The sequence below is a fragment of the Hippopotamus amphibius genome, chromosome 6, assembly GCF_030028045.1.
Source record: "Hippopotamus amphibius kiboko isolate mHipAmp2 chromosome 6, mHipAmp2.hap2, whole genome shotgun sequence".
Lineage (NCBI taxonomy): Eukaryota > Metazoa > Chordata > Mammalia > Artiodactyla > Hippopotamidae > Hippopotamus > Hippopotamus amphibius.
The window spans coordinates 130,861,955-130,934,043 of NC_080191.1; the positions used below are offsets into that span (position 1 = coordinate 130,861,955).

The following is a 72,089-nucleotide window of genomic DNA, read 5'->3' on the forward strand; positions in this document are numbered from 1 at the left end:
AAGGCATTGCAGTTTTCAGTGCACAAGTGTTTTACCTCCTTGGTTAAGTTTATTGCTAAATATTTTATTCTTTGTGATGCTATTGTAAATGGGATTGTCTTCTTCATTTTCTTTTCAGATGGTTAATTGTTTTTTTAATTTATTTTATTGAAGTATAGTTGATTTACAAAATTGTGTTAATTTCTGCTGTACAGCAAAGTGATTCATTTATACACATATATACACTTTTTCACATTCTTTTCCATTAGATAGTTCATTGTTAGTATATAGAAACACAACTGATTTTTATATGATGATTTTGTATCCTGCAACTTTACTGAATTTGTTTATTCTGAGAGTCTTTTGGTAGAGACTTCAGAGTTTGCTAAGAAGATAATTGTATGGCCAGCAGATATATGAGATGTCACTTCACATGTATTAGGATAGCTATTTTAAAAAAACAAAGTGTTGGTGAGGATGAGGAAAAATTGGAACCCATGTATATTGTTAGCAAGAATGCAAAATGGTACAACTGCTGTGGAAAGCAGTATGAAAGTTCCTGAAAAAATTTAAAAATAGAACTACCATATGATTCAGGATTCCAGTCCTGGGTCCATATTGAAATACTTGAAACCAGGATCTTGAAGAGTTATCTGTACTCTGGTGTTCATTATAGCATTATTCACAACCGTCAAAATATAGAAACAACCCAAATGTCCATCTACAGACGAATGGATAAAGAAAATATGGTATATACACAAAACAGAATGTTATTCGGCCATAAAAAAGAAGGAATGTAAGTTGATACAGCCACTATGGAAAAGAGTTTGGAGGTTCCTTAAAAAAACAAAAAATAGAACTACATATGATCCAGTAATCCCACTCCTGGGCATATACCCAGAGAAAACCATAATCCAAAAAGAAACATGTACCGTAATGTTAATTGCAGCACTATTTACAATAGCCAGGACATGGAAGCAACCTAAATGCCCATCAACAGATGAATGGATAAAGAAGATGTGGCACATATACACAATGGAATATTACTCAACTATAAAAAGGAATGAAATGGAGCTGTATGTAATGAGGTGGAAAGCCTTGGAGTCTGTCATACAGAGTGAAGTAAGCCAGAAAGAGAAAAACAAATGTTGTATGCTAACTCATATGTACAGAATCTAAAAACAAAATATGGTACTGATGAACCCAGTGACAGGGCAAGAATAAGGATGCAGATGCAGAGAATGGACTGGAGGACACGGGGTTGGGGGGACGGGGGGCGAAGGGGAAGCTGGGACGAAGTGAGAGAGTAGCATAGACATATATATACTACCAACTGTAAAGTAGATAGCTAGTGGGAAGTTGCTGTATAACAAAAGGAGATCAACTTGATGATGGGTGATGCCTTGGAGGACCAGGACGTGGAGGGTGTGGGGGGAGTCACGGAGTGAGGGGATGTGAGGATATGTGTATAAATACAGCTGATTCACTTTGGTGTACCTCATAAGCTGGTACAAGAGTGTAAAGCAAATATACTCCAATAAAGAGTTTTAAAAAAAGAAAAAATAAAGAAATCTTACTGTTTGCAACTATGTGGATGGACCTGAGAGACATTATGCTAAGTGAAATAAACCAGTGACAGAAGGACAAATACTGCATGAGTCCACTTAAATGAATAAGCATAAAATAGTCAAACTTATAAAAACAGAGAATAGAATGAGAGTCGCTAGAAGAAGGGGGCAGGGGAAATGGGGAGGTATTGTTCAGTGGGTATAAAGTTACAGTTACACGAGATGGATTAAGCTCTAGAATCTGTTATACAACAGAGGGCCTATAGTTTAACATATGGTGTTATGCACTTAAAAATTGTTAAAAGGGTAGATCTCATATTAAGTGTTCTTACCTTACACACACACACACACACACACACACACACACACCCAAAGGGACACAGGGAAGCTTTTGGTGGTAATGATTATCACCTTAAGTGTGGTGATGGTATCTCAGGTGTATGACTATGTCCAAACTCATCAAATTGTATAAATATGTGTAGCTTTTTGGTATATCAACTAGACCTCAATAAATCTGTTAAAAAAATGTATGCTACTTTACCACTGAATGCCCTGTTCTTTCCCTCAGACCCTTACACTCCCCATCATGCTATCTCTACTCAATATTTCCTCATAAGAAAAGAAAGGAAGCATTTCTCCTCAGCACCTTTTGGAGGCCTGGCCTGCATAACTCTTTTTATACTGCCTGTTTTCCAAGAGGAAGAATATGATCCAGGTGGACAGTGGTCAGAGTTGGACCACACAGTTCTTCATGTTTATGTGCAAGCTGCACTCCTTTGAATCTTAAAATTCTGCTTAGAAGGACTAATCTGTGCATTGTCTCTTTTGTCTCTTTGCAAAATTATAAAAAAGATTCTTTCATAAGGAATAAAGGAAGTAAGTCTTTGACACGTCATTCAGTGTGTCTTTCTCCCACTTCCCTTTCTGCACTGTATAAACATGGCCTTTCCAATTCTTATAAGTTCTGAACATCCCTATGATATCCTTAAATGACATATTAAAATGCTGAATTCCCAGGTACCTCAGTCCCTCCGTCTAGGCAGCAGCATGGGGAGATGAAATACACAGTATGGGTGCAGATGCACCTGGGCTTGGATCTTGAGTGTGTCCTTTTCTCACTTTAATAACAACATTAGTAAAATGAACAGCAGTAATAACATTATGATATTACCGTTTATTGATGGCTATCTTTGTGTCAAAACCTGTGCTAAGCTTTTTTTTCTGATATATATATTCTTTATTGAAGTATAGTTGATTTACAATATTGTATTAGTTTCAGCTATACAGTGAAGTGATTTAGTTTTATAGATATATATGTGTGTGAGTGTAATTTTTTCATATTCTTTTCCATTATAAGTTATTACAAGATATGAAATATAGTTCCCTGTGCTATGTAGCAAATCCTTGTTATGTATTTTATATATAGTGCTGTGTATCTGTTAATCCCATACTCCTAATTTATAATGCCCCCCCTCTCCCCTTTGGTAATCATAAGTTTTCTATGTCTGTGAGTCTGTTTCTGTTTTGTAAATAAATTCATTTGTATTATGTTTTAGATTCCACATATAAGTAATATATATTATTTGTCATTCTCTGTCTGACTGACTTCACTCAGCATGATAATCTCTTTGTCCATCCATGTTGCTGCAAATGGCAATATTTTCATTCTTTTTTATGGCTAATATTCCTTTGTGTGTATATAACACATCTTCTTTATCCATTCATCTATTGATGGACACTTAGGTTGCATGCATGTCTTGGCTGTTATAAATAGTGTGGCTATGAACATTGGGGTACGTGTGTCTTTTCGAATTAGAGTTTTTGTGTTTTCCAGATGTATGCCCGGGAGTGGGATTGCTGAATCATATCGTATCTCTATTTTTAGTTTTTTATGGACCCTCCATACTGTTTTCCATAGTGGCTACACCAATTTACCTTCCCACCCAAACAATGTAGGAGGGTACCTTTTTCTCTACACAGTCTCCAGCATTTATTATTTGTAGACTTTTTGCTGATGTATGCTAGGCTTTCTACGTTCATCATCTAATTTAACCTAAACAATAACCATGGAAGAGAATTGTAACCATGCCTGTACTGTAGATGAAGGAATTGTGTCAGGAATCTTTATTATGATCATATAGCTAGTAATTATGTGAGTTTCAGTTACCTCATCAATAAAATGCTCAAAATAATATTATAATGCAGTATTTTATTGTGGAGTTTTGTTTTGGACCACCAAACACATTTATTATGTGGAATAGGATGGAATGGAGGTTTTATTTGGTTCTCTAGCTCTTGATTTTCCTTAGAACTCAAGTTCCCTGCTTTCTGACACAGTTGGGCTGGTCACAGTATGATATTTGTAAGGAGCTCGCCTTTCTGGAAATGCTTCTTTCTGGTTGTTGATCTTAACATTCTTTCATCATATTGCTTCTGAATGTATCTTCACAGATTGGTGTTAAAAATCTCCTCCTTAACTTTCTAAATTTGTCATTTTATAGCAAAAAAAAAATAGACCGTAAAGATGAAGAATTGAATTTTCTTATATCCATTTTCACTGAGTAAACTATAGGATTAAACTTACAGCTCTCTATGAATTTCTATTAACTGTGGAGTATTATAGATGTTTTATTCTGATTTTTTTAATTAAATTTTGTTCACAGGATACTTAAAACAAGTCAAAAAGAGGTGTTTTGTATTGCATTCTGAGGTATAATTTACTTACAATATTATGTTAGTTTGAGTTGTACAATATTGTGATTCGAAATTTGTATACGTTGTGAAATGGTCACCACAATAGGTCTAGTTACTGTCTGTCACCTTGCAAAGTTAATACAACATTACTGACTGCATTTTCCATGCTGTACATTGTACCCCATGACTTATTTATTTAATAACTGCAAGGGAAACAAAAGCAAAAATGAACAAATGGGATTACATAAAACTAAAGTTTCTGCACACTGAAGGAAACCACCAACAAAACAAAAAGGCAACCTACTCAATGGGAGAGAATATAAATCATATATTCAAAAAGGGGTGAATATCCAAAGTATATTAACAGCTCATACAACTCAATACCAAAAGGACCCAAACAATCTGATTAAAAAATAGGCAGAGAATCTGAATAGGCACTTTTAAGCTTTTTATGCTTGAGGAATTTTTTATTTGTTTCTTCCAAAACTATGTCCTTTTTTTTTTTCTCTCACAACAAGATCTGTTAGAAAAACACTTAGAAACAAATTAAGATACGTTCATAGTACTTTAGGTAATTAGGAAGCAAATGTTGTCCAAGCTTGAGGTACTCTCTTTTCTTCGTGCCCAAATTTCCTTTGGCAAGTTTAATGACGTTTTCAAACTTTTTATTTCTGTGATTACATGTTATTAGTTAAAAACATTTGACTGATACCTTTTACAACTTCCTATTTTCCAGTCACTTAGCAAGATTTTCCCCTCCAGCAATTGGGATAAGAATTCACCATCACATTCCTAGTAAGTCTGAGTTAGAACTATTTAAATGAGAGTGTTTTCATAAAGTCTGTTCAGTATAAAGTAGTGAGAGAAAGAGCCATGTGAGAATCATTTAAGAGAGTTTTACAAATTCTTCATGGCCCCTGCCCTTGCCTTCACCATTAAAGTGTGATGCACTGCTCAGGAGATATTGAACTTCTCAGTTGAATGTAACCCCCACTGTGAATCATCACTACAATGGAATCCTGTACCCCTTAACTGTGTTGAGGCTGGGGGAGGATAGAAAACCACTAAAGTAAAAGAAAAAGCTGAAATTTTGTGGCAAATATATTTACATAGTTAAGAAAAAGCTGAAATTTTGTAGCAAATATATCCACATAGTTTTAAGTCCTGGTTATTAGCAGGAGAGTCTAGAATTCGGAAACATGATTATTTAACAGATCTCTTGTTTGCTACATGACTGTGAACAAATTCCTTATTCCTTTATGATCTTCAGTTTCCTCATTAGCAAAAATAATACATAACTCAGAGTAGTTGTAAAAATGGAATGAGGAAGCTGATATAAAGCCCATAGCACATAATCTGGCACACTGATAGATATTCTTCAACACATTACTTGGATTTGGTCTGGGTCTTAAAAAGTCATTTAATTCTGACTACTACTCTTCCTAAGTGAATATACACACATGGAAAATTTTTTAAAAGAGAAGTTGATTGCAAGGCAAGAATTGCAGTGGGTAGTTTTCTGAGGGGAAAAAAGCCAAAGTCTAAGTTCTTAAGTGAGAAAAAAGAAAGGATTAATGGTTCACTTCGGTAATGGTAGTTAATGATAAATTAACTGTTGAAAAGTATCTTAAAGGGTAGGACAAATGAGTCCACAGTTGGTTAAAACAAGTCTTGTTGTTCCTTGGTTTAGAAAAAATCTTCAGTTATGTTCTATAAGAATTTGACATAGCAAGGTTATTAAGGTCGTGGTTCTTTCAAAGAATTAGCAGTAGTACAATTGATGTGGAATACAGCATTTAGCAAGTAATGCTGTAAATTGAAAATTTTCATTTTATACCACCCTTCTTTCTATACAGGAATGCCCTTAGCAATGCAGAAGGAGGTGGTCATCCAACTTCTAGACAGGAAATACACACACACGCACACACACAGACTCTCATATACTTACACACAAAGTTCAACCAATAAAGATCAGTGCAATTAATCAGTAGCAAATAGAATAAAACACAATCAGCCAAATTGTATATTAACTGAGATAAAACTTGATGTATGAAAGAATAAAAAGTATTCAGTATCAGATTGAGAAATCTCCCTAAAAAAATTGTATTTACTACATCTCCTTCAGTGGTCTTTATTTCAAAATAATTTCAGCTGGACACTGTCACTTTCTCTAAGTTACCAACCCATCACCCCTTCTAAAACACGTGGCTCAATGTAACCTTTGCCATAAACCATTACAATTTGCACATTATTGTTAAGCTCCGCATTTATCTTGCTTCATAAAGTATTATATTTTGAAACCTTTTGAAGGAATTCCTTTAGCCCTGCTCTCCTCTTCAAGGGAGAGTGTTGACTTAAACATATGTCCCCTATAGGTATGAGCGCTTTGAAACCAGAAAACATGTACTCTCAGGCTTGTATTCCCAGCACCTACCACCATGTTGATCACATAGAAGGCAGCTGTACTGATGGTGACTGCTGGAATAGAATGTGGATGGGTCTAGAGAATGGAACTTGTTTAGAATTACCAATGCAGCAATGGAAAAGAAATCTGATCACGAGCAAGTCAAAGAATCACTGAGCAGTGTGTTAATTGATTACGTTTGAGCCCACACTTACATTTTCCCCCTAGGATTTATGTGTGAGTTGTGGCAATATAAAATTATCACAGGAAGCTTTCTGTGGAGAAAAAATTGAATCACATCATTTGTTACTTCTCATTAATATTTTGATTTTGCTTTGTTTTATTTGAACTCTTTTTAATTATGATTTTTGTCAAGGTAGACAGTAGACAGACTTGATATGTTACCAAGTAATTGCAGTGTTGGTTATTCTCTAGGCCAGATGCCCCATGTAGCAAAATCTTCTCAGTTTTCTTGAATGATTTATTCTGCTCAAAGTAAATCTGTGTCTGAGAAGAAACAGCAGTTACAGAGAAGCTGATGTCTGGACCTGCCCAGTGCTGAGTTAGAGAGAAAAGACAGATACAGGTAGGTGAAGAGGGATGCAAGTCCTGAAAGGTCAAGAAATTGTTCAAATACAATTAAACAGTGGCACTACATGGATGTAACTAGCGCCTGTGGATTTCCACTTCTCACTAGCTTGCAGAGTTGTGGATAAAGACCTGAGAGCCTTTGGATCCAGGCTTAAATGATAGGTTTGGAAATGATAGCTAAAATGATAAATGATATGACCTTGGGAAAGAAAGAGATCCTCTCATAATATTAGTCCTTGCATCCCAGTGTTGATATGAGGACTTGATAAATATAAGTGATATATTTAAGGTGCTATTAAGTCATATGGTACTTTAAGCTTAGCATGAGATTTACTTGCTTCTCATGGAAATTCTGCATGGAGTATAAGGAACTAAACCCTTGGATCACTTAGCAATCCAAACCACCTGTATTTTGTGATGCTGACACTTTAAAAGTTAGTTTGCAAGTCTTGTGAATCTCAACTACTTCTCTCTGGAAGTGACACACGACTTTCTTTTAGGTCCTTTCGGCCAGCACTTGTCCCGTAACCTCACCAAACTGTAAGAGGAGGGATGTAAAAATCACAGGGGCACATGGATATTCAGTGAAGAGTAAATGTCCCTGACATTGCTACTTGGTTTTGTATGACCTACTTATTTGCTTATGTGTAATCTGAGACTAATTAAAGACTGGGACCAGTGAGGTATTTTGTGCACTCATGGAGGACTGCTCTAGTTTTGCTCTGTCCTGGCTTCCTCTGTCCTAGTTTGTCTCTCTCTCTCTCTCTCATATGACGGTAACACTTTCGAGGTTTTATTAAGATTTAATTGTTTCAGTACATTGCCTGGGATACTGAGTAAGTGTTCAAAAACTATTAGCTGTCTCCATGATTATTGTCTAATTTTAAATTTAAATTTTTCACTAATAATTGTAATTGTAGCAAGACAGTAAAAGTAATATAAAATACATGTGATCCTATCTAGCACACTTTGTAAAATCTGTCAGTACTTTAAAAATATTTTTTCTCCCCCACTCTGAGATTTGTTATTTGAAGCAAACACTGGGTTTCTTTTATTTCCTGTGGCCTTTTCTTTAAGTTAAAGTATTCTGCACCTAATAATTGTGCAATAAGTGTTTACTTACTGACTGCCTAGCAACATAATAAGGCTGTTGTATTTGACAGAACTTGCAGACAATATGAGTATGTGTTTTACAGTTTTGTACTTTCGCTGAGTTAATTATTTATGTGCAGCTTTTAGAATGACAAATTGACCAATGGAATTTGTGCCCAAAAAGTTAGGTAACACTTTTTGATGAATCCAAAAACTGGCATGAAATTTTAGCATCTGAACATTTCAAAAGTGCATTTGCTTTGTTGCCAAGTAGAACGTGCAGAAGGAAAACATCATGGGAAGAAAGATGATTTTTCTTCTGATTATGGGGGTCCTTGGGGCATATTATCTTTATACACCTCTCCCAGATAATATTGAGGAGCCCTGGAGACTAGCGTGGGTGACCACACGTAAGAACACTATAACAAATTTGGTAAGTATAGACTTTTATTGACTCTGAATGTGTAACAGTTTAATCAGGAGAAAATAATTATCTTTATTATTATTTTTAAAAGTTTCTGCTGTTTTGGAAATTTTGCTCTTAAAGTTTGCTTGCTGGTTTTAAAAACTTTTTTATGTTTTAACTGTTCTTTAATGCAGAGCCCCAACATAATGACAATGGAGGAGGAAGTCCAGTAGTTTCAGTTTTAAACATTAAAATACAAAATGTGCTGGCTGAGAAAAACAAAAGATCTTCTTGTGAGTTTCATGGCATGAATGCTGCCAGAATGAAGCATTTCAAGTATGAATATGAGAAATGGTAGGATTGAGCAGCATTGTGATTAGGTACAGAATTCTATGCAGTGATCTTGTATTCAAATGTGCAAATACATTCCTACTAAAATATTTGTAAATAAGTCAACTGGTAAAAGCCCAGGGGAAACAATGCAAGTGATTTCCAGTTGTAGAAAGGTGAGCTGCTGAGTGACAGGGCTGCTGTCTGGCTGGCTGCCTACCTGGTGTCCAGGGCTGGCCGCCTACCTGGTGTCCAGGGCTGGCCCTCAAAGACCTGTGGTTCTTTTATAATGAGGATAACTTCTTGGAAATGAAGCCACACAATTAGCTCCTTTGACTTTGCAGCAAATTGCCTTCCTGCAGCAAAAACAAAACAAAACCAAAAGCAATTCAGAGACAGCCTGTGTATTAAATCCTTGGCTCACTATCTCTTTCCTTGCATCTTTTCTTTTAGTTGTTTTAACACTCTCTTCTGGCACTTAATGTAGCCCTGAATAAGTTCAGTGAATATCTTATTTTTATTTTCTTGGCGATTGGGTCATTTTTAGTAATTTGCATTTGTACATATGTTGCTGGGTTTGGCCAGTTTCAGTGGAATATGGCTTCAAGTCATTTTTTAAAAGTTATTTTTGAATTATAATTTTAAAATACTTATATTAGTTTATTGTTTTGATTTCTTATATTATTTGGATTAATTATGAGTATATATATATAAATATATATATTTATATGTATACATTTGCATACACATGTAGTCCTTGTTTGTCTTTGAATGTCATTTTCTCTCTAGTACTTTTTAATCTTTTTGTACAATTTTCTTTTGTTTGTTTTTCTCATTTCTATCATATATAGTACCTTGCTTGAGTTTCTTTTAATCTGGTGTTTCTTTCTGAAATTATTTTGTTTCTTTTTCTTATTCCTCTTCTGACTTCTACCAGTACCATTTTTCAGTCACCCCTTCCTTTTGATTAGTGATCACCTCCAAATATCTGCCTTTATCTTCCTTGAATATGTGCATCTCTGCTTTGTGATATTTCTTCTTATGTTATTCATTCTGCAATGTTGAGTAATCTGCTTTGTACCAACTTTTTTCTGGTTTGTTTTCTTCATGTGTTGGAGGCTATTACTATTTTTCTTACAGTACGTAGTACCTTGCATGAGTGTGTTTTTTATTTTTTGCATGAATATTATGTGAATACCTTTTGTATTATTTCTATTAGGATGAGATGGCTTTTCTTTGACAAACTTACAAGAATGTACTGGGAAATAGAGGTAGGGTCAAGACACTTTTTTCTTAAAGTATTTTTGCTCAAGCACTCCTATATATGTGTGTGTATATATACGTGTGTGTGTGTTATGTATATAAATTTCTAGTGAAAGACCATAGATATTTCGTCCAAAAATGAAAGAGACTCAACATGATCAAAGACTCCCACATTCAGAGCAGGACTGAAAGATAATAAGGCTTGATTACTGGGACAAGTAGCTAAAGAAACTCAGAAACTACCCAGGAATGCCCAGAGGTAACTGGTATCTTTGTGATTATTTCTTTGCTGTTGTTGTTTTTTTTTTTTTCCTTGCGTTGTGTGGTTTCCTACAGAAGAAAAATGCAGATTTACCATAAAGCTTTCAGTCTTTTGTTGTTTTTTTTTCTTAAGGAAAACTTTGATTTTCTAAGTACATCAGATTACCATATAGCATGGCATCTTTTCAAAACCTCTAGAAAAGTCCATCACTCTTTGAAGAAGTAGCCAGATTGTTTTCAATCATTCTCCCCTCTCCCAAAAAGAAAACAAACAAACAAAAAACAAACAAAAAAAACCTTCTTGCTTGAATTTAATGCCATCTGCTCCTACTTTGTTCTTTACTAATCAATTTCAGCATAAGTTAAGGAAAGATAATTCAGATATTTAATAATCCTATGATAAAGATAAATGGAAGGCATTGAATGCAGTCAGCTATCAGCCAGTCTGTGATGCAGCGTTATCTCCTAGAATAGGATATCAACTACAGTTAACTAAAATGCCCACTCTGATAGATTGCTCAGCATTACCCTGAAAGGTAATCTGAGACTCTAAAATGACTCTGAGGTGGCATCTAGGCTTGGTAAGAAATAACACTGCAATCAAATAACACTTCAATCCTGTCCCCAGTGAAAGCATTTTCCACCCTTATACTAGATCGTATTGGGAGAATTTGAAGCTTCCTAGGTTTGAGGCTATTTTAAAAAATATGTTAGTTTTATCATCATCTGTTCTCCTTTTTCTACATTTGCCATTGATTCTTCCAGCCCTTTTTACTTCTTTCTGCTGCTGTGGCCTTCTTAAAGATATCACCAGTTGGCCGCGAGAGCATGAACATTTTGAAACATGATGATCATTTGAGTGTCCAAATTTTTGAATAACTACACTTTATATGCAGATTTTTGACTGGGTGCAGCCAACGGCATAGGCACTGTTGCTCAACAATATTTTTTTAGGTGATAAATCCTTGTATGACTGATTAACATACACAAAGCAATTTTGTCCATACACTGAGGGATATAAATTCATGCATTGGTCAGCATTTTCCCTCTTTGTCATTTGATATTTCAAATTTACATCAAAAATTACTTTCAGGGTATGGAGTCAGTATACAGAGAATAAGATAATCAGAGAAGATAGGTCCATAAGCTACTACTATAATTTCATCATACTTCACGAAAGAGAAAGTCAAAGAAACCGTAAAACCCTTGTTATTCAATTGAGACTACAGGGACACTGGGCAATATTTGTAGCACACTGGTGACTTCTTAGTCTTTTGTTATGTATTTATTAAACTTCCTAGGACACTCCAAAAACTTGTGAAAATACAAAGTCACCTTAAAATATTTTATACTTAGTACTTCCTTACACAATGTATTACAATTACTATTTTCATGTAAATACTCATCTTTAACTTGTATAACATATACCATTCTCTATCATTTAAATAATATTGGTTTGAAACTAAATAATCTTATTCTTTGCAGATAAAATACTTGAGTCCAGTGATTTATATTTTGAAATAGGGCCTTGTATATTCTGTACTTAACTTTGATTTAAAGCCAGAGGGCCAACTACATTAGCATAAATGATTTCCTTGGGAAAAATGTGGACACTTACTTTGTGTCATAGGTTGTAGAAATTTTAATTTGTTAAAATTAAATAAATAAATGCTTATGACCTGACTATCACCTTTCTGTGTTAATGTTTAAAATAAACATTATTTCTACATTTAACACTGTAGAAGAAAAGAGGATGGCAGTGGTCCACTGGAGGTCAGAGTCTCCACCCCTTCTGTAATTGCAGAGAGGAGCAGGTAGGGGACACCACGGTGTTGGGGACAAGGTCAGCATGTGTGGAGCTGTGTGTGTGTGGAAAGGGTGTCCAGAATGTGGAAAAAACCTGGAACATCCTTACAGGTAGAACAGTTGGCCTGCCAAGCTTGTCAGGCACTGACTAAGCATTTGCAATTCACTCTCACTGGCATGAAGTTCTACTCCTCTGACTGCAGTTGTAACATGAGGGCAGTCATTTCTTGAAGGTGTGTGCTTTTTATGATTCTTGTCTCTTGAAGTCTGTTTGGGTCAGCTGTTGGGCACCAGTAAGGAGGGGTATTTGTTTGCTACTTGAACCAAGTATAGCCTGAAGTGAGCTGGGAAATGCAGCTGGCCATGGGAAGCACCCCCATTCTTCTGGACCCTTGGCAGGGTCCAAGGTGCCCTCAGAGTTAGGCTTCTGCCCAGCTGCTTGCACTCATGAAAGTTCTGTGAATACTGAGGGACCCTTGGCCATTGTGTCCACTGTCACCCTCTCTTTTCAATGGGCATTTCATAATGATGGCCACTACGGGACAGCATATTGTCTGTTCAGGAGTGACACCTGGCTCCAGTGTCAGACCTGGGCTTGAGTCCCACATCTAGCACTGATCGTATGACTGGACATGAACAGGTCTCTTAACCTCTCCCACCTTAAGATACTCAATTGAAAATCTGGAACTATATTACTGTTTACCAGATTTTAGTAAGAGTTGAATGGGTACAAAATAGAAAGCATAATATCTAGTAAAGATTAAAAACAAAAAGTAAAATTATTGATATCTATCTCCATATCACTGCCAGTATTGTTACTGGATGTCTGTGATTTTTACAGACAGGTGTAATCTTATGAGAACATTTCCTGGCTGAACCTTGGCAGTACTTAAAAAAAGTATTAAAAATCATGTCCAAATAAAATTTGGGGACAAATACCTGAAGTTTTATAGGGATAGATTGTGAAGTAAAATTTATGTTTTTAGGCAGGACAAGAAAATTAAACATAAAGTTCTCTCTGTGTTTGTTTGGGCCTCTTCTCTCCCTCCCTAATGCATAATGTGTACCTGCATCACACATTAACCAGAGCTCCTTAAAGATGGGAGTGCCTGCTTGAGTGTAAGGAGAAAAATTTTTTTCCTTATCTTCTGACTCTAGCAATGTAACTTCTTAAAAGAGTATCATTCTTTCCCAACTGTGTAGGGGGTCATGGTGACTTACTGCCCACTTTGTACGTGCTTACCTGGTGTTGTATCTTTGGTAAACTTTATATAAAATATCAGGATGTCGTTTGATGTATGACCCTTTGTCTCAAAAATGTATATGAGTGTACCTTTGACTTCTAGCAAGTGGAACCGTACTGAGAGCTTTTTGAGAGTCTGTCTCCTAGGTTATAACCCTCAATTTGGCTTGAATAAAGTTCTCCTTTTTCTTCTTGATTGTTAGTTGAATTTTCATCAACACAAATATAAACGTGGATACTGATGTGCAAATGAATACAGATTTGGACATGGATTAGATATGGATATAGATAAGATATGCAACTCAATGTAAATATAGGCAGCATAGTATGTATAAGTGAATATATATATATATATTAAAAGCTGGCAGTATCTTTCTATCTACCTACTTACCTACCTATCTATCATCAATCTCTTTGTTCATTACATGCCATCTTTTACCATTTCTTTTGACTATAACCTCTTAACTTCAGAAAAATCTCGTTACAACTCCTGAGTACAGTATATGTACACATCAGAATAGTATTGATTTTGTCTCAAATTAGTCAGAGACTTTAGACTAAACAATACAGAATGATAACTGGAAATGGCCTTTCAGTCCATGAATTAGAAAATTATAAATAGAGTATGGTCAGTTTAACTCCCAGGTTATGTTTCACATATGTTTAAAAAACAATTATTGTTTTAAGTACAGACAGTCCCCGCTTTACAATGGTTTGACTTATGATTTTTTGAATATACAGCAGTGCAAAAGGGATACAGATTCAGTAGAACTGTACTTCACATTTTGATTTTGATCTTTTCCCAGGCTAGAGGTATGTGGGAGATACTCTCTCATGATGCTGGACAGAGAGCCGCAACTCCCAGTTAGCCCATTGATCACAAGCGTAAACAACCTATACACTTACACCATTCTGTACTCTTACAACCATAGTGTTTTTCACTTTCAGTACTGTATTCAATACATTCAATACTTTATTATAAAATAAGCTTTGTGTTAGATGATTTTGTCCCACTGAAGGCTAATGTAAGAGTTCTCTGAGCACATTTAAAGTAGGCTAGGCTAAGTAATGATGTTTGGTAGGTTATGTGTATTTAAATGCATGATTTTTGACTTACGACATTTTCAGTTTACAATGGGTTTATCAGGATATAACCCCATTGGAAATTGAGGAAGATTTGTCATTTCTTTGATCATCATATTTAATGATATATGTGTATATATCATATATACATATCATTGATTTTGTTGTTGGCTAATTAGAACACATTAAGCTGCTTGTTAATATTTTTACAAAAGAAAAAGAGACACCGTGTCCTGAAAATAGCTCCCCATAGTTCAGTATGAACAGAGCTACCCACTGTAACTTCAGCCACACAGGCCAAGAAAGTTAGTTAGGTTCCAGATAAATTGGTTTTCTTAAACACCTTCAAAATTCCTTTTCTTTAGGCCTTTGATCAAATTGCTTTGCCTTTCTGACTAAATCTAAAAATTTTAAACAACCATAATTTTTCAGATCTAACAGATTGAGATCAGATAGAACACCCATCAGAAACTTTCTCCATGTTTGTCAGAATTGATTCCCCCTCCTCTTTCTACCTGAGCAGCCATTCAAGGTCTTGCTTCATCCTGCCTTTTATTAGAGTTTATTTATGTGAATGTCGATTTTCAGCAATAGTCCATAAAGAAGGTTGGAAATTATATCACAGGCATCTTGCATTAATTATAGCTTCCAGCACTGTGCTTTTTTTTTTTTTTTTGGCCATACCAGGTAGCTGGCAGCATCTTACTTCCTGTCCAGGGATGGAACCTGTGCCCCCTACAGGGCAAGCCCAGACTCCTAACTACTGGACCACCAGGGAATTCCCAAGCACTGTACCTTAAACATAGGAAACATTCAGTTCAGTTTGTGAAGTGGTATCATATCCACGTACACTGAAGAAACTTGACTCCAGGGGCTTCCCTGAAATTGGCCTGAGTTTCTGCAGGGACTTCAAGGCTGCCTGACTCTCTGCTTTCCTCCTGCTGGTATTCCAGAGGGATTATGGCTCTTAAAGGGGACTCTCCTCAGTGAACTTGTCAATCCAATAAACACTCAGGCTAGAAGTAATTTCCATGTATCTTTTCCTTTAAAACCCAGGAAGTCTGCAAGAAGTATAGTTTATGCAAGAGAAAATGAGCATTCAGTTAGGAGTCTGTAAAAAACAGGTAACTTTCAAAATGAATAACAAAAAATGGGTGAAATGATAAGTTTTATAATTGCTAAAATGTAAAGATGTGGTTATTTTAATGACTGTTTCTCCGAGGCCAGTTTTATTTTGGGGCATATGGAGTCCTTTGAAGGTTACATAGATGGGGCTATGCGTAAAGGAAGAAAGAAGAGACATAGTGACTGCAGCTGGGGTAAAAGAAGGAGAACGAAAGCCCAGAAATAGAACAGAAATCATCACCGCTGAATTTTTCAAATCTTTGATTGTGGCATGGATCTTTGTGATTCCCTGGGATGTTCTATTGCTTTTGTTTTACTACCTCAGCAGGGAGGAGCAGTTGCAGGTTTTTCTGCCTGGTGCTGATGTCCATAATAACCTCTCAACTGATGGGACAAGGAGCCAATGTAAAGACACTGTCAGTTGCCATCTATGTCTATTTCATGTATGCATTGAGAGAAACTGAAGAAATAAACACAGTGTATATTTTCAGACCCCATCTACCCATTTTAATCTGGAATCAGTCTAAAACACCATTTCATACTTGATGTTCTTAAGCCCCCAGTCTAATGGCCATGGCTGCTTTGGAGTCCCTGGAAACAAACATTATTTCAGAATCCGTACTTTGTATTCCCTTCCAAAATCTGGGTATTTCCCTTTGTCCAACAGAAAGTCATCCAAACCAAAGGTCTTGGTTCTCTTGGGGAATGCTAGCAGACAGTCTTACGGTACACACTTGTAACAGGGTTTCATGGGTCTCCCACGAGGGTACTCTGATTTCTCTTCACTCAAGGGGTCTGAGTCTGTGACGTGGCTTAGCTCCAGAAGTTCGATAAGAAGCCGGATAAAAAGCCATAACAATACAGGTTAAGTCAGACTTGAGGCAGTTTCCCAACAATTTCAGTCTTCTGGACATCATGATCACTTAGTTGCTGAGGTTATGTTTCAACACTGTCGCTCATTTCTGTAAATACATAAACCTTGTATTTGATATTTAATCACTGCTGTTTGGCCTGCAACAGTTTGGAATCTCATCCCTACTGAAATTAGACAGTCCATGTCATTGTTAGAATCTCCCACTGGCACTTCTGGGCGGCAGATGACTACCATTATGGGTATTTTTACTAAGTAAAATCTAGGGTTCCACAGACTAATATATTTCTCAATATCTCTGTATAGAGAGTATACTATGAACTTGGCTGAAATATACAATGTGGGGATGGGTTATGGATTACAATAATAAATGAGACCCACTATTTCTATTTCTATAGGCTTTTGGATTTTTTCCTCTACAATACCAGGGAAATTCAGCACCTAATCTTTAAATGCATCCACTGCTGAGGCTGGTTGCTCTTGCTATTGCTGGTGGAGGCTTAGCAGGAACTGCATAACAGGGGAGATCAACTCTATTGGTGATGACCTAGAGGGGTGGGATAGGGTGGGTGACAGGGAGGCTCCAGAGGGAGGGGATACAGGGATATATGTATAAATGCAGCTGATATGCTTTGTTGTGCAATAGAAACTAGCACAACAGTGTAAAGCAATTATACTCCAATAAAGATCTGGAAAAAAAAAAAAAAAAGAATCCATACAAATGTTTCTAACCCAGTACTCAGAATATCATGTAGATATGAAAGTTAGTCAAAGCTTTAACTTTAAACTAAGATATATGGCAGGACTGTGACTTCACCTTGCATTTTAATTCCACAGTCTGCAAGATCAACCTTTGGTTCCGTTTACAGGCAGAGATGTAAGAGATAGAGATTTCTTTTAAAACAGGGACACAAGCATCTGTTTTGTGACTGTGACTTGAGCTGAAAAGCTAAAGCTCCAGGAATGAAACTTTTCTTTGAGTAATCTTTCAGTGCAGTCAGTGGTTGAACTCATCATTTTCACCATAATATTTCATTGCAAGAGCACTTGGTCTCTCAGATCTCTCCCTTAATAGGGACTCTTACAGGTGTTAAATTCAATAACCATTTACTAATACACTTTGTGCATTAAGATGTCACACTTAACACTGGCATTGAGACCATTATTATATTAAATCTAAACGTGTCAGTTTATCTAATTCCAGCACACTTCTTAAATGTTCTCCTTTCTGAGAACTCCCTCTGCACTGTATCCTCTGTCAGTCATGCTTTGTTAGAATAGCTTTAGTAGCTTTACTGCTTCAGGCTTTACTAAACTACATGCATTTCTCTGATTGTAATACCAGTATCCCTTTGTTCCTTTGGTCTGAGATTTCCTTCTTTGTTTGGCCAAACTCTACTCCCCTTTCAATATGCATATCAGAGTTCGCCATCTATTTGAAAACTCGTCCCCAGGACTCATGTCCAGGCATCTAGTTTATCTCCCTATTTTCCTCTACCAAAGTTCTCTGTACATGTGTCTGAGACATTGATTATGTTGTTTTATAAATGCTTATATATCCATTTCTCCCACTTGACTCTGAGCTTATATAGAGTAGACAGCATACCTTGTGTACCTTTGTACTCAAAGTAGAAAGCATAAAATTTGCCAAGTTGTAATACCTCAATAATTCTTCAAATATCTTTTTTACCTGAGGCAACTCTTGTGGTACAGATTCTGAATCTATTCAGACTTCCCTGTGACAGTGTGACACAGGACCTTTAGGAGCACATGTATGTACTTCTGTGTTCATAAACAGCATTGGCATTTGATATTTGTAACCTATGTGTGTTTTCCCCCTTCTCTCTCCTTTTAGGCTCTGTTTGTTGAACTATTGGGAATCAGTCATTTCACGAACATTGTAGTGTTCTTCATGAGCTTTCAAGAAGTCCCACCCACATCTGATGAAAATGTCACTGTGACGGAGACAACTTTCAACAACGTTCCTGTCCGTATATATGTACCAAAACGAAAGTCAGAGACACTAAGAAGGGGCTTATTTTATATTCATGGTGGTGGTTGGTGTATGGGGAGTGCTGGTATGTGCCTCTTGTTGCAAATTTTAGTTTATCACATAGCATACCTTTTATTAAGGTGTTGATTCTGACATATGTTAAATGTTATCACAGAAAACAGAACACTTCAGCTGTTTGAAATTTATTACTTTGGACCTATGCTAGTTGAAAGGAATTATTTTAAGTCTCTTTCTGAAAGGGAATAATCAATACCAAAAGCTGTAGCAAATAACAGGCAAGAAAGGAAAGTATTTCATGAACTTAAAAAATTATTATTAAACTTGTTAATTGCAGAAATGGTGGACCGTTGTAATGAAAACCAAAATGATGTGAGTTGAATAGTAGATGAGAAATTAAGAAATGAGATGGTGTCTCCAGCCTTTCAGTAAGCTTAGATAGGAAGGGAATGAGAAGGAAGGTGCTAGATGGAAAAAAAGCACAGAATTGAGTAAGGGTATTTTATCTTTATTTTATATAAAACATGTATACATTTTCAATATATTTTATGCATTATATATATAACATCTTATATATAATTTTACTTTATAAAAATCTTATTTTATTTATGTATAAATACATATATATATTTTGTATTTATATATGGAAGGCCTGTGAACATGTTAATATGCTGAAGGTAAGGATGTTAGAGAGATGTGGAGCCGAGGGAGGGTGGGATAAGGTTTGCCTGACTGGGAGGATGTAGGAGGGAATTGGACTCAGTACAAAGTATTGACAACATACGTGAGGAGGAACAGAACTTTCTCTGTGACAGGAGGAAAAGAGGTATTGATGGGTATTGATATAGATTGGAAATGTAAATTGGGGCAGTGCATCCTGCCTATCATTTTCTATAAATTCAAGCAGTAAAGTCACCAGCTGGCAATGAGGTAATGTTTCTGAGACAAAAATCTGACTGTGACATGCTTCAATTAGTTTTCACGAGTCTCCACTGCCCAAAGCATTTCTTTAAAAATCTTTCTATCATAGTATCCCTGAAGAATGGGGGCATGCTTATAAGGTAAGGGAACTAAGTGAGAATAAGTCCTGAAACACAATAGTGTTTGCCTGATGCTTTCTGTTTTAACATTAAAGAAAAACATAAAAATGTATGTTTTAATCCAAAATATAAGCATGACTTTTTATAGTGAATGTTAAAAAAAGTTTAAAAGTTAGTGTGTATTTGACACATTAAGAATATTTAACATGCAACTTTGAAAGCATCAGAAGATAATATGTACTCCTCCTTTCATGGCCCCCATGCTGTAATGTTTGTGAGAACCTCATGTCCTAATCCTTTCCCTTTAGCAATGTATGATTTCTCGCTCCTCTTATTTCTGGCAAACTCCATTTTATTTTCTTAAAATTTTCTTATAAGCAAAAGGGAGAATTTACCCAAGCACAATAGCAAAGGTGTGACCCATCCCCATCCCATATACATGGCCAAAAAACCCCCAGGAAACACATACCTTCTTGTCTGCCTTTTAGAAAATATGAATCTATAAGTCAGGTCTCAGCTCTCCCTACTTCCTCTTTACTCTGCATCTTCCTCTGGCAGTTTTGATGAGGCCTTATACTATTCCCATAGAGCACTTTCTATAGTCGTGCATTAAAGCAACTCATATATTGCAATATTCCTTTTTGCTTATATGGCTGTTCCTCCCTGTTCCTGTGTCCAGTAGACTGTGACTTCCTGAAAGCCAGGGAGTTAGTATTTATGTATTGCTTTTGTCAACACAGAACACCTGCTAAATAAAGGGCGCAGAGATTAACCTTGATGAGAATGTAGTTAGTTTAAATTATCCAGTGTGAAAATGTGGGGAAGGACAATACACATGTAAAGGGATCACTGAGCAGAAGAATTTATGTTCTGTAGCTATGATGAAATTTTAGAAATATTTTTCCCAAAACATTTCAATGAGGAACAACGTGTAGCAGTAGGCTTTCTGCCGAAGGAAACACCCTCCAGTTCATCGGTCAGCCTCTGATTTTAATTTCTTTTATTTCAGCTTTGTTTGATACTGACTTTCTATCAAGACGGACAGCTGATAGACTTGATGCTGTTGTCATTTCAACCAAGTAAGAGCACTGTGGGTTTGTTTGGGTTTTGGCCGGGTGCCTTATCCAGTAAGATGTTTGCAGCTGTCTTGGTCATTCCTTGGTTATGCCAGGAGTGTTTCTAATGAAACTGAGAAGGTGAGAATAGAAGAAGTGAGCTTGAGCATGACCAGAGAAGAGTCAGAGAGAAAAGAGTTTTATAGTGAGGTCAAGCAGGGATCAAAAACAGGAAGTCAAGAAATTGTTAGAATAAAATCAAACTATTGTATCTCATGGACAAATGACCTCCACTGACTTCTAGCCTGCTCTGAATTAGCAGAGTGAATAAGAATGAGGCCTCAGAGTTAGAAACTGATGTTCAAAACCTGGTCCTAGAGTTAACTGAATGACTGCCAGTTAAGTATCATGTTAGCTCTGTTTTCTCATATGTAAACTGAGGGAGTCATAATATTTTCTATATCATAGCGTTGTTTTGAGGATTCAGTGATGAATTAGATTTAAAGAAATCAGTATGTATTTCATGGTCTAATCATTCATTAAAAGCATTTCATCACCAAATAACTTATGGGAATACAGACAAAATCTATTTTCAAAAAGCATCCTAGATCAATCTTCACTATTAGAAAATAAACCGAATGGGAATGAATGGAAAAATGAAGAAACTATGAAAAAAACATTGTAGCGACTGCATACCAACTTGATCATTAGATTAAGTTGGAATAGAATAATTCCTAAGATTTGTTCTTTATTTATTGGTTACTAATAAAGTGTAATGACTACAAAGAAAATAACATTCTGGAAGAAGTTTAGTTACAGGAAATTATCACCAGGGTTTTGTTCTATTTTGTTTTAAATCTAGTCCAAGTGTGTCATTCAAGCCTTTACTTCTGTAAAAATAAGATTTATAGAAATGGTTATATCAAGTATCATAATAATGGTGAAGAGTCTTTGAATTCATAATGACCCAAAATATGAGGTTTTGCTAAAGAAAAAGTTTACTTTTGATTTTTGGGTTACAGCATGCACATACATTTTTTAATTAAAAATAATTGACTTAAAGAATATTGTTATTCTGGTCACAGCTACCGACTAGCACCTAAGCATCACTTTCCAAACCAGCTTGAAGATGTATATAATGCACTAAAGTGGTTCTTATACCATGATGTTCTTGACAAGTATGGTGTAGATCCTGAAAGAATTGGTATTTCTGGAAGCAGTGCCGGAGGGAATTTAGCTGCAGCAGTGACTCAACAGGTATGATGCTCAGATTTGTTTTGTTTCTTAAAATATCCTACACTTCAATATGTTTATTTCAAACATTGAAATTTCAATGCAGTTATGTTATTATATTAATATATTAGAGATTAGAGGTACACAGAGATCAATATTAGAGAACATTTATATACCCTGCCAGATTTTTTAAAATAAAATGATGAATCCGCTCTCTAAATCATTGGCTTAAACATAATTAACGGGTCAACAGAGTACCATGCTATTCTGTTATATTTAGGGGATGTATTATAAAGTTAATCAATGATACCAATCACTATAACTAGAGAATCAGATGACTCCAGTATTCTTCAATAGAGTATATTAACCTTGCATGAAAACTATTGTTATCAGAGTAAATAAATTGCCTATAGACAAGGATGTCAGCAGGTTCATAGATAATATTCACTTGCAAAAGGAATTATAATTTTCGGATATGAATTATCAAACTTTCTGACTTTTAGCTAAAACTGGACACCTATATTAACTATCAGTTTAAAGTGTATATAATCATAATTTGTCTAATAGATTTTGAGTAAAAGTGTTTTTAATACAGATCATTTGACCTAAGAAATAAGCAAGGCACTGGTGACTTAGAAGCAATGTTCCTGTAGGGAAAAAAGTTCCTTATAAGTTTTCAAATAAATGTCTGCAATTTATTAACTAACTCTCATTAGAAATGTTGCACATAAACTTATTGTGCAGTAAAACATACTTTGCTGTGGATTTTGTTGATTTTATTGTTCATTTTTATACACATTTTAAAGTACATAAATTTTGGCTATTGGTATCTTTAAGATAACCTTCTCATGATTTCTAGTCAAAGGAAAGATATAAATGCTGTGATTTGTTCTAAATATACTGCAGAACAGATACCTGCTACTTCCTAGAAATTGAGTTCTACATTGCCCACTCTGTTTCTCTGAGAGGCATCTTGATGCAGTACGAAGAGCGCATCAAGAGATAGATTTCTGGAGCTAAAGTAATGCCCAGCTGTGACCTTGGATAGGCCACCTGATCTCTTCAAGCATCAATTTATTTGTACTGAATTGTATAATGAGCCCTTCCTCTTACATTAATTAGGCTTCTATAATGGTGAACCAATCAATTCTGACCCATAATTATTAAAAAACCAGACAACATATCCTATAATATTCTGGAAAGCACCAAACAGCTAATAAAATAGTAGAAATTTCTCTGCCAAAACTTTAAGATTGAAAAAAAATCCACAAAAATGACCCCAACACTCAGTGTCCTCTCTGACATAAAGACATATGCCTATCAAAAGGAAACTATTCAACTGAGATGAGATTTGGAGGCCTTTCAGGGTTAGAGTTGAAGTTAAATTCCAGGGCCCTCCAAATATGGGGACACTCATAAACATTCCTCACTTTTAAGTGAGATATGCTCTCAGTGTCAGGATGAACCTGATATAGAACAAATCTCATGTGTGTTTAGAGCCTTGCTTCACATCACTTGGATGGTTGCATGAAATCTCAGGCCTTGAACTTAAGGTGGTGTGAGTGGTTGATATTGACGTGTGCTTGACAATGTATAAAATTTATAAAAATCCTCCCTGAAAATATAGTATCATCAAAGACTTTAAGGTATTCATGCCAATATTTTTTGAAATCCAGTGTCCAGCACTGAATAAAACATATCCAGGCATAAAAAATCATGAAGAAAAGCAAACAGAATCAATAGACAATAGAAAGGCACTCTACAAAATTCAGATACTGGAGTTATCAATCACAGAATATTAAATAACTCTCCTACTCTTTTCAATTAATTTGTAACCCAGATTGCCAATTTCAGCAGAAAAGTGGCATTTTAAAAAACAAAACTTCTAAAATTAAAAAATAAAATGATGAAAATTAAAAATCTCCCTGAATTGCTTGTGATTTTACACAGCTGAAGAGATAATTTATAAGTTCAAAAGTGAGTCAAATTGGCTCATATATGACTATGCAAAATGAAGCATGGAGAGCCAAAAAGAAAAAAAGAAGATACAAAATATAGCAGATGTAGTTTGAAAATCCAATATAATTTTAAATGTTATACCAAAAGCAAAGGGGAGAGAATGGGAGAAAGGAATTTTTAATAACATTATATAATATTGATAGTAGAACATTTTGCACAACTGACGAAAGATATCAAGCTACAGAGAAAAGAAACTTCATGAACCTTAAGCATCATTTTTGAAAAAGTTAAAAATAAGTAAATTAACTAGAAAGAAATCTGCATACAGATACAGCAAAGTGAAAGTATAGATAACCAACAAAACAAAATGATACAAAAAGAAATCAGGAAAATTTTAAAACAATCAGAGAAAAAAAGAGCACCTTCACAGATGCACAAGTCATACTGACAACTACTTCTCAACGGTGAGAATGTAAGTTCTAAGTCAGTGGAATGATATCATCAAAGCGCAGAACAAAAAGACTGTCAACCTAAATCTACACCTCACAGAAATATTTAAGAATGAAGGCAAAATATAGACAGATATTTCAGCAAACCAAATCTGAGTTTGCTCTAAAACGGAACACACTAAAAAATACTTTACACGAAGTGTTTCATACAAAATGAAAGTGCAGATTAAAGTTTAAGATGCAGGAAGAAGCACAGAGCAAGAATGTGGTAAAATGTGGATAAATCTTAATAAACTTGGATAGTTTTATAAGGTATACAGAATTAAAATGTAAGAAAAACAAACTAAGTTAAGAGAGGGGAGAATAGATTTCCAGTCTTATAAACTCTTCTTATTGTCTATGAAGAAATAAAGAATAACATTTGGCCTTTGATAAAAGGCGAAAGATTTTTACGAGCTGGAGAGAATGTAGAGTGTAAAATTTGGCCTTGGATAAGTTCATTAGTCTTTGAGAAGTTAAGAATACAGTACACATTGTAATTCTTAGAACAATCATTTAAAGAATTAAAACAGGGCATACCTCATAAACTATAATAGAAAAAATTATTCAAAAGAAAGTTCAACCAATCTGAAAGAAGTCAAAAACAGAGAACAATGAAAAAAAGGAGGATGCACAGAATAAGGTGGTAGATTGAGACCAGACATTTTGGTAGTTAAATATTAGTGGTCTAAATGATCTGGTTGTAGGACCAAGATTCCCAGACTATAAACATAATAAATAAGTAGAACATTTGAAAGTGAATGAATGGGAAATATATACCTGAAATAATATCTGAATGAATTTTTAGGTAAAGAAGATGATGTCTTTACAGAAAAGGTTTAAACCACCAGGAAAATACACAACTCCAAATCTGTGTGGAATTAATAACACGGTCGTAAATAGGGAGACAATATTAGCAAAATTACACAGGAAAACACTGAAGTTCACAACCACAGTGAGAAATTTAAAAATACCTCTCAGTGATTAAGAGAACAAGCAGGCAAAAATAATGAATATAGAGGACTGCAATAACAATCAATGCATTTAACTCAATGGACCCATTAGAACAGGGAAACAAGGAAGTACACATGATCATTTTAAAAAATTGACCAAGTACTGCCATAAAGCACGTCCTGCCCACCCCCCCCCCAAAAAATCACAGGATTTAAATCATACTATATTTGGACTGTTACCACAATGCAGTTATGGAGGAAATCAATAAGAAAAAGACAAATAACAAAATATCCTTCTTTGTATGGAAATTTTAAAAATATGTTAAGATCAATGGGTCACTATTTAAAATAATATATCTTTTATATGTTCTCCACAGTTAGGACAATGGTTATAGGAAATTGTATTTCCTCAAAAGCATGTATTAGAAAAGAAGGAAGGCTGAAATAAGCATTTGACTCAAGAAATCAAATTAAAAGAAAGAAATAGTAATAATGACAAGAACAGAAATTAGGATACTCAAAATGAGCTTACAGCAGATGTGAACAAAAAACAAAGTTTCTTTAAAAGGACTAATAAAATTTTTAAATCTCTGGGAAGACAAATGAGGAAAAACAAGCTAAATACAAATAATTTCAGGATTGAGAACAGGACAACACTGCAGACCCTTCAACATGGAAAAGAATTAACCTTGACTAGCTAAGAATCTACATTGTATTCTTGAAAGAATTATTTTGAAGAACTTTGAAATTAAAACATTTAATAATACTTAAATGGACAAATTCCAAGAAAAATATAAGTTGCAAAACAGACACAATGAGAAATAAAAATCTGAGCCATGTTATAACCATTAAACAAATGAAATCAATAATAAAAAATAGTCCTAGTAAGAAACTTCACTGGCAATTTATATCAAGCATTCAAGAAGAAATAATTCCAAATAAACAAAAAATATGCCAGAGAAAAGGAAAAGCTTATACACTCTTCAGTTATTTTCAGAGACGCTTGATCTTTATGACCAATCTGGCAAGAACAATTTCAGGAAGGAAAACAGTGGGCCAGTCACATTCAGGAAACTAAGATATTACTATCATGAATAAAATATTAGAAAAATATATATCATATTCATTATCATGACCAAGTTGTTAATAATGCAAGGAAAAGTATATTTTATAAAAGGAAGTGAATTTCACCATATTAATACAAGGGTGAGTCAAAAATTGTCCGCACTCTGGCTGTAGAATTTATTTGAATTAACTTTTAAAAGAGACAAATACATCATTTTTTGACATAATCGCCTTACTTTTCAATACATTTTGTCCATCTGTCAACAAGCTTTCCTGTTCTCTCATTAAAAACTGTTTTAGGCTGAGCTGTGAGCCATGAATGCACCACTGTCTTCACTTCACAAAGTGAAACTTTGTCCTCACAGGGCTGCTTTCAGGGGACCAAATAGGTGAAAGTCTGATGAAGCAAGATCAGGATTATAGGAAGGATGCTTTAACACCTCAAAACAAAGTAATCCACGACAGACTTAGGTTTTGAAAAGTTTGTGTGGGATGGATATGGAAACAACTCATGGAAGAGCATAAACAGAAGCGTTTGGATATCTGCAAACAAAATTTGCACCAGTACGCCACGGAAAGTGAAGGTTTCTTAAAGAGAATCATTACTGGTGATGAGACATGGATTTATCACTACGAACCTGGGAGTAAACAGCAGTGTATGGAATGGAAACATCCTCAAATCACCAACCAAGAAAAAGTTCAAAAGTCAATCATCAGCTGGAAAATTGATGCTTACATTTTTCGGGGATTCTCAAGGGCCAGTAATGGAATATTATCAGGAAAAAGGTTCAGACTTCTCTGTTGGTGCAGTGGTTAAGAGTATGCCTGCCAATGCAGGGGACATGGGTTCGATCCCTGGTCTGGGAAGATCCCACATGCCGTGGAGCAACTAAGCCCATGCGCCACAACTACTGAGCCTGTGCTCTAGAGCCTGAGAACCACAACTACTGAAGCCCATGCACCTAGAGCCAGTGCTCACTCAAGAGAAGCCACTGCAATAAGAATCCTGCACATAACAACGAAGAATAGCCCCCACTTACCATAGCTAGAGAAAGCCCACGTAGCAGCAATGAACACCCAATACAGATAGACAAATAATAATAAATAAATTTATTTTTTAAAAAAGGATAAAGGTTCAACAATCAAGAGTGCTTGTTACAGTGAGATGCTTATTAAAGAGCTGAGGCCTAAAGTTCGGATTAAACACAGAGGACTGCTAAGAGGACTACTATTCAAGGGCGTTGCGATCTTGCAGGACAATGCACATCTGCATACTTCTGCCCACACTGTCAACACGCTGCAAAAGAGTTTTGAGGTGTTAAATTATCCTCCCTATAGTCCTGATCTTGCTCCATCAGACTTTCACCTGTTTGGTCCCCTGAAAGCAGCCTTACAAGGACAGAGATTCACTTCTGATGAAGAAGTGAAGACATTGGTTCATTCGTGGCTCACAGCTCAGCCTAAAATATTTTTTAATGAGGGAATATGAAAGCTTGTTGACAGATGGACAAAGTGTATTGAAAAGCAAGGCAATTATGTCAAAAAATGATGTATTTGTCTTTTCTAAAAGTTAATTCAAATAAATTCTACAGCCAGAGTGTGGATAATTTTTGACTCATCCTCATAGATTAAGGAAGGAAAATCATATCTCATGTACAAAAAGCATTTACTAAAAGTCACAGTACAATTATTGGTTAGCTAAAGATAATAGATGGAACTTCCTTAACCAGTTAAACTGCATCGATTAAAGATGTGTACAAGTGATATAATTTTAAAGACATACACAAAATTGAATGCCATAACATGAAGGATGGTGGTTACTGGAGAGGATGAAGGGTGTGCAATCAGTTTAAGGCATGTGGTGAACTCCCTGACTCCTACACATATTTATTAAATTTTACATTTCTGCCTTATGCAGTTACATATATGTTATATTTAACTATATAACCATAAAATACAGTCTTTTTTTTTTTACAGAAATAGAGTCACAGATGTAGAAAACAAACTTGTGGTTACTGGGAGGAGAGGTGGGAGGGATAAATTGGAAGATTGGGATTGACATATACACACTACTACATATAAAATAGATAACTAATAAGGACCTACTGTATAGCACAGGGAACTCTACTCAATACTCTGTATATTAACCTATATGGGCAGAGAATCTAAAAAAGAGTGGATATATGTATATGTATAACTGATTCACTTTTCTGTACAGCAGAAATTAACAAAACATTGTAGATCAACTATACTCCGATAAAAACTAAAAATAAAATACAGTTTTTAAAAAAAAAAACCTACAGGTTCAAAGATTTTAGCTATCTGTAAGTTGTAATCAATTGGGCAAATGTAAAATATTTTTGTATTTTTAAAAATTTTTTTTAATTAATTTATTTATATATTGGCTGCATTGGGTCTTTGTTGCTGCACTTGGGCTTTCTCTAGTTGCTTGGAGCTGGGGCTACTCTTCATTGTACGTGGGCTCCTCATTGCGGTGGCCTCTCTCTTGTTGTGGAGCATGGGCTCTAGGCATGTGGGCTTCAGTAGTTCGGGGACACGGGCTCAACAGTTGTGGCTTACGAGCTTTGTGGCTTACGAGCTTAGTTGCTCCATGGAATGTGGGATCTACCTGGAACAAGGATCAAACCCGTGTCCCCTGCATTGGCAAGTGGATTCTTTAACCACTGCATCACCTCAGAAGTCCCTGTATTTCTTCTTAATTCAATCTAAAATCAGCCACCTGTGAGCTACCTACTTAATAATTGCCACACCTCTACTCACGTAAACAGCGTTCTTCATACTAGACACTGAGCTAGGAAACAAAACACTGAACTGGTTATTTAAAATCAGAAATTATTTTTACATAAAACAATCTAGTAAAGGACTTTTAAATATTTTATTTTACTAACTAGTTTCAATTACTGTGACAAATGCAATAAAATAAACATTGCTGCCATTTGCTTTTGCAGGAGTGTGTGTGTGTAAAATGTCATATTTATAAAAAAGGGAAGAATGTCAGTGTGCTATGCTTTCTTCAACTGTATATGAAGTTTTCAAAAATGGACTTCTATTTAGCCATTATACTTTGAGAAGCACAAGAGTACATATGGCTTCAATAATTACTATCTATCATCTACAGCAGTGGAGCTCAAATTTTTACATGCATCAAAGTCACCTGAAAGACTTAACGAAACACATATTGCTGGTTCCTTCCCACTTGATTTAGTGAGTCTGGGCTAGGTTGTAAGAATTCTCATTTCAACCAAATCCCTGGATGATTCAGGTGCCAGTGGTGCAGGGCCCACACTTGAAGAAGCTAATCTATGAGACACAATGGGCCATTCCAACTTGGGGACCAAGTAAATGTACATAAAAACATCTCCTAAACTGTAATGCTCAATATGGCTGGTTTTCAAATAATTTGGGTCATGCATCCTATTGATGGGAAAATTTTAGTACACCCCAAATATATGCATATTGATTTATAGGTAACTTTGTCTTAATGCACTAGAGTAATTTGAATATTTAAAGCACATAAACATGAAAATGAATTAGGCTTTTACTCAGGATTTATTTGTTTAGTGTCGAGTCAAATTAAAATTCCTAGTGACATGATCTTTCTCTTAAATGTTAATGCCTGTTGAGGTAATAATACATGTATATAAATTTTTTACTTAAAAAATATGTTTCCTCTGAATTGTCGTTCTTAGTTTGAGTAAATCTTTTTTTTTTTAATCACAGATTAGATGGTCTTTTTCCCCACCCATAAAGAAAGTAGCACAAATCATTTTGTTTATGTTCATAATTTTTAAGTATATTCACTAGTCTTAGATATAACTGAGAATTGGAACGTTGTGTGAGATATATTTCTTGTTGTTTCTGATTATCTTTTTGAGATTCAGAATTTATCTCATGTCAACCTATTGTTTTTAAATTAAACATATATTTTTAAATGAAATTACGATTTGACCAACTTCAAATTATTTTCAGCTCAAAGATGACCCGGATGTCAAGATCAAACTCAAGACCCAGTCTTTACTTTATCCTGCCCTTCAGACTCTTGATATGGATTTACCATCATATCAGGAAAACTCACATTTTCCTGTGCTGCCCAGATCACATGCAGTCAGATCGTGGAGTGAATACTTTACCACGGACAGATCGCTTGAAAACGCCATGCTCTTCAATCAACATGTACCAGTGGAATCAAGCCATCTGTTCAAATTTGTTAACTGGAGTTCTTTGCTCCCTGAGGAGTTTAAGAAAGGGCATTTTTATAACAGTCCAACTTACGGTGGTTCTGAGCTGGCTAAAAAATATCCAGGGTTCCTAGACGTGAGGGCAGCTCCCTTGTTGGCTGGTGACAACAAGTTGCGTAATTTACCCCTGACCTATGTCATGACCTGTCAATATGACGTCTTAAGGGACGATGGAATCATGTATGTCACCCGACTTCGGAACGCTGGCGTTAGGGTGACCCATGACCACATTGCGGATGGATTCCATGGAGCACTTTCCTATCATGGATTTAAAGTTGGATATAGAATGGAAAATCTGTATATGAGTTGGCTAAGTGAAAATTTATAGTAAAAATCTGAGCAGTGGTTCGTAAAAGTATATAAGCCTCAGAATAGGAAACACATTAATGAGAATCAGAGGGTTGTGTTTGAATTGATGTTTATCATCTGTGACCTCTCTAAGTCCTCATAGCCATTGTGTTTTGTTGTTTCTTTTAAACTCAGCAGATTTTTCTCTGTCGTTTATTGTAAGTGTTGTTTACTCACTTCTGTACCTTAACTAATATCTATTTTATATGGTTTTTTCTTATAGCTCTAATTTACAGCCCTAGTTTTTGACTGCCTAATAGTATTACTGTTGAGAAGAAAGTTTTAAACGAATACATCTGGCTTGTGAAATGCCGGAGCCTCAATTGGCACGGATTTAGATCCTTCAAATGCTGCCTTGTAGGCACTAATATGAATTATGTGCCAACTCTTTTTCAACGTGTTTGCCTCGATGTAATGTCATTTGTTTATCACTCCAAAATTCACTCCTTAATGCAAACCTATTCCTGTGGTCAGAATTAAAGACACGATTTCATAGGAACTTTAGGAAAAAGCAACTCTATTCTTGTGACAAATTAGGGGCATATAGGTGGGAGGCAGTGGCTCTACATGTAGCAGTAGTGAGAGAAGCTCAGGACATAGAAGAAATCACAAAACTGAATTGAAAAATTTGAATCTCTGAAAGTTCTTGTGTCTGTATGGGCTTAGTAGAGTGAAAAATAAATGTTGTTGGACTGTCTTAGTTTGGCGGCTATCACAGAAAACTATAGAGTTAGTGGCTTATAAACAATAGAAATTTGTTTCTTACAGTTCTGGAGGTTCAGGGTGTCAACACGGTCAAATTCTGGTGAGAGCCCTCTTCTGCATTGCATTGTATTGTATCCTCCCATGGCAGAGAACAAGGAGCGGGGGGTGGGGGGGAGCAAGCTCTTTCATGACTCTTACAGGGTACTAATCTCATTCACGAGAGTTCCACTCTTATGAACTCCTTTAATCCTAATTATCTCCCAAAGGCACCACCTCCTAATGACATCACAGAAAGGGTGGGGTTTCAACATATGCTATCTGGGGGGACACAAACATTCAGTCTATAACATAGACCATGGAGTGGAGAATAAACTGTAATGACCATACGTTCTGTAATATTTGAAAGTTTTGGAGAAACACTGAGGAAGGCTGCTCAGAGCTAGTATAGGTTCTCCTCAAGGCCATCAGCAATCAAGGCTTGTTTACTTTCCTCCTCAGCGATTATCAGGCAGAAAGAGGTGCGGATTAGGGGAATGGGAGAATCACAAACTTTTATTTCTGTTTTTATTAAGAAAAACAATGGCATCTCTGGAAGTCCCATCCAACACGTGTCTCATTTTATGTCTCTTTTTCCGTAACTGTCAAGTTTGCTCAAGGAGTCATATTTTTTAACCTGGGCACAGCATTGTGAACAAAATTAGCATTTTTTCTTGTAAACCCATAAGTGAGAAATGGATAAACAACTGGCAGTTAGGTCACAAATTCTATACGAATAAATGGTTTAAAGTACTTGTGGAAAATAGGGATGCTCGTAGTTATGTATTTCATGAGAGAGATGTATCCATGAATCATACCTATGGTTCCCAATGGAGCATCATTGGGATACTTGTGTACTGTAATATCTATGTACTCAGTGGGAGAGGGCGTTTGTCTTTTTTACTTGCATCTCTATGTCCCACTCTTTTACCTTCCTCAAACCACCTACCCATAAATCAATGTATGTTAATTACCAGGTGGGGGCATAGTCTTAATTTGGAATAGAAAGATATGTTTAAATATGGACATGACTTATGAGACAAAATACTTTTTGAAAGCTATATAAATAATAATGATGCAACAAAGTGATATTAAGTGTACCGTGTTTTCCTAGAATTCCAGTCTGAAGATATAGTGAGGGGTGGGGGGCGAAGCAATAACTAACAAAGCAACAAGAACAGAATTCCCTATTCTTTACCTCAGATTAAATTGCTAGTACAAAAGCTCATCCAGATCCCTACTTTTGGTTTTTACAAAGTACAATGGGATGAATAGTTATAGGTGTTGGGGTGGCTTCTTGCATCCTAAGCCACCAGGACTGGTTATTACTCATTGATCTTTACGTCTCTCTACATCAGTCCTCACTCCCCATCACCCTCATGTCCCACACCCTAATCTCTGTAAGGCATTCCCTGCCCCCGATTCTGCCCTTCCCACAACCCCTTCCCAATGCCTATAGTCTTTCCACTGAGCTCTCTGGAACTGTTGGATCATCATGAGCAGCCTCGGTAAGATTTTGTCTGTGCCTTCCATTAACTTTCCTCTGAGATGTAGTACTTGATTGAGGACCAGGCTTCTATTTTCTATTTTCCCTCCCACGTTAATCATAGGATAGGAGGTGAATGTGTGGTAAGTACCTTCCTTGCTCATCGCTGCTACCAGACTATTCTCTCTGCCTGCAGCCTCCTGCATCATGGTGGCAGATTCCGTCACCAGTTACCCTTCCATTATGTAGTCACCTTCTGAGCTCTGCGTCCCTGGCTCTCACGTCTCAACGATTGCACCTTTAAGCTCACTGTCACTACCTCTGCCATTACAATTGGGGATTTCAAAACCTATGTAGATGATACAACTAACGGCATGGACTATAAATTGTTTCACTTGCGCTTCCCCTAATAATCTCACCCTCTATTCTGCATAAACCATATGTTCTTATGATCATGGCTTAGACCTTGTTACTAACAAAAACTCCACCTTGTAATCTTGATATCAGATAGGCTACTATCTTACTGTAACCTGCTGTCACTGTAGGTCACTCCCACTAATACTCCTAATTTCCATGTACTGGAATTATACTAGCATTTTACAATTCCTCATACTGCTCTTACTTTTTCTTTTCTTCCTTAGTCAGATTTAGTTCTACAGTCAGTCATTATGACCACTTCCTTGCATAGGCCCCTGGCTGCCATCTCTCTTTCGTTCTTAATCACATTTTCTGCATCTGTCTTTGTTCCCTAATCTCTTCTCAGTGGGGTGCTTCTGGATTCAGGTATCTTTTTAACCCATCCTCTGGTGATGCCATCCAGTCTCATGGCTTTCAGTGATCTGTAAGATGAAACCCTAACTCACATTTGCAGCCTGAACCTTCTTTATTCCTTGCGGAGACCAGCTGGGCGACTCGGGGTGAGTGACGGGTGCAGCAAGCTTAAAGAAACACAGACACAGATTTGAGAGAAAGATGGGACCGGGAATCAAGACCTGTAGGATCAAGAGCCTTGCTGATTGATCCCAGGTTGCTTTTATTGAGCTCTTGGCATAGCCTAAGGGTCTAACACTCCCAGTATAGTCCCACAAACAAGGTTATCTTTGAAGTAAACAAACAAAGGCCTCACATGACTGGGGGCAGTGATCTTTGTTTGCCTCGTGGGTCTGTTGAGTTGGGTGTGGATTTGAGCTGGGCGTGGAAAGCAAAGCAGCCCTGGGGACAGGAGACCCCTCTCAGAAGGATTAAGGGTCTGTGCCCCACCCGTGTTGGCCCCTCTGAGACTGCCTGTCTTAGGTTGTTCCTCCTCTGCGAAATCTTACCCGTTTCTGGCTAACCAGCCATCCTCCGGGGCCAAACAGGGTGATATGAGGTGTGCAAGTGAGAAAGGGGCTGCGCCCCCAGAGAGGGTCAATTTTCTGTTTCCACGATAGCCTATGCCCCATGGTCTCCACGCCCAGCACCCTTAGTTCTTCCCCCGCTCAAGCAGGACATCCCGCATCCAGTTGCTCAGCCCACATACTTTAATTACTTTTAGTAACATTTTCAAGGTTTCAGAAAGACTTCTGAATGTTTTCCCACAATTCCTGATTAGTATATATATACATCCATATACATACTTTGCAATCCCAGTTGGATATAAATAAAAACCTCACACTTAAATTTCTGATTTTCATTCAAATAACTGCTGATTTTTATCTTTCTCATTTCTGCAAGTAGTGACTTTGTATTTCCACTTATTCAGATTGAAAACAAACAAACGCAAAGCAAAATCAAAACAAATGAATAAGCAAAATGTTGCTTTTTTTTTCTTTTTTTTTCTGTCACAGGTACCCTGATTAAATCCTCTTAGCCAAAATATATCCTGTATCCAACCATTTTTTATTCTTACTTCCATTGCTAACACCCTGATCTAATTCACTATCAATTTTTGCTGGCAATAGTCCAATGGAATTCTAACTTCTCTCTCCTCTTTCATTTTGAATCCTTAGAATCATTTTGCAACTTGTCGAACAGAACGATCTTTTTAAAATGAAAGATCATTTAGATTTTCTACTAATAGAAATCTGTTATGATGTATGAAACTAATTGTATCAAATGTCTTTCACCTGTTAATCACTGTGATGGGTGTTTAAAATGCAAAAATCAGTAAAATAGTCTCTTGCCTCAAAAAAATAAATAAATAAAATGAAAGATCGTGTTACTCCTCTTCTCAAGGTCTCCCATTGCCTTCCCAGCTCTGTAAGAACACTAAGGAACACTAACCACTGTAACCACGGAGGCCTCCTTTGTGTTCAGCAAACCTCCCTAAAATGCTCCAACCTCCCTGTAAAGCTTTTGCTGCCTCTGTGTCTTCAGTGTTCAGGAAGTTTGTATATTCAGTTTTGTCTTCATAGTGCAGTAGCCAAGATGTCTGAAGAAAACTTTTATGTACATACACCTCAAACTGCTGAATGAAATATGTAATGTCTTTATAAATCATGAATGGGTTGGGGAAAAGGAGAGGAAAGTTGAGGGACAAAAATGTTAATAAAAGCACAGACCCAGATCCTTACTGAGATTTCTCTGACATTGTAAGTGACACAGTTTAAGTAGCACATGTCTAAGATTATCAGGTGGCCTTTTGTGATAGGAGCTTTTTGCCCCATAGCCCAGTTACAGGCAAGCAATTTTCTTTTATGAGGTAGGTTTTGCACCTATAATCTTGTTTTAAAACATATGCTTTATTATTATTCTAGTATGGTGAGGCAAATAGATCAGGAGATAACTGCCAATTAGAAGACAGTTTCTCACAGGTACCAGGAGGAGGAGGCATGACACACCATGGGAGTACACACAAGGAAGCCCCAGGGTTGGTCAGGAGGAAGAGGGAGCAAGAGGAAATGTGGACAAGAGCTTTATTGTGGTTTCCATGGGAGAGAATATAGGCCAGGCAGGGTAAGCAAGGTTAGAATTGGCTAGTTTGAATAATTTCAGTGTGCTCTTAGGTATAGGGGCTGTTTCTGTTTGTCTGGTACTTGGCCCTGGAGTAATTAGGGTAAAGGAATAATGGATAAAGGAGGCTGTGGGGATATGGGTTCTGAACTGATTGGTTTGTATACGGAAAATGTGCTCACAGGCAAGTCAGTGGCTTATCTCTAGGCATTGGCTGGCCCTGAGAGGGGCAGTCCATGCATGGTCAGAAAGATCTCAGATGTAGAAACACCAAAGTATAGGGGAAAAAAATGCCTAATACAAGTCCCAAAGGATGCCACTGGATAGCAATACTTGAATTCTACCACAGACCCCATCTGCATTTGTCAAAGTAGTGGACACCTCCAAAATCATCCTTGCATGGGCTACAAAAAATTTTTTAAACTTTCAGATACATAGACATGATATTTCAAACGTTTATTAAACAATTTCTGCAGAAAGAAGGTATTAAAACTTGTAAAATATTCAGAAAGTAAAAATTCTCATTCCATTTTGTGTGCGGAGATATGTAGAAAGATGGATATATAGACATAGAGGTACATACTAAATATTATACAATCTAGAGGATACAACTAAATCTGTTATACTGAAAGTTTCATAGTCTCCTATCCCTATAACAATATGTAAAAAAATAGGTTTAACTTTGCATTCAAGATATTACAAAAAGTAGCAAATCCAAAGAAAGTTGAAAGAATTATCAATTTTTGAAAGGGTATAAATAAATAACAAAATCGGCAGAATTAATAAATGAAACTTCTGGGCAGTTTTAAGTCATTAAATTTGATGAACCTGATCACACCTGTATCCTAATTGAGAAGAAAAATATACCAAGTAAAAAATGATAAATGAAAAAACGGACACAAAATAAATTTGTGGATCAATTTGTTCAACAATGAGAATAACTTTTAAACCTGGAAAATAGATATGTTTAGCAAAACAAAGTGGAATCTAAAAGGTATCTTCAAGATACATTACCATACCAAATATTTTAAAAGAATTCTGACAATAATCAGAAAAAAGCAGTGTTCCTGGGATGATCTAAAGGAGAAAATATACCAAACCTTTAAAAATGCAATTCTAGGACACAAAAAAGAAACACTTCTGTACTCATTTTATGAAATAATTTCATAAAATCTACAATGACAGTAGAAAAGTACACATCGATTTTACTTATGCATAGCAATGAAAAATTCTAAAAACGTATAAGCAAAGAGAATACATTAGCAGAGTATAAGACCAATATATCATGACTAAGTGTTTATACTAGGAATAAAAGATTGTTCAATATCTTTGTTGGCAATAATGAGAAAAAACATATACTTGTGTCTAAATATCTTAAAGAGATATAAAAATTAGCATTCAATTATCAACTTCAAACAATCTTTATGTAATAGTAATGGAAGGATATTTATATGGCTAAATAAATGATTATAATCCCAAATTAGCCTCATGATAATATCTATGAAAATTAAATAGAACTCATGAATATTATTATCTTTACTACATTTCATTTCTCTGGATAGATACTGTCCATCTCAATTAGATAAGAAAATAAAATTTAAATGATGAAACAATTGGAAAGGACTTAAATTATCATTATTTCAGATGACTTAGATAATTTAAGATAACCAAATGAAAAGCTATTAAAATAGATATAGCTTTTTCGGAGAGGATATTTCTTGTTGTTTGAAATTTACATGTTCACCATTATCCTTAACTACTGAAAGACTAAGGGTTGAAAATTGAAATGTAAGAGATGGTTTTAAGAACATTTAAAATCCACTGAAGTGAATACTAGAGCACTAAAAGATATATATATGAAGAAGTAGACTATATCAAAGACAGGGAGAAAGATATGGGAGATTTGAGAGAAAATTAAATACATGAAGACTAAATAGGTTAATTACTGGGGGCTAATTCACATTTCTTGTCATAATGTGTGGTATATGGTTAGGGCACATTTAAGTTTATTTTTCCATAAGCTGTTCATAGTCTTTCTCTATTTTTCTGTTGTCATTGCTGTTTTTCTTACCAAAATGAAGGAATGTTGTGTAAAGAATTTAATCCTTTGTTGCTGAGTTGTCAGTTTCTTTTGAGATGGTCATTTGTATTTTGACAAAATTTGAGTGCATTCTGTAAAATTTGATGTGCTAGTATTTTAAAGCTTTTAACTATGCTTATGAAATTTGCATATATGATTTTATAATTTCAATAATAATTTTATGAAGGCTTGGTACAAAAATATCTTATTATTTTTATGTTGATTTCACATGTTAATAAAATTAAACTATTTTTACTTTGTATTAATGTTTATACTAGAAATTTTTAAATTACATAAATGGCATTTGTGGCTCATATATTTCTAAGAGTAGTGATATAGATTCTTCTTAACTTATTTTTATTATGAATACAATTTATTAGAAAGTTTACTTTAGGGACTTCCCTGGTGGCACAGTGGTTAAGAATCCACCTGCCAATGCAGGGGACATGGGTTTGAGCCTTGGTCCGGCAAGATGCCACATGCTGAGGAGCAACTAAGCCCATGCACCACAACTACTGAGCCTGCTCTCTACAGCCCGTGAGCCACAACTACTGAGCCTGCGTGCTGCAACTACTGAAGGCCGCATGCCTATAGCATGTGCTCCACAACAAGAGAAGCCACCACAATGAAAGGCCTGTGCACCGCAATGAAGAGTAGCCCCGAAGAGTAGCCCCCACTCCCACAACTAGAGGAAGACCACATGCAGCAACAAAGACACAACGCAGCCAAAAATCAATAAATAAAAATTTAAATTAAAAAAAAAGTTTAACACATTTTTTTCTTTAAATTTAGTTATAAATAATGTATGTACATTTCATTGGAGGGTGTGTGGGTGTTTCAAGTAAATTAGTTATCTTTGGCTAGGAAGAGACATTTGGGAGTATATTTGAAGTGTTAACTTACATATTTAGAAATATTCCGTATACATTTTACTCTCCTGTTTATTATTGAATATTACATTATATGTCTGGTTACAAGTTATTATTAATGGAGATACTGAAAAGAAAGCAAACATTTAAGAAGAGATTTAAATTCATTGTGAAAGAGGCATTGAAATTCCCTCATAATTAAAGAAAAACTTGTTTATGAAGCAAACATGTACTGAGCAGCTACGATGAACCAGCCTCTGGGTGTGAGATTGAACATGTGACCACGAAACAGGCTCTCAATGTTAAGTATCTGTTGAGAGAAAGAAAAAGAGAATAATTAAAACATGCCATGTGCTTTGATAGAGATGAATCTGTAAAGGTAGGGACGCACAGATCAGAGTTCCGCTTGTTTGGATGCTCTCCTCAGAGAAGTATAGATGCTAACTCATATTATAAACCCCACTGCAGTTACCATGTTTCCTGAGCCACACAACCTGCACGAAACTGAAGAATTACGAAGAACAGTGATGACGTCAACTACTTCTTTAGCTTCATGCGCGCATTCAGGGTCTTGGCACTCAGGTTTCAGCCTGACATAGTTGAAAATCCTGACTGTGGGAAAGATGTTCCCCGAGATTTTTTTGTACTCACTGACCCATAGCCTCGTGGACCAGTCCATGAAGGAAGCAGTGGATTTGTCCTCTTGTTAACCCACAATTCTCTCCTGCTTCCCTTAATATAACCCGTGGCCCTGCCAAGTTCAGGCACTGGATTGCACTATTGCCTTATTTCAAGTGGCTTATGTGTATGCGTCATAACTTATGTCAGTGTCGGCCTGTGTTTTTCTGCAGCAGTAAATGTCACTTCCCTTTGGTCCATCAACAACTAATGAGAGCCCATTTGATAAATAGATTGCTTGAAGTCAAGGTATTTTTCCTAAATGGAGTGAGAAGATTGGGGGGAGTAAATGCAACCACTTTCTTAACAGTTTTCTCTCTCCATGAGATGTTTTACAGTACCCACAATGATATTTCAAGTTCATGCGCGGATTTCTGAATCCTTGGAAAAAAATATTGGTATTAATGGAAAACGTGAGATGAATTTGGTGAGAATCACATACAGTACTCTCAAATCACAACCATTTTCTAAGCATGTGAGAAAAGTCTTCATTTGCTATTGAAAACATATTTAAATTTTAGTACTTAATTAGGTCATAGAAAATAAGATCCTAGATTTTAGTTAGCATTTAAATTCCAAAAGCATTTCCAAGAACATTTTGGAAACTTTCTCATCGCTGCGCAATTGGAAGTCATATACATTTCCTGCCTGGGTGAAAGATTGTTTGAATATAAGTGAAATTGAATATCAGAAAAAAGTCAAGATTTGGGTTCATTGACAATCTCTCATGTGAGTATTTTGACAGTGTTGTGTGGGGTGCTCTGCTGTGCCATTATTTTTATTTCCTTTTTCTGTTCCCTAGTGCACAGATCCATGTAAGGGAAGACCGTCCTTTTCCTAGCGCTTAACATTGCTTCCCAGCATACTTGCCTTGTGCACAGTGCTTCTCTATACTTAGTAGTTTCTCACAGATAAGAAGGCAGACTTTTCCCATCAGCTCACTCTTGGAAGCCTGACTTTCTTGGCTCTTACATAGTGCGTGTTATCTAGAAGAGAGAGGGTGATCCAGGTGGAAAAAAATCAACAAAAACTTTTTCATGCTTATGTAAAAGCTACAATCCTTTAGGTCATAGAATTCCAATTAGAATGCATTATCTCTTTTCTCTCTTTTTAAATGGATTAATAATCCATCAAGAGTGAAGAAGAAGGTTTTGATTCTCATAGTTGATTATGCGTTTATTCGACTACACTTGCTGCACTGGTCAGTCTTGGCCTTTTCTATGTTGCCACCCAATTTGCAGGAGCAGTTCTTAGGGTTCATGCATTAAATTGCTGCCCTTCATATTTCAATCTCGCAATTCAGGCAGCACCAAGGAGTAACTTGTTTTAAGTGGGGGATGGGTTAAGTCATGTTCATCTGGGCAGGAATTTTTTTTTAATTTTTTGGGCTGCACCGCACGGGTTGTGGGATCCTACTTCCCTGACCAGGGGTCGAACCTGGGCCCCCTGCAGTGGAAGTGAGGAGTCCTAACCACTGGACAGCCGTGGAATTCCCTGGGCATGAATTTTAATTGTATTCCTTTCTAGGAATTTTAATTAAAATATGTAAAGTGATAATAATAGTAATTATAACATTACAATTTAATGAAGACCTCCTAGCTGCCAAGATTTATACTTAGTTCTTTATATTTATTAGCAGTTTAATTCAAACAACAACCCTATTATATATGAATTAACAGGCCTTTATTATAAATGAAATTATTACATGAAGATTAATCTAAGAACCTGCCCTTTGATCATACAGCTAGTAATTATGTAAGTTTCAACCCATCTTTAAGACTGTAAACATAATGTGCTTATTACATTTTACAAAAGAAATACCTTTATTACATAGGTTGTGATTGAACAGAAGAGGGTTTACTTAGCCTTCTGTACCTTGATCTTACTCAGAATGTCAGCTTCTTAATCTCTTGCACATGGCAAACTTTTGGTTACATTAGAATTGACCTGGCCTCAAAATGATGAGTGCAAGATTTCATCCCACTAGAATTCTAGCTGAAGTCTACTGATCTTAGCATTCTTTCTTCATGTTGTTTTTTTGATTCCTCTCCTTCTTGGGATTCTGTAAATAAAACATAGATAGAATTTACTAGGTCTTCCAGCTCAAGCAATGAAAGTCATCAAGAAAACAACCAGTCAAAAGTATAATAATTAGAAGAGAAATACACACACACACACACACACACACACACACATGATTGGGGAGAGTCTTGAAAAAGCTTTCCTTACGGTATGATCTTGGGAGAAGAACAGCAGCAGTAGAAGAGTGAAAGAAGTCTCTTATCGTCTCTCTCGCTTATGAAATAAAACCTTAAGAAGCTGGAGAGAATGGCACCAAAAAAGATTGTCCTTTGGGCACTGTTGGAAACACATCGCAGCTGTCATACCTGAACAAAAGATAAAACAATAAAAAAAAAAACAAAACCCTTCTATGCTGAGAGGACGAATAGCATTTAAAATTATGATATTGCAGTAATGAAAATTACCTTTTATTCAGGTTTATTAAAGTATAATTGACAAATAAAACTGTGAGACATTTAAAGTATACATTATGGTGACTTGATATATATATAAATTGTGAAAGGATTCCCCCCATTGAGATAATTAACACATCCATCAACCACATATTTACCTTTTTTTTTGGTGAAAACCTTTAAGATCTACTCTCTTAGCAAATTTAAAATCTGTAAAGGTGTCATCAACTATAGTCATTTTGTTAACATATTAGATCTCCTTGTCATCTTACGGTGAAAGTTTGTACCTTTTACCAACTTCTCCCTATTTTCTCTACCCACCTCAGCCACTGGCAACGACTTTCCTATTTTTGGTTTGGCTTTAAAAAGAAAATAGATTCTACATATAAGTGATACCATGCAGTATCTGTCTTCTTCTGCCTGGCTTATTTTGTCAGCATAATGCTCTCCAGTTTCATCTGTGTTATTGCAAATGATAGAATCTCCTTTTGTAAAGGCTAAATACACGTATTTTTTTCACATTTCTTGATCCATTTATTTGTTGACGCTTAGGTTGTGTAACCACAGAATCAGCCCAAACTGACCATATCCTGTTTCTAACAAGATAATGAGTGGTTTTTTAAAGACAACAAAACAGAACTACCAGTCATGCAGCCAAAGCATGCACAGAGGACAAATTTTTGAGCTCAAGTAACAACTGGAACCAAAGTTCCTCCCCAACCCACCAAACCGAAGGACTGGGACATGAGGAAGCTGTATGCCAGAACCCTTTCAGAAGCAAAGGGTCCATTTTCCAGGAAAAGTCGGTGTTGAAGCCCATTTACCATCCTTACCATAAACAGCCAGATTCCAATGCCCTCTAATCAAAACCTGCCCCACCAGCATTTCTGCATACCAGCTTGTTCCCCTTAGCCTTTTAAATTTTGCCTGGAACCCTGAATGGTGGAGACAGATTTGAACCCTGCCTCCTGTCTCCTAGCCCTGCGACCTGGCAATAAAGCCCTTTCTTTCCTCAAAAGCCAGTGCCATAGAGTTGGCTTCTATGCATGTTGGGCAGCAAACCCTTGCTTGATAACAGTCGTTTCTATACCTTGGCTACTGTGAATAATGCTGCAATAAACATGGGTGTGCGGATATCTTGACATTGGTCTTGGCAATGAATTTTTGGATTTGACACCAAAAGCAAATGCAGGAAGAACAATAATAAACAAGTGGGACTGCATCAAACTAAAAAGCTTCTGCATAACAAAGGAAACCGTCAACAAAATGAAAAGGCAAACTAAGGAATGGGAGATGTTTGCAAATGACACATCCAATAAAGGGCTAATAGCCAAAATATACAAGTAACGCGTACAACTCAATAGCAAAACAAACCAACCAACAACAAGCAATGTTCAAATGATAGGCAAAGTATTTGAATAGGCATTTTTCGAAGCAGACATACAAATTATTGAGGGAAATAATCACCAATCTATAATAGGAATAGAAAAGAGTTTTACTTGAGCCAAAAGGAAGATATAGGCCAGGAGACAGATTTGAGAAGCACTGGAATTGTGCTTCACCACAGTACAAAATGGGGGAGGCTTGTATAGGAAGAAACCGCAAAGTTACAAAATTCTGTGTCAAGAATTAGGATTGCAGCCAGCAAGACGTAAGGGTGCTTGTTAAGCAAGGATTAGATGGGGTCCGAAATGGTTGCATAGTCACACGTGGAGTCCTTGAGACTGTAAGGCTGCAGCTGGCAGCTGCTAGTGAAACGGAGCAGGACCCTTTGGGGCCCTTTCGGTTATCCAAGCTCCCTGTGTGCCCTGTCTCCTGAAGTAAAAGACTTTGCTTCAGCCCTCACCTGAGTCTCACATGTCTGCCTCAAAAGTTAATTATTTAAAAAAAAAAGTTAATGATTAGGAAAATGGGAACATGTAGCAACAAAGAATAGCTCTTGGGCCAGGAAACTGGTAACACAATAGATCAACCATGCGGCAGAGGCACAGGGCCTCCCAGAAGAACAATGATAACAATGTCTGACTCACATTCTTAAGTTGTTTTTATAGACACCAGATTCCCACAGATCGAGACTGCTAACCACAAGCTCCTAGACCTCAAACTGGTTGAGATCAGAAGGTTGATGGTGTTGACTCTCAAAATACCACCCTCAGTCACCAACCAATCAGAAAAATGTCCACAAGCTAATCTGGCACCCTGCAACCCACATCACTAATGTTGCCTTTAAAACCCCTTCCCTAAAAGCCATCAGGGAATCTGGGTCTTTTGAGCACTAACTGCCAATTCTCTTTGCTTGGCGCCCTGCAGTAAATGCTGTACTTTGCTTCACTGCAATCCAGTGTCAATAGATTGACTTTGCTATGTGTTGGGTGAGTGGACCCAAATCCATGTTTGGTAACACTAGGCAATGATGTTTTGAGAATGGCTGTTGGTGTCCTTGAATTTTATACAGTTCAGAAAATTCAGGTTTTCAGTGATGCAGGAACATGTCCACAACCACATCCACAATAGCCTCCTGGTTCTGTTTTGGATTCCTGAACCACAGTTTTATATCTTGTCAAAACCAAGAACAAATATCAAACATGACGGGTACATTCCTTCAAGGTTTCAAAAGAGACAGAATAGCATGTACACAGTGAGTCAGCATGAGGTTGGTGTTTGCGAAGAAAACCTCCTCTTCAAGGGAGTACTAGCATTAGTGGCATAGGAAGGGGGGCATTTATCCCTATCTTCAAAGTTGGACCTTCTAAGCAATCTGGTAACTGCATTCTTTTTTATAAATCAGTTAAAGCAGATGGATGTTTGACAGGCCATAAGATAGGCTCTTCTAGTTGGCATAAAGTTCAAGCCAAATGATATATAATCCAGGATAACTTTCCTGTACCTCAAAATATGAAAACTTCTTCCATCAAAGTAGCCAACAGGTACATGAAAAAGTAGTCAATATCACTAATTACCAGCGAAATACAACTCAAAACCACAATGAGATATCACCTCACACCTGTCATGATGGCTATTTTAAAGAAAGACAAGAGAGAGATGCTATTGAGGATGTGGACAAAGGGAACCCCGATACACTGTTGGAAGGAATGTAAGCTGGTACTGCCACTATGGAAAACAGTATGCGGGTTTCTCAAATTTTTTTAAAAAAGAAAGAATCTTAACAATGAAGTTTAATTTCCACATATCTCTTTATTTGGGAAAGTTTTGCTTTTTAAAAAAAAATTATTTATTTATTTATTTATTGGCTGCATTGGGTCTTCGTTGCTGCACACAGTCTTTCTCTAGTTGCGGCGAGTGGGGGCTACTCTTCATTGTGGTGTGTGGGCTCCTCATTGCCATGGCTTCTCTAGTTGCAGAGCACGGGCTCTAAGCACATGGGCTTCAGTAGTTGCAGCACATGGGCTCAATAGTTGTGGCTCACAGACTCTAGAGTGCAGGCTCAATAGTTGTGTTGCACAGGCTTAGTTGCTCCACAGTATGTGGGATCTTCCCAGACCAGGGATCAAACCTGTGTCACCTGCATTGGCAGGCAGATTTGTAACCATGCACCAGCTAGGAAGTCCCGAGAAAAGTTTGCTTTTTGGAAAGAAAATTATTGCCCACAATTTCCATTACTTATATATATATTACTGTGACTTATTACTTATTTTCACCCTAATGTTTTTAAAATTAAAGTATTTTAAAAAAGAAAAGTGTTTTAAAATATTTTAAGTATAAAAGTATTTTACAAAAGAAACTATTGAACAAAGCAAAAACAGAGAGACAGAAGCAGACAGAGAGACAGAGGAACATGATAGGTGATCTTTAAACATTTCCCCTGAGTCTTGACCTGCTATTTAATCCTTTCCAATGCCTTCTCCCTACTGTCAAATAATAAAACAAAGACTATAGGAAAATGTGTATTGTTTTGTTTTAATGCTGAGTTAATTGCCAGACAGAGAATACATACCAGATAAGAACTTCACTGAGTCATTTTCAGAGAAGGAAAGCAGACATTTTTAAGAACTAAAGAGTGGAAGGGCATACTCCACGATGGTTGTGGTAATTAAGAACTGAAAACTAGCTGTCCATGCAGTACTCGTGGGTCCACAGTTCTGTATACAAGTCCCCTTGATCATTAGTCAGGAAAGAATCTCCAGTTAGATTCAGGTCAGGGTTACTTAAAGTTCATGGTTCTTTACGAAAATTGGTGTCAGAAGTGCTATAGAGAAACACAGCATTGTTTTGATTATCTCCTGGGCAAGTAGTTCTGTAAGTTAAAATTTTTCCTTTTATACCACTCACCTTCTAGTCCCTTGATAACACAGAAAAAGTGGTTATCCAATTTTTTTTTTGCTTTCTAGAAAGTAGAATAGTGACAAAACACTAATTTTACTTTAAAGTCAGCAGATTTAGCTTAAGGACACATGTAGGACATTTTCACTTCTGATATTTAGTGGAGTTATTTAACAACCTATCATCAATCAAGGTTATATATTAACCAAGATAGAATTTGAAAGAGCAAGTTAAATATTAAGCTGAGAAATGCACTTTAAAAATCAGAGTTACAAAGTCTAGTTCAGTGCCTTTTATTTTACAAAGTCCTTTATCTTTCCCCAGTTTACCAAAAGTGGACCTAAGGCTTGCCTTAGGCTTGGGTGCAGCAAAGTTTTCCATTATTCTCTCCAAAACTACTGCAATCACTACCTAGCACTTAATCAGTTTGCATGTAATTACTTGGCTTTTGTGAAAGATATGATAAAGATATATAATTAAAGATGCAAGGAAACTTTTTTATGGATCCCTTTGTTTTCCTCTCTTCTAGGGGGAACGTGCTTCTGCTATATTTTCCAGACTCTTTGAGAGATAATATTCTTCTCCAAATTGGTGTTCCACAAATATTTGTCTGGTATGCTAAAGCCGGTAGCTTTGACATGACTTGTCAGAATGTGAGTGTTCTCCTTTACAAACTGCACACTGGAACTTGAGCTCTCAGCAGCAGCACTGGTGCTTTGTAACTGCCAAGTGACAATCTATTGTGCTAATGGGGAAACTCTGTGGCCCAGAAGTTATGTAATAATACTGGGCGGGGTTTGTTCCCATGTCTATTTAGTTTCATACATTGAAATGAAGTATAATGCTGTCTTGCTTAAGAAACAGAACAGTTACAATATGGGGAGAAAATCCTTTGGCTTTCTGATATTGGGAGTCCTCATAGCATATTATATTTATGAACCCCTTCCAGATAATGTTGAAGAACCATGGAAAATAATGCTGTTAAATGCTTATTTAAAAACAGCATCATATTTGGTAAGTAAAAACACATTAATCAAGAGAAGCAAGTTTTCTAAGATTCTAGTTTTGTTTTGTTTTGCTTATCAAGTTCTATCAATACATAGCCTTGTCTTCCTATTGTCAAATTCTGCTGACTGCTATACCTCTGAATGATCTCAAAGCAGACTGCTAACAAGATGACCAAGGAAACATTCAGGTTATATCTCTAAAATGATCTATTCTGGTAGCAGTAAAGTAAAAATGTGTGTGTGTGAGACAATTTAGTTTTCCTTTTCCTACTTCTGTGATTTTAAAGTTTCATACAAAACTCAGGAATCATATGCTTGAGCTACTCTGTATAACATTTAAACACTAATAATGGATTTGGAGTATATAATGTAGACATGCAAGTAGGTTCTTATGGTGTAGATTGGCTGACTACAAATGCCCAATGAAAACAGGTGAGGTGTAGTTAGTGACAATGGATTATTGCCCCTGGATCTATCTCTACTACAACTACTTCACTGGGAACTTAATCCAGTTTATTCCTCTAACCTTCTTACTGTAAAATTAACCTTCTCTCTCTCTGTTTCTCTCTCTCCGTCCCTCTCTGTCTCCCCATTATATATATAAAATAGTAATCAGCAAAGATTGTTTGGTGGTAGTAATTGGGAACTGCTAGAGCTCAACCAGAAGAAATATTTAATCTCAACATGCACATTTCCAGGAATGGAGAACTCACTATCTTTTTATGTACATTTTTTGGGGGAAATAATTTTAAATAAATTTTATTTTTTGAATGGTAATGCATCCATGTAGTTCAAAAATCAAAACAAGATGGAAAAGGTATACACTGAGACAACCGGTCCCATTCCTGTCTTTAGCCATTCTATTCTCAGCCAGGCATTTGTAGAGCACCAGTTTTATTAGCTTCTTGTGATTCATCCTGGGAATTCTTTACACAAATAATACCAACAATAATGAAAACAGTAATAAAAAAACTATATCCTCAGCCCCCTTTCATTCTTACGTGAGAACCAACATAACAAGTATTCTATTGTAGTTTTTACATTTTTCATTTAATTATATATCCTATAGATGTTTCCACATCTTCATATATAAAGTTCCCTCATTTGTTTGTATACTGCAAAGGATTGATTATGTGTATAAACCATAGTTCATTTAATCAGGCCTATTGAGTTACAAACTTTAATTATTTTTAGTATTTTGTTATTACAAACAATATAATGATAATACATGAAAAATATTCAGAGTCTGGGCTTTGTCTATGATAAATCCATGAGGTGGGATTGTTGAGTCAATTGGAATTTTGCTAATTATTGCAAAATTGCCCTGTAATATTTTCCACTCCTACCAACAAGGCTGCAGAATATCCATGTTCTGTCAGCTTCTTAAAGTATATTGTAATTTTTCTCAATTTTGTTTTGTCAACATAAGTGATAAATTGTATCTTACTACAATTTTATTTTGTGTTTCTCTTAGATTCTGACAAAAAAACTCAGGAAACAGAAACTTTCTCTCCCACAGTTAGTGCTTTAAGCTGAATCATACTGCTACTGTTACGTGACAAGTCTGGGAATGTTTGCACAAGGCTAAAGAAATATCAAATGCCTTAACCTTTGTAACTACCAGCTTTGTTGCAGTTTTTATATGTACAGTAGTGTTCATGATAATGGCTGACATACATGCTCCTTTATGGAAGCAAAATAGTAGTCTAGCCCTGAACTGTGCACCTATGTCATCTACAATGTGTGTATCAAACTGCATATCAAGAAGTGGCCACATCATTTGTAGAGCCCAGTGCAAAATAAAAATGCGAGAACCCATGTTCAAAACACAGGGAGAAAAGCACAGAGATACTAAAACCTAAAACGTTTTCTTTAAAAATATTTTATGGGACTTACCTGGAGGTCCAGTAGTCAAGAATCCGCCTCCCAGTGCGGGGGATGCGGGTTCGATCCCTGCTCAGGGAACTAAGATCCCACATGCCATGGGGCAACTAATCCATGCACCACAACTAGAGAACTCGTGCTGCAACTGCTGAGCCCACGCACTCTGGATCCTGCAAGATGCAATGAAGACCACACGTGATGCAACTAAGATCCAACACAGCCAAATAAATAAATAAATATTTTGAAAAAATAAAATAAAATAAAATAAATTAGAAAATAAAAAATGTTATTACTCATAAAATATAATAGGGATAATAGTGAATACATGAATAACAACATAAAGTCACAAATTACAAAAAAATAGCTTGATGTAATTAGTGTATTACAGTGAATAATAATAATTTATGAATGTAATTTTTTTGATCGCAAGATTTTTCTGGCCTGTTTTCTATAAATTTATTTATCAGGTCAACAAAATCTACACTTTTAGCAACTTCATTTTCTTTTTTTTCTTAATTTTTTAAAAATTTTATTTTTTTTTATGTATTTTTAGCTATATTGGGTCTTCATTGCTTTCTCTAGGTAAGATGAGCAAGAGCTACTCTTCATTGCGGTGCTTGGTCTTCTCATTGCAGTGGCTCCTCTTGTTGTGGAGCTCAAGCTCTAGGCGTGCGGACTTCAGTTAGTTGCAGCAGGCTGGCTTCAGTAGTTACAGCACACGGGCTTAGTCACTCCGCGTCTTGTGGGATCTTCCCAGACCAGGGATCGAACCCACGTCCCCTGCATTGGCAGGTGGATTCTTAACCACTGCACCACCAGGGAAGTCCTGCAACTTCATTTTCAACTCATATAATTGAACGTGAAATCAGTTGATTTTGGCAAACACAGGATCACAATTCATTTTTAATGATCTTTGTATATGTTGGATATTAATCCCTTATCAGTTATATAATTTGCAAATATCTTCTGCCATTCAGTAGACAGCCTTTTCATTTTGTTGATAGTTTTGTTCACTGTGCAAAAGCGTTTTAACTTGATGTAGTTCCATTTGTTTATTTTTGCTTTTGTTTCCCTTGCCTGAAGAGACATAGCCAAACAAATATTGCTTAGACTGATGTCAGAGAGCATATTGCATATGCTTTTTTTTCGGAGTTTTATGGTTTCAGGTCTTACATTTAAGTCTTTAATATATTTTGACTTTATTTTTTTTACATGGTGTGAGAAAGTAGTCCAATTTGATTCTTAGCACGTAGCTGTCAGTTTTCCCAACACCATTTATTGAAGAGGCTGTCTTTTCCCTGTTGTATATTCTTGCCTGCTTTGTCATAGATTAATTGCCCATGTAATTGCCCAGCTTTATCTGCACTCTACAAATTTTGATATGCTATGATTTCATTTTCAGTTGTTTCAAAATGTTTTTTCAACTTGTCCAGACGTATCTCTTCCTTGACCAATGAGTTATTTAGTAGTATATTGTTTAATTTCCAAATATATGGGGATTCCCCATAAAACATTATGTTTCTGATTTTTATTTTAATTATACTATGGACAGAGAACATACTCTGTATGATTTTAATCTTTTTTAACTTGTTGAGATTTTTTTTCGCAAATTTGTCATGTGGTACATCTTTGTGAAAGTTCTGCATGCAGCTGCATATGTACTCTGTTGTCATTGGGTAGAATGTCTTCAATATGTCAATTAGTTCTGTTGGGTTGATAGTATTTTTCAAATTTTCTATATGCTTACTGTTGTCCTATTTACTTGATCTATCAATTAATGAGATAGGAGTGTCAATTTCCAGCTAATAATTTCAGATGTTTCTCCTTTCAGTTATTTCAGTTCTTGATTCCTGTGTTATGAAGCTCTGTTACTGTATGCATACACTTTAGGATTGCTGTGTCTTCTTGGAGAACTAGGCTTTTTGTTATGATCATTCTTGATAATATGCTTCTTTTCAGAAGTATATATGATAATACAGTTGTCCCTTGTTATCAGAGTGGGCAGGAAATTGGTTGCAGAAGCCCCCTCAGATACCAAAATCTGTGGATGCTCAAGTACCTTATATAAAATGGCACAAAACAATGAATACAGTCAATCCTTCTATCAGTGGATTTTGCATCTGTGGATTCAACCAACCACAGATCAAAATCCTAAGATATGGGGGGCCAACTGTATTTTGTTTCTTTAGTATAACTGTATTAAGATTTCTCTTTTACTATCATTTTAATAAAATTTGGAGAAATGAAGGAAGGTTAAAAACAGTGCTTATTCCACCATCTTGTTGTATACACCATTCCATTTGAATTATATATTTGAAAAATGAGTATTTTTGTTTCTTAGAGCCCCAATCATTCTAGACCTTTCATGAAACAACTGTTGAAGTCTTTAGTCTATTGAATTGTTAGTCTATTTCTTATTTTTATGAGTTTGTTATATATTCTAAAGACTAGTATTTTCTTATTTAAAGTATTGCAAGTATCATTATTCACATTGTAGCTTATCTTTTCAATCACTTTTTAAGATTTTTTTAAATATAAATTCTTAATCTTAATCAAACTGAATTTATCACTATGTCTATCATAGTTTCTGGGGTTTTGTTTTGTTTTTAGTGTACGTGTGTATATTTTATTAAATTCTTCTTAAGGACTCTTTCCTCTCATTCATGCTCATGGAGTCTGGAAGTATAAGAATAACAAATGACCTGTATTTCTCTATCACCACATTTTTGTTTTTCTCTAGGTTAAGTTCATTTAATCTGACTGAAAGGCCTTCTGCTCAGTTGATCATCCAAACTCTTATTTCCCTTCAAGTCTCAGTTCAACTACAAGTTAAAAACCTTTTCCTTCCCCAGCATCTTCACAACTATTCCAAAAAATTTTACCCGTACTCACAGTAGGATGTCCTTTTATAATTTAAGTCTTTCATTTGGCTCTGATTTTTTTTTTTCCCAAGGATTAACAGTTTGTCTGGTTCTGCTGGGTATTGACATTCTTTAACACAGAATTATATATTCCATATTAATATTCCTATTGGGTGAATGTATAAGTAAGTATTAGTGTCACTTATGGTAATTCATCATATGGTAATAAAGCATCTGGGTTTCTATATTTTCCGGTGGTATCATGGCTGATTTTTCTAAGAGTATGTAACTAAGATTTATGGGGTCATACTGCAAATTAATGTGCACTTCTTTGCTCAAAAGCGTTTTTTAAATTTAGAATGTATGTGTATGTGTGTGTGTTTCATTTTAGGCCCTGTTTGCTGAACTATTGGGGCTAAACCACTTCATGGAATCCATGCAATTCTTTTCAAGCATTCAAGGCATTCTACCAACATCAGATCAAAATGTAACTGTGAGAGATACAACATTTAACAATATTCCTGTCCGTGTATATACACCCCAACAGAAGCCAAAATCATTAAGAAGGGGCTTGTTTTACATCCATGGTGGTGGCTGGTGTTTGGGTAGTAATGGTAAGGGCGATATGTTGGAAGATTCACTACATATAAATGATTATTCTCATATTATGATCTACAAATTAAATATCATGCTCCTCCTGAAATTCATTTCATTAAAGCAACATGAATTCATGGAGTTTTTGAAATCTCAGTCTAAATAAAAGTTTATTAACATGTGGAATTTAAAACATTTTTGTTATAAAATTTATGAGAGTTTCTGATCCTACCACTCTCTGACAGAACTTACAAATTTTACAGAATGAAGATTAAGCTCCTTCGCAAATTAAACAGTCTTTTGGTCTTTTGAACTCACGAATATTTGCTGGAAATGTCTTATTTACCAAATGATAAATGATAGACTCAAGTGATTATATTCCAAGTATGCTTTCCTAAAGGCCCCATATAGAGGCAGAAAAACTTTCCATTTATTTAAACTAGGTGTTAAGGTATAGTCTTAGCTGCTTTCTTGAAATCATCTCCTGTTTAACAGTATGGGACTAAATGATAGAGTGTATTTTCTTTTTCAGTTTTTTCTCCAACTACATTTCTATCCCTTTCCCAGATCAAGATATACTCCAGAAAAATAGTTTAGTTTTTATGTTGAGATAAGACATTCAGTACCTCCTTTCATGTAGGATAGTACAAAGGATAGGATTATAGATTAAAAGACTCTATTCAAGGCTCAAGGTCCAGGGTGCTGAGAGTACGTTTTGCAAGGGAAAGACATGCCACTTTACTCTGCTGGGTCTGTACCCTGTGCTGAAGTAGGCAACCAGAGAAGTCCATACGGTTCTTCTAAAGTGCAGGATCCATACGGGGATATGTGTATAAAAACAGATGATTGAACTTGGTGTACCCCCCAAAAAAAATTAAAAAAATAAAAAAATAAAAAAAAGAATAAACGATGAGAGGAATCACCCTCTACAACTCTTTAAAGTGCAGGATCCAGAGCAGGGCTGCAGTTCCCTAAGTCTAAAGGGGGTTCTGATTGCCAGTATTCTAGGTTGGGTGACTTAGAGAGTGTTGACATGAAACTATTTCCAAATGGTGAAGGAAGAGATGACAGTCATTCCGTGTGATTAAGAATGGTCAGAAATATAAGAAACCTAGAGAGAAGAGAATATCAGGAAAGAGGATGGAGTTAGCAGCACCAAACGCTAAAGGAATCCTGAAATGTTAAAAGAATGCCTCATGGACAATTTCATTGAGTGTATGAGGACAGAGATTATAGAATGGTAGGTTGTTGACTCAGTTATGATGGGTGAATAGTGAAAGAGATCTGAGGGCAAAGTTTTACCAGCACACAGAAGGAGGGACAAGTCTTGCTATGAAAGGGAAGAAAAAGAAGACTTCATTGGAGAGGTTGTATGCTGGCAGTGGGAGCTTAAAAAGGAATTGAGGGAGTGCTATTCAATGATTACTATGAATAGGCGGTATTGTTAATTGCTGTTGATACAGTTGTGTTTCTAAAACAAAAACTTTACCATGATTGTCTTTCAAATGGGCCTAACTGCTCAAAGCTTTGCTCCTCAAACTATTTTGCTAAATTTGTACCTGTATGAGCGCCAACTCCCAAAACACGCACACGCACACACACACACACATCTCGTGGAAAACATTTATACAAACTTGCAGTCTCTAGTCGACTCAAATCCTTTCTAAATTCTACTCAGAACCCCTGGGAAGATTAATGAGCAATTTCTCCCCTATATCTCAACACTACTTTCTACTTACCTCAACTAGGGTAGCTATTTTTTGGGATTTTTGTTGTTGACCTATATCTCTGTCCCTTTACCCCATAGATGTGAGCTCCTTAAAGTCAGAGAACATATCTCTTCAAATTTGCATCCTCAGCCTCTAACTACATGCCAGGCACATAATAGGCAGCTAAACAAAGCTAATTTGGACTAGCCAATTGAAAATTTTGGCAAATGGAAAGGAAAGCTGATCAGGGGCAAGTGAAAGGATCACCGAAGAGAATAATTCATGTTCTATTGAGATGTGAATATGTGCATTGATTGACATGAACCTAGTATTAGATGTTTTTCTTTAGCTAACATTTCAAGATAAAGGGAAGAAATACAAAGTCATCACAGTAAACTTTATTCTTAACAGTATCAATTTTCAATTCTTATTAGTGGTCCAGTATTTTTTCTTTTATTTCAGATTATTTTACCTATGACCTTCTGTCAAGATGGACAGCAGACAGACTTGATGCAGTTGTCATATCAACCAAGTAAGAGTTGTGTTGATTTGATTTTAGGCCATATGCCTTACATATCAATATATACTCAACTATAGTGTTATGCCAAAAATTAATCTGCTGCTCTGATGACATTGATTATGGCCAGAGAAACCTAATGTCAGAGGCTGTCCAGCCCAGCATTGCAGAGAAAAGGCATACATACATACCTCAAGAAGGAACAAAGGCCAGAAAGTCAAGACGTCGTTTAAATGAAATTAACCTGCAGTATCATATGGATTTAACTACCACCTTGGGTTTCTTCCCTGTAATTAATTAGCAGAGTATTAAGGATGAGGGCTTTGTAGCCAGAGGACTGGGATTGAATGTAGGCTCTGCAAATTGGTAACTGTGATATTTTAAAGGATATTTAACTCTAAATGATAATACTTTGCATATTTCAGCATTGATATGGGATTAAATGTTATAAAACATTTAACAGTGCTTGGAATAGTGCCTAGAAGCTAGTAATCAATTGATGAAAGCAACTATTACCCACATTAACCACGAAAGTTAAGATAGAACCTATATCAAAGTCCATTCTAGAGCACACTTTAGAAAGAGTAGCAAAATGTTTTAAATTTTCTATAGGGCACATTCTCTGTGAGAACCTACTTAAACTTAAACCTTAGAAAATTCAGAATTAATGGACTAATGTAATAATGGTGATGTCAAATTGAAATATTTTGATAAAGTTGGAAAAGCAATTCTGGAGAAACAAATAACTAACAATAATGACCGATTTTTTTAAAAAAGATATGGCAATTACCAACAATAATCATTCTGTACATATTTTTAGCTAGGAAAAGATAGCAGCTAGAAAGTTTTCCCCCAAGATTGAGCCAAATTTAGCATTTGAACTTTAAACTGTAATTATAAAAATGGCAATATTTAGAGATTGCCAGTTAAATTTTATGATTAGGAAAAACATGTTTTCCAACAAATATCGTGTTGGTAAATACAAAATTTTACTTTTGATTTTGGATCAAGAATGCATGCCTTGTTTTAGTACATGACTAAAAATCAATGATTATAGCACAGGGAACTCCACTCAATATTCTGTAATCACCTACATGTGAAAAGAATTTGAAAAAGAATGGATGTATATAACTGAACCACTTTGCTGTACACCTGAAACTAACACAACACGACATCAACTATATTCCAATATAAAGTAAAAATTAAATAAAAAATAAAATAAAATAAAAAAAACAATGACAAAAAAAAAAAAACACTGGTTGAGGAAACATTGTTTTTCTATCTACAGCTACAGACTAGCCCCAAAGTACCATTTTCCAGTTCAATTTGAAGATGTATACACTGCATTAAAATGGTTTTTACACCCCAAAATTCTCGAAAGCTATGGTGTAGATCCTGGAAGAATTGGTATCTCTGGAGACAGTGCTGGAGGGAATTTAGCTGCAGCAGTGACTCAGCAGGTAAGATGATCAGCATTTTAACTTACTATGTTTTCTTTTATCTTTCATTTAATAATTTTTGATTCATACATCTAAATTATAAATATAATATGTCAGTATTTTTTCTTTTACTTATTTAGGGAATATTGAGAAGAATAATTTCATACTTTAATACTTCTTTTTTAGGTAAAATGCTAATAAAATTTCCTACATAGTATACTGGCATTTTTAATGAGAGAAAATCAATAAATGATAGCAATAACCATAATTAGGAAATCAGAATATTGTATATAATCTGAGTATATTCAGAATATTATATATTATAATATACTCTAATATGTGTATGGATGCTTGCCAGAAACATATATAGGTCATCACTGAGAGAAGGCAACATGATCCTAGGTTTCAATTTATTCCTGAAACTAATTTTTTATTTCAATAATCAATAGACAGTTGAAGATAAGCAGGTGCAGAGATAAAGAGGAAAATAAGAACTAGTTAACAGGAAAAAAAATATCACCCAGATTCAGATATTGTTATCATTGGAAAAAATGTTTTAGTAGGATCTGTTTAATGTAAATAAAAATATACTTTAAAACTTGGAAATATGCTCATGGAAGAAGCTATAAAAAGTAATATGAGATATCTGAAAAATAAACAAATAAAACTTCAATAAATAAAAATATTAACCATCAAAATTAAGCATTCAATGTAGGTGTTTTTAAGGTTTTACATTTTTAGAGAAGTTTTAGATTCATAGCAAACCTGAGAACAAGATAATAAATTTCCAACATACCCTCTGCCACACATGCATAGCCTCTCTCATTATCAACATCCCCGCCCAGATTGGTACATTTGTTACAATTAACTAACTTATATTTACATATCATAATCACCCAAAGTCTGTAGTTTATATTAGTGTTCACTCTTGGTTTTACAATGTAGATGTTTGTTAGTATATTGACTGTGATACAACAATGTAGAAAATTGGAAGACAGATCAGAAAAATTATTTGAAATATGGAACAGAAAGATTAAAAGATAGAAAATACAAAATAATGAGAATAGACATTAAGAACATAGTGAGACACATGAATATATCCTTCTAGTCTGAGACAAAATGAGGACATATTTTTACAAATAAAATTCAAGAGAATTCACAACCCAATATGCTGTCACTTTGGATTTTAAATAAAATTATTTCAGGCAGAACATTAACACCAGATGGACTATCAAAAAGGCAGGAAAAATTAAGGAGCAGGAAAAAATGGTAAATATATTGACAAACCAAAATGAAAATGAACACTGACTGAATAAAACAGTAATATAATAGTTGTGTCCTGTGATTTAAACTTAGAAAGAAATTAATATGCACAATGACAATAGTTAACACGTGAAGGGACTAAGTACAATATTAAAGTGTTCTAATAACTTTCTGTTGTCTAAGATAATAAAAATATAATTAATATTAGACATTGATAAATTCATGAATTTTATTTTAATCCCTAGTGTAACCTATAAAAGAATTCTTTTAAAAATGTACAAATAAAAAGATATCAGAGGAAAATGGAATGATAAAACAATATTTCAAAGAATACAAAAGAGAGAAAAATAATAGAACAGGTGAGATAAACAGAATGCACAATAACTGATAAGTTTTATAAATTTAAGCCAAATATATTAATAAAAGTTTTAATGTAGATGTACTGAAAATTCTGGTAGAATACATAAAAGTGGAAAATGGATAAAATTTTAAAATCCAACATAAGTTGTGTGAATAGAATGCAATAAAATATAGGCATATAGATAGATGGAAAGAAAAAAGATGCTAAAACATATGTCATGCAAATACTAATTAGTATAATTATTTTATAATCAGATTAAATAGTCTTAAAGGAAAAAACTATTAATGGAGTTAACATGCAGCATTCCTAACTATAATTTCATTCAACGGGAAGATGAAAAAACCCTATCAATTCATATGCAATTAATAACATAGTCTCAAAATACACAGAGCAAAACTGATAGAGATAAAGGAAAAATAGACAAATAGACCCTTACTATTTATGGCATAGTCTGTGGACTAGCAGTATGAGCAGCACCTGGGCACTTGTAAGAAATGCAGAATCATGGGTCTTACCACAGACTTCCTGAATAACAATATGCACATTAACAAGAATTCCAAGTAATTTGTAGGCACAATAAAATTTGAGAAATCAAATTATTTTGATTATGTCTCTGTCCACAGTTCATGTTTTGGATTACTAATAACGTACCAAGAGAGAACTCCTTGTGTTTTGAAATTGATACTCATTCCTGATTAATCCAATTGTGAAAGAAAAAATCACAATGAAAGTTTGAAAATAATTTAAACTTCATTTATAGTATACATTATGCTCTATGAAATACAGCTATATCAATATCCAGAGGGAAATATACAGCCTCAACTAAATACATAAAAATTACTGAAATTAACAAGTCAGCATCTCTTTCATGAAATTAAAAAAAGAAAAAGAATGTCTAAAAAGTAGAAGGAAAGACAAAATAAGAGAAAAAAGGATAACGGATAGAACATAAAAATGAAATTGTAAACAAAACACAATAGGATCAACAAAGTCAACATATGTAGTTCCTTGAAAAAAGTAACAGTTGATTAATCTCTGGTGAGACTGACCAAGAAAGAAGAGGGGAATCTTAATAAACCAATATAAGGAGAGAGAAGGGGACTATAGCTAGCAGATATTAAAAATACAATAGTATACTTTGAACACCTTTACTGCAATGCATTTAAATTGAGATGAAATGGAAAAATTCAGTGACAAAAGAACTGACTCTAGGAGAAATATAAAACAAGGATTATATTATTATCATGAAATAAATTGAATGGTCATTTTAATATTTTTACACACACACACACACACACACACACACACACACACTCCAGTATCAAACAGCTTTAAACACAAATTCTAACAAGTATTTTTAAAAGAAATATCTCTACTTCTAAAAAAAAAATCCAAAAAGTCGCAAAACTTGAATTTTGAGAAGTTAACGTATCTTGATTCTTAACCTGACAAGGTCAGTTTGAGAAGGAAAAATCACAGGCATGCCTATTTATGAACATAGATGCAAAATCCTGAACTAAAATACTATCAAACAAAATTAAGCAATACCTTGAAAGGGTAATATATCATGATTATCTTGAGTTTATTCTAGTAGAGTGTGATAGGTTTAACATTAAAATAACAATACAATTCTCTAAATTAATAATTTAAAGAAGAAAATCATATGATTATCTCAATAAAAGTAAATTGTGTACAGATAATAGTCAGCATCTATAAAGATGAAAGAGATTAGTAAACTGTGAATAGAAGAGAATTTCATAAATTCGAAGAAGTTTGTAAACAAAAACACTTAGAAGAAACATCACACTTAGTGAGTAGTTATTAAAAATTTTCTCTAAGAAATTGAATACACACTATCACTACCAAATTGTACCTCAAGTCCTGGCCAGTACTCTAAATGATAAGCGAGCAATACCATTTTTCAGTGTGCTAGTCAGTTTAACTCTTCTTGAGTATGCCAGTGCTTCAAGCATATACAAGATAGTTAGTAGTGTTTGAAAAAAACAACCTTTTGAAAGTCTGAAAATTTTAATTTACCCAAACATTACTGTGCAATAAAAAAGAAAAAAAACATGGGTTATTAGATACATAGTTTATGACTAATACAATAATCATTTTGTCCCAGCAGCAGAAGCACATTGCAGGAAAATTAGCTTAGAAAAAGACTATAAAATTTTTCTGTTCCTGGAAAAAGATGAGGACTAGACCTGGAAAAGACAGAGCATTGCTCAAGCAAATTAAAAACTAATAATTCCACATGGTTTAGACTTATCCAAGATCAAACATCTCTGCAGTATTAGAGCTATCTCCTTCCCATCTCAATGCTTGTTGACATACTTAGATATTTTAAATATTTTTAATAATGGACAAGAGAAGATCAAATATATGCAAATGCCTCAGATTATAAATCCAGGTTACATAAGTATGAAATTCATGTTATAATAAAGGATCCTCTTACATAGTCTATGAGGAGAGTACTGATTATTTTTGTTTTGGACATTAAAACACATTTAATTTATGAATATCTAGTACTAAAATTTACTTGCTATTAAGATTTTTATTTTTTATCAAAATGTGTTATGTTGTATTTTTAAGGATTTTAAATTTAAGAATATATTTTTTGCATTGTGTTTATTTTTTTTTCATTAAAGGGATTTATTTAAACAACATATTCTAATTTTTTTCAGCTCTTAGAAGATCCAGATGTCAAGATCAAACTCAAGGTCCAGTCTTTAATATATCCTGCCCTTCAGAATTTTGATATGGATTTACCATCACATCGAGAAAATTCACATTATCCAGTTCTGTCCAGATCACTCTTGGTCAGATACTGGAGTGAATATTTTACTACAGACAGATCACTTGAGAAAGCAATGCTTTCTAACCAACACATACCTCTGGAATCAATTCACCAGTTCAAATTTGTTAATTGGAGTTCTTTGCTCCCTGAAAAGTTTAAGAAAGGCCACATTTATAAGACTCCAACTCCTGGTAGTTCAGTGCTGGCTAAAAAATATCCAGCGTTTCTAGATGTGAAAGCTTCACCTTTGCTAGCTGATGACAACAAACTGCGTGGTTTACCCCTGACCTATGTCATCACTTGTCAGTATGATGTCTTAAGAGATGATGGACTCATGTATGTTACTCGTCTTCGGAATTCTGGAGTTCGAGTGGACCATGACCACATAGAGGGTGCATTCCATGGAACAGTTTCTCTTCTGTTTACTAAAGTTGGTTATATTGCAGCTAATCAGTATATTAGTTGGCTACATGAAAACCTGTAGTAAAAATCTGATCAGTATAGAAAAATGTAAGCCCCAGTATTTCAAGAAGAAAGGATGAACACCCAAAGGATACACATTAGGAATGCGTGTTTTATAGAGCAAAGTCCTCCTAAATCCGCGTGCACGTACTTATCGTCAATGAATGATTGTCATACATTAGTCTCAGTCATTCACTCACTTTTGTTTCTTAGAGTAGATTAGATTTTATCTTTCTGCTATTGTTATTTTAAAATGCCTAGTTTTCTTACATTCCTTTTGTTTTTCTTTCTTGATAAATTGTATTTCAGCTAGAAGTGTTTGCTTGTTTAATACCAAAGATTTACTCAGGGTGGTTTCAGGTCCTTGGAGAAGATCTGTTTATCGCTATCATGAATGAAGCTGTGACTCTGTCAACTGTCCACCATTGTAAAATACATTCCTTAATGCACAACAGCTTTTTAGTCCAGGAAAACAAAATATAAATAATTACATGTTAAAGATATCTGGGTGTCTTGATTTTTGATGAGAGGGTAGCCACAGCTTATTTTAGCCAGACAAAAGCCACATTTACATTTGGTTAATCTGGGTCCTTGAGATTGGAAAGGAGTCAACGTAAGAAAATAGCTCCAAATATGAGTGGCTTAACAGTAACAGGAGAAGCATAAGTAAACAAAAATGTATATGTGTGTGTGGATATATGTATACACATATGCTTTTATACCAATGTATTTTTATATGTGTATATATATGTGTATATATGCACACACACATACATATATATGTCCGTAGACATATACCAAATCTCAATATAGCAATATATATTTTAAAATAATTCTGGGAAAATAAACTATTGAGTAATGAAACAGGTTTCAAGATGCTTTATATAAAATAAATTGATTTTTTTAATTGTTTGTGTGCCTCTAAAAGGAGACTTTCTGAAACATTATAAATTCAATAATCTGAAAAAAAGTATTTCAAAAATCTTTTGTTGAATCCTTCCATTGCTTGTGTTTGTCATTATCCTCTGACTACCTCAAAGGATGCTACAACAGAAAAATTTAGCGAATAAAGACAGTCCAGCGTTAATCAGAGTTCAGCGTACTAAAAATCTTTTGCTTAACTGAATCAGTATATTATTACATGGGATACTTTAACATAAAACAAGCAAAATCACTGCCAAATAAGTGAATGGATATGAATTTGACAAGAACAGAGATCCAGAAGCACAATTCATATATTATTATTATTATGTATATTTTGTTACATTTATACTTGATTATTTCCTATTTAAGGCTGTTGCAAATTGCAATATTTCTTTTTTTGTAATTTTCGTTTTCTAATTGTTGATATCAGAAATATAGAAGCACAATTGCTTTTATATATTGATCTTGTATCCCAAGACCTTGCTTAATTCACTTATTAGTTCTAATAGCTCTATATTAGATGATTTATGATTTTCTACATAGATACTCCTGTCATCTGTGAATAAGAGTTTTAATTATTCCTTAACAGTCTGCATGGCTTTTATGTCTCTTTCTTGTCTTACTGCACTGTCTAGGATTTCCAGTACATTGTTAGGAAAAAGAGTGGAGAGAATGGATACGCTTGTGTTTTTTCCAGTGTTCAGATTTTAACTATTTTATATTAGGTCTGTTATTTAACCGTTTGATATTAGGTCTATATTTTAGAGTTGCTTTTTTATCAAGTGTATATATTCTCTTCTACTTCAAGTTTGGTTGGTGACTTTGGGACAAGAAAATAATTGTTGAATTTTGTCTGTGTGATTGTTATATAAATTGAGATAATTACATGCTTTTTTTTCTTTATTCAGTTTATCTGGTTGATTAATCTACAAAGTTAATCAATTTTTGTACTCCAGAGATGAATTCCACAATGGCAGGCAAAACGTTATATATATTATTTTCTTTCTTTTTTTAAAGAACAGATTCTTATTCAAATTAGAGACTCTCAGTTGTGCTCCATAAGCATCAGGGGACGTGACAGTCATTGAATGACTATGTAAATTCAGCCCCACATTTTTATCAGTTGCCCATGGTGACTCCTTTGCTCTCTGCCAAAGAAAAGGAGAAAGCATAAATAGAAAGTTCTGGCAGATGGGATAAAAATGCACAACAAAGAACACAGCACAAAGTGCCCTCATGTGTGAATTCCCACAATAAGACTGGCATTGTATCATTCCATTCAATCTACGGCCAAGCCTATTTATTTTGATAAAGGTCTTCCAGAGACCCCCAACTGTCCCACAGCATGTAAAGCCTCTGGTCTCACATGCTTTCCTTCTTGTTAGCTTTTGAAGTGTGATGATTTCTCGCTCAGCTTTGGTGTTCCAGTTCGCTTCATGCTTTTCCTTTTGACTTGTTCATCGTTGATAATTTACTCATAGTTGCCTCTGGCAGCCTTTGTGTGCGTATCCTGTTTGCAATTACCTGATGTAATCTGGGCTTTTCATTTTCCTGGAGAGCAAAAGCGCCAGCAGCAACTACTCTGAAAGGAACAAAATAAACACAAATATTCCCTACCCTACCTCTTCTAGATAAGCCTTCCATTCGGCTGCATGTTTTAAAATGCAAATATGCATATTTTGAATAAATCTACATATTTTAAAATGCAAAGAAAGGCAAATGATGTATGATATCACTCATATGTGGAATCTAAAAATACAATAAACTAGTGACTATAACAAAAAGGAAGTAGACTCAGAGATGTAGAGAACAAACTAGTGGTTACTAGCGGGGGAAAGGCAATGTAAGGATGGGGGAGAGGGAAGTATAAACTATTGGGTATAAGACAGGCTCAAGGATGTATTTACTGCACAACATGGGGAATATAGCCAATATTTTGTACTAACTGTAAATGGAGTGTAACCTTTAAAAATTGCATAAAATTTTTTTTAAAAGGTACAAGTTAGAAAGACAACTAAAAAATAAGGGTATGTGGTCCAAAAAGAGAAAACCCAGTTAATATTTTCATTAGGCCACCTTTCTGTAAGATTTGGTAATTTTTTCTGAAAGTTCTCCTCACAATGGTTTTCCAAGAAAATCATATTTTCCTGCAGCATCTTCTCTAAATATCCTGAGTTGGCTAGGTTTAGATAATTCAAGAGACCCCAGTCACCATCACACCAGAATATCACATTTTGTCTTATTTCATCTGCTGAAGATGAGACATTTTAAAATATTACTTTTTCTATATTAATAATTTGCTAATATTTTGCTCAAGATTTTTATCCATGTCCTTGAAGAGCATTAATATGCATTTCTCTTTTCATTGTAATGCCCTTTCTGCTTTAGTATCATTATAATGCTGGTCTCCTAAAATGAGTAGGAATACCATTTTGTGAGAAAGTTTGTGTAGGATTTGTAACATGTCTTCCTTAAATATTTGAAAGAACTCAAAATCAAAGACATCTGGTACTACAGTTTTCTTTGTGAGAAGATTTTTAATTATGAATTTAATTCCTGCAGTAGGTATACGGCTGTAACACATTTTTTTTTCTAATACCAGTGTTAGTACTTCATATTTTCTTTAAATTATCTACTTAGTTTCTAAAATGACTCCCCATCTCCTGCTTTTCGCACACGTGTGCTATCTCCTCCCTTTATATGAGCTGGACTTAGTGTCTTCCCTTTTAGGTGTAGATAACAGGACAGGAATGAGGAGATGGCACTTGCAAGATTAGGTTATTAAACACTGCGACTTCTCTCCTCCTGGCACTCTCACTCTCTCTGCCTTGCCCACTGTAATGAAGCCAGCCGTCATGTGGTGAGCTGCCCTATGGAGAGACCCCCATGGTAAGGATCTGAGGGCAGGCTTCCCTTAACCAAACAGTGAACTGTGCCAAGGGGAATATTTCACAGGCAGGCTCTGCTGTTGTAGAAAGCGGTGAGTAGATGTGGTAACATGACCCCTAACTGGCCGTCAGTTTTGGATCCCCAGAGGGTCCTCAAGATCTGTGATTCTGCCTCTTGTGAGACTAATTACTTGGAAGTGAAGCCATGTCTTATCTTATATCACATTCTTTCTCCTAACTTTAGCCAAATGGCTTTGCCACATCAAAGCAATGCGAACTCCAGCCTTAAGGTTGGAGCAGAAAAACACTGGTAATGAAGTTAAATGATGATAGATGACTATTAGGGCTGGATAAATACTTCCAGGGATGGTAAATCGACTACTCAAGTTTTGACTGCATTGAGGCTTATTAAGGAATAATGGTGTAATTGATGTATCATATCTGTCTTGGGCCCAGTGTAGGAGGATTGGCACTTTTGAAAAGTATTTTTCACACTTATCCCAGAGTTTAAGGATTTTCTTGGTTATATGGGGAGAATCTGAAGGTTTTGGGCTTGAGATCTTTTTCAGAAAGACTGCTTTTCTCATCCGCACTCCCCCGCTTTTGCATTTGTCCGTAACGTTCGTATTTGTCCTTTTTGCTGCCCTAACCTACTCAGAGATTCAGTGGTTGGCCTTGGGATCACACTGCTAGTTTGGATTGCTAAATTCGTTACTAACCACACTTAGTACATTAAACTCTAACTTCAATAGCAGCGTAATGGCTGAAGCACTATTTCTCAACTCTGAATTCTCGTAAATTTATTTTTATAGGTAATAAGGCCTTATAAATTAATATTCACCCACAGAGAGTTTGTAGAATGAAATGAGAAATATAACTGTCCGAGCTGGCAAGGATTTTTCCTCTGTAGTATTCGATAATTAACATCAACATCAAAATTGCTTACAGAGCCCAGAGTCAGGATAACGAGAGCTAAATGATCTGAGGAGATTTGTTCTTTAAGCTCCAGTTGTCTTCTTCATTGTACTCCACGAGAAGGATACCACTCAAAAAATTTGTAAAACTCTTGTCATTTAACTCAGACACTGTAGACAAAGGACAGTCAGTATTCTAAATGTTTGTGTTCTAAATAGATGTAGACATTTAAATAAAAATGAGCCTGGACAAGGATATGCATTAGACATGAATATGAAAAGGCTACGTACAACCAGGGTAACTATAGTTGAGGATAACACATCACATATAGTTGCATGTGTATATTAGCTGTTAGTTACATGTTAGTCACTGCTGATTTATGTTTTATTTTTTTATTAAGATACAATTGACATACATATAACATTCTTTAAGTTTAAGGTATACGATGTGTTGATTTGATACATGTATATGTTGCAATATGACTACCCCTGTAGCATTAGCTAACACCTCTACCATGTCACGTAATTATCACTTATTTTTTGTGGTGAGATTAAGATCTAGTTTCCCAACCATTTGAAGTATATAACACAGTATTGTTGATGATAATCACTCTGCTCTATGAGTTATTTTCAAAAGTAAAATTTGCAGTTTTAAAACACTGTAGATTATGATTAATATGATCAATCATAAATTGTTTTTTGTTGCCATTGCTTCAATCTTCAAATTACAAAGAGCCTGCTAATTTTAAGACCCTCTAATAAAAACTATAGAATTATATATATGTAATATGTATATATAAATATAGGTATCAAAATATATTTATTACATATTTCATATATTATATATAATACACTATATAGAAAAACAACATATGTAGTACTAACTTCAAGATAATCTAGTAACTATAATGTATTAAATATATTGTCTATAAACATGCACATATTTAATAATATTTTAATAAATATAATTGTGATTACATTTTTTTCCAGTTTTACTGGGAAATATTTGATATCCATCACTGTTTAAGGCATATACCATGATGGTTTGATTTACATACATTGTGAAAGGATTACCACAATAGGTTCAGCTAATATTCATCTCATATAGATACAATAAAAAGAAAAGAAAGAAGATCTTAATATTTTATGATTATGCCTTATAAAATATACATATTTGAAAATAAAAGACATATCCCTGTGTGTTTTTTTAGTTCAGTTACACTATATATGCAGTACACTTCATACCTATTACACATTATAGAGCTGTTAACTTATTGTTAAAGTAATACCTATGTATTTCAAGTTTACAGATGGATTTTTTTAAGGCGGATATCTGACCTACTTTTTTCAAATATGTTGGGACAATAAAATTTATTAGAAATGCTTAAAAAAAAGAAAAAAAGAAAAGTTTACTCTGTGTGATAAGAACTCTTAGGATTTACTCTTATCAACTTTCCTGTATATCATACAGCAGTATTAGTTATAGCCATCATGTTATGTGTTACATCTCTAGTACTTATTTATCTTGTAACTAGGAATGTATACCCTCCCTCCACCCTTCACTTCTGGCAAGCACAGTCTGATCTCTTTTTCTATGAGGTTTTTTCTTAGATTCCACATATAAGTATAATCATACAGTATTTGTCTTTTTCTGTCAGACTTACTTCACTAAGCATAGTGCTTTTAAGGTCCATCCACTGTTGTCACAAATGGTAGGATGTCCTCATTTTTTATGGCTGAAAATATTTCATTTATTACATTTTTTAAAAAGCTAATGTTAGTTATATATAAAGTCTGAATATTTGTCTACACATCATGATATTGTTGATTTGGGATCAAATTATTGAATGAAACTATATTAGGTTAAATGCTATAAAGTAAAAAATAGAAATGGTGTTTTAATATCTAATCTAATAAATCATGAATATGTGATTGTCTATTTTAAATACCAGACTGTATTTCAAAATACCCATGATATTTTCAGTTTTTATTGCTTTACCACAGTATTTTGAATCAGATCATTAAAAATTGATTTTATTGTCTGCTACTTAAAATATATTTAAGGTACTTGTTAATATTTCTATGAAGAAAGAATGGATTGCTATGGCCTTAGACCCTCAAACTCTCATTATCAGGTCCCCACAATGTAGCCTCTATAGAGTTTCCCAGGATAATCTTCAGCTATAATGCCCAGGAACCTTGGCTTCCGTAAGCACCATGGCCTTTCCTTTCTCTAAACTTTTTTCCAAGTCCTTGCTGCTTTTCCTACTCAGGCTACCTTTACAGTTCCTGTAACAAGGCAGCTGTATTCTCATTGGGAATATGTACAAGGTGTTCCCAATACCCAGAGCACCCCTAGAGTTTTATCCCAGAGGAGAAATTGCTATTTGTGGAAGAGGAAGAGAAATGGCTTGTGAACCAAAGATTAAAAGCAGTCATTTTCCTTCCTCTTCCACATCTTTTCTTATTATTATTATATAAGTTTCAGGTGTACAGCATTACAATTTGACATCTATATACACTATAGAGTGATCTTTGCCACAAGTCTAGTTACCATCCATCACCATAGAGTTGATGTCCTTCACCCATATTGCCCCCTCCCCAACCTCCTTCTCCTCTGGTAACCATTAATCTGATGTTTGTATCTATGAGTTTGTTTTATTTTGTTTATTCATTTGTTTTATTTTTTGGATTCGACAAAGGATTGAAATCATGTGGTATTTGTCTTTCTCTAAGTCATTGTATTTAGCATAATACCTTCCAGATCCATCCATGTTATCACAAATGGCAGGATTTTGTTCTTTTTTTAATGGCTTTTTTTATGGCTGAGCAGTATATGTGTATGTATACCACATCTTCTTTATCTATTCATCCATTGATAGACATTTAGATCATTTCCGTATCTTGACTATTCTAAATAACGCTACAATGAAGATAAAGGTCCATATATCTTTCTGAATTAATGCTCTGTGTTTTTCAGATAAATACCCAGAAATAGAATAGCTCGGTCGTATGGTAATTCCATTCTTAATTTTTTGAGGACTCTTCATCTTCCACATATTCTATTCATATCCCTATGCCCCAGACTTTGAGCACCATTGGATCTGCTTGGTAATAAGGCCTGAGGGGCCTTATTTTTCTTTTAGTCAATTTACATCTCTTCCAGGCTCAGACACTGTACTTATTCTGGGGTCACCAGGATTTTATTCTGGTTGTGAATCTGGAAGCAAAACAAGGTGATGGGAGTGAATCTTGGAAGGAAGCTGACTTAGGTGAGGTCATTACATAATCTTCAATAATTGGAAGATAAATTCTTCAGCAGAGGACGAAGGAGAAGGGTGACTACTGCAGGCAAAGCAGGTTCTCTTGACCTTTGAAGTAAAAGTATTATTTAAAGAATCAGAGAATCCATACCAATGTTATCAACACAATACTCTGATCTCACTCTTCTTTCTCAAATTCTTAGTTGCACATAAGAGGCCTGGAAGGACAGTGAATCTAACTTGCAAATTTTGGGTTTAATTTTAAATACATTGGGCCTACACCTGTAAGAGATGCGGTTCTGTCAGGGCAGACATAGGTATCTGAATTTCTGATGATGCTGTGAGCTGGATATCTAATGGCCTAAATTTATACATTTTTTTCTTTCTTTAAATTCTCCACTGCAGTCTGTATTTAAACTCTTTATTTTCACCAAAATATTTCATTGTCACTGTGATTTAATGTAGGCACTTCTGTATCTATCATAGTTCTGTAAGAAAAATAGCAGCTACTCTATGTATCTCTATTGGAATAAGTAAAGGATAGAATAGTAGGTGTACAGAAACTTTCATATGGTTTGGGGATGAAAGGAAGCTACTGTCAATTTCAGTTGCCTGCAACACTGCAGTACTACTGTATCTGTGAATCTAAGACATTTCTCCCTGGAGATACCATATCATTAGTCCTTGCTTTTTCATCTGGTCTGACAACCTCTGTTTTTTTATTAGAGACTTGGCCCATTCATATTCAATGGAGTTATTGACATCATTGGAATTTTGCTATTTGATATTGGAATTTTGCTATTTATTTTCTATATGGCTTGAGTAATTTTTCCTCTATTACTTTTTTTATAAGCTCCTTATTGGAATATAATTGCTTTACACTGTTATGCCAGTTTTTGCTGTACAACAAAGTGAATCAGCTGTATTTACACGTAAATATGCCATATCCCCTCCCCCTCCTCTATTACTTTTGAATGCCTTATTTTTATGAATTTTTGTGTACCAGTTATATCTTTTACTGATGATTTAAATATGCTTGAGTTCTTGTAGTGGTGGTTGCTCCATGAATATGCACCTTTACTTTATCACAACCTACTCGGTTTAATACTGACTAAATTAGAGTAAAATATGGCAAGTTTGCTGCCTTTGCTGCAATATAGCTCAATTTGTTTTCTTTCCAGCTGTCAGTGTTATACATTTTATATCTGTAATTATAATAAACAGAAGCTAGAAGATAAAATATATAAGTATGCACACACAATAAGTTGAAAGCAAAAGGATGGAGAAAGATAAACCATGAAAACAGTAATCATAAAAATACTGAATGGATCTAATAATATAGACAAAATAGACTTTAAACCAAACATTATTAGAGACATAGATATTCATACAGAGTCTTTTATGTCTACCAATATGTTTACAATTTCCAGTGTCCCTCATTCCTTCTTGTGGATTTATGTAATCATGCTGTATCATTTCCATTCAACCTGAGAGATTTCTTTTAGTATTATTTGAAGGGCAAGTGTTTGCAAGCAACAAATTCTGTCAGTTTCCATTTATCTAAGGATGACTTTATTGATACTTTGACTACATTTTGAAAAGATAATATTTCTGGATATAGACCCCTTGCCTGACAGTATATTTCCCCATACCCCACCCCCAGCACTTTATATGTCATTCTACTGCCCTCTGGATTCCATTGTTTTTGTTTTTGTTTTTCTGGCCATGCCACATGGCTTGCGGGATTTTTGTTCCCCGACCAGGGATTGAATCTGTGTCCCCTGCAACAGAAATATGAAGTCCTAACCACTAGGCAACCAGGGAATTCCTTGGGCTCCATTGCTTTTGATGAAAAGTCAGCACTGTCCTTGAGAATAGATTTTGTTTTAGTCTCATGTGTAATTAGGTGATTAATTGCTTTTTTCTTTTGAAGGCATACAAAATGACAAAGTACTATGAATTTTAAATACATTTTTTATCACTTATTCCTCAAAAAAATCCTATGATATAAAAATTATTATAGTGATTCCAGTATACAGATGAAGAAGCAAGGCAGAGATATCCTATTTAACTTACACAAAGTCAATTAACCTTAAAGACAGGACTTAAACCTTATCTTACATTTCTGGAACCCTTATTCTTATTCACTCTGATAATTCATGACTGACTAGAAATCCAGTGGTAGCAATTGTGTCCTTGAGCTATCATATTTTAATTTGTTTAATAAATTTATTTATTTATTTATTGGCCGTGTTGGGTCCTCCTTGCTGTGCATGGGCTTTGTCTAGTTGCAGCGAGCAGGGGCTACTCTTCATTGTAGTGCGTGGGCTTCTCATTGCCGTGGCTTCTCTTGTTGTGGGACACGGGCTCTAGGCATGTGGGCTTCAGTAGTTGCAGCACATGGGCTCAATGGTTGCGGTGCACGGGCTTAGTCGCTCCATGGCATGCGGAAGCTTCCTGGACCAGGGCTCAGACTTGTGTCCCCTGCATTGACAGGCGGATTCTCAACCACTGCACCACCTAGAAAGTCCCTCAT

The 72,089-nt window shown here is 35.3% G+C and overlaps 2 protein-coding genes across 5 annotated transcripts; both read left to right on the forward strand.

Annotated features, from left to right (window-relative positions):
* The first annotated feature begins 8,489 nt into the window (after positions 1–8,489).
* LOC130855925 (arylacetamide deacetylase-like) lies at positions 8,490–35,510 on the forward strand. 4 transcript variants are annotated; one of them, XM_057740011.1, is made up of 7 exons: positions 8,635–8,761; positions 8,929–9,027; positions 12,331–12,402; positions 18,572–18,794; positions 20,777–20,846; positions 21,908–22,079; positions 30,511–35,510. In XM_057740011.1, exons 2-7 carry the CDS (start codon positions 8,995–8,997, stop codon positions 31,105–31,107), a joined length of 1,167 nt encoding a protein of 388 aa, XP_057595994.1. In that variant the 5' UTR covers positions 8,635–8,761; positions 8,929–8,994; the 3' UTR covers positions 31,108–35,510. The 4 variants fall into 4 exon arrangements, with proteins under 4 accessions (XP_057595993.1, XP_057595994.1, XP_057595995.1 ...); XM_057740012.1 differs by lacking the exon at positions 12,331–12,402 and having other exon boundaries at positions 8,733–8,761; positions 8,929–9,114; XM_057740013.1 differs by lacking the exons at positions 8,635–8,761; positions 8,929–9,027 and adding an exon at positions 10,544–10,586.
* Positions 35,511–47,514: 12,004 nt separating this feature from the next.
* Positions 47,515–61,630, forward strand: LOC130855624 (arylacetamide deacetylase). Its single transcript, XM_057739487.1, has 5 exons — positions 47,515–47,681; positions 52,811–53,033; positions 55,185–55,254; positions 56,528–56,699; positions 60,990–61,630. Exons 1-5 carry the CDS (start codon positions 47,544–47,546, stop codon positions 61,584–61,586), a joined length of 1,200 nt encoding a protein of 399 aa, XP_057595470.1. The 5' UTR covers positions 47,515–47,543; the 3' UTR covers positions 61,587–61,630.
* Positions 61,631–72,089: the final 10,459 nt, after the last annotated feature.

Excerpts from the sequence above, each read along its gene's own strand:
- LOC130855925 (XM_057740010.1), top strand. The coding sequence starts at position 8,624 with ATGGGAAGAAAGATGATTTTTCTTCTGATTATGGGGGTCCTTGGGGCA. Across the intron at positions 18,795-20,776 it reads TTGGTGTATGGGGAGTGCTG|CTTTGTTTGATACTGACTTT; the intron begins GTATGTGCCTCT and ends CTTTTATTTCAG. Across the intron at positions 20,847-21,907 it reads GCTGTTGTCATTTCAACCAA|CTACCGACTAGCACCTAAGC; the intron begins GTAAGAGCACTG and ends TTCTGGTCACAG.
- LOC130855624 (XM_057739487.1), top strand. The coding sequence starts at position 47,544 with ATGGGGAGAAAATCCTTTGGCTTTCTGATATTGGGAGTCCTCATAGCA. Across the intron at positions 47,682-52,810 it reads TAAAAACAGCATCATATTTG|GCCCTGTTTGCTGAACTATT; the intron begins GTAAGTAAAAAC and ends GTTTCATTTTAG. Across the intron at positions 55,255-56,527 it reads GCAGTTGTCATATCAACCAA|CTACAGACTAGCCCCAAAGT; the intron begins GTAAGAGTTGTG and ends TTCTATCTACAG.